Below are 72,089 nucleotides of genomic sequence, written 5' to 3'. Positions count from 1 at the left end.
TTTTATCATTTCAAGTCTTACATTTAACTCTTTAATCTATTTTGAGTTAATATTTGTGAGTGGTATAAGATAGTCCAATTCTCACTGTTTTGCATGTGAATATCCAGTTTTCTCAGCACCATTTATTAAGATACTATTGTTTCTCCATTAAGTAATCTTGACTCCCTTCTCAAAGATTAGTTGTGTATGCATTGGTTTATATTTGAGTTCTCTATTCTGTTCCATTAATCAGTATGTTTTTATGCCAGTACCATACTGTTTTGATTACTGTAGCCTTGTAACATAGTTTGAGATAAGGAAGTGTGACACCACCAGCTTTGTTCTTTCACTGGATAGGTTTTGTTATTCAAGATTTTTTGTGACTTCACACAATCTAGTTTCCCAACTAGGGATCAAATCCAGACCCTTTGCAGCGGATGCACAGAGTCCTAACCACTGGACCATTAGGGAATTACCTCCCCCTCCATTTTTTAATGTGGTGAATAACACTAATTAATTTTTGGGTATTAAACCAATCTTGCATTCCTGAAATAAACCACAGTTGGTCATGACATATAAGCATATCTGAATATTGCTAGAATTAGTTTGCAAAGAAATAGAGGAAAACAACAGAATGGGAAAGACTAGAGATCTCTTCAAGAAAATTAGATATACTAGGGGAACATTTCATGCAAAGATGGGCTCGATGAAGGACAGAAATTGTATGGCCCTAACAGAAGCAGAAGATATTAAGAAGAGGTGGCAAGAATACACAGAAGAACTGTACAAAAAAGTTCTTCATGACCAATAATCACTATGGTGTGATCACTCACCTAGAGCCAGACATCCTGGAATGTGAAGTCAAGTGGGCCTTAGAAAGCATCACTACAAACAAAGCTAGTGGAGGTGATGGAATTGCAGTTGAGCTATTTCAAATCCTAAAAGATGATGCTGTGAAAGTGCTGCACTCAATATGCCAGCAAATTTGGAAAACTCAGCAGTGGCCACATGATTGGAAAAGGTCAGTTTTCATTCCAATCCTAAAGAAAGGCAATGCTAAAGAATGCTCAAACTACCCCACAGTTGCACTCAACTCACACGCTAGTAAAATAATGCTCAAAATTCTCCAAGCCAGGCTTCAGCAATACATGAACTGTGAACTTTCAGATGTTCAAGCTGCTTTTAGAAAAAGCAGAGTAACCAGAGATCAAATTGCCAACATCCACTGGATCATGGAAAAAGCAAGAGAGTTCCAGAAAAATATCTACTTCTGCTTTATTGACTATGCCAAAGCCTTTGACTGTGTGGATCACAATAAACTGTGGAAAATTCTGAAAGAGATGGGAATACCAGACCACCTGACCTGCCTCTTGAGAAACCTATATGCAGGTCAGGAAGCAACAGTTAGAACTGGACATGGAACAACAGACTGGTTCCAAATAGGAAAAGGAGTACATCAAGGCTGTATATTGTCACCCTGCTTATTTAACTTCTATGCAGAGTACATCATGAGAAACGCTGGGCTGGAAGAAGCACAAGCTGGAATCAAGATTGCTGGGAGAAATATCAATAATCTCAGATATGCAGATGACACCACTCTTATGGCAGAAAGTGAAGAGGAACTAAAAAACCTCTTGATGAAAGTGAAAGAGGAGAGTGAAAAGGTTGGCTTAAAACTCAACATTCAGAAAACGAAGATCATGGCATCTGGTCCCATCACTTTATGGTAAATAGATGGGGAAACAGTGAAAACAATTTTCCAGTAGTCATGTATGGATGTGAGAGTTGGACTGTGAAGAAGGCTGAGCACCAAAGAATTGATGCTTTTGAACTGTGGTGTTGGAGAAGACTCTTGAGAGTCCCTTGGACTGCAAGGAGATCTAACCAGTCCATTCTAAAGGAGATCAGCCCTGGGATTTCTTTGGAAGGAATGATGCTAAAACTGAAACTCCAGTACTTTGGGCACCTCATGTGAAGAGTTGACTCACTGGAAAAGACTCTGATGCTGGGAGGGATTGGGGGCAGGAGGAGAAGGGGACGACAGAGGATGAGATGGCTGAATGGCATCACGGACTCGATGGACATGAGTTTGAGTGAACTCCGGGAGCTGGTGATGGACAGGGAGGACTGGCATGCTGCAATTCATGGGGTCGCAAAAAGTCGGACACGACTGAGCTACTGAACTGAACTGAACTGAGAAGTAGTTTGCTAAAATTCTTTTAAGGACTTTTTTGTCTATGTTCACAATATACATCTGAGGCAAGAGGTAGATCTGCCCCCAGCCCCAGGGTGAGTAATTTGAATTCATTCCCTATGGAGAGAAATTCCAAAACATCAATAGCAGAACAATTGAGAGAGGAGGCTGGAACCTGACCAGATAAAAGATAAGAGACCACATATTTCTCACTCTTGAAGTCAAAAAAACCTTCTCAACTAGAGAGTTTCTTGGAGGTCAAAGTGGGAGTGAGGTCAAAGCTACTCATAGGCCATCTTGGTTGAGCGACACACATGCACATATGGGAGGATCCTGAGATATACCAAATACAGGCTAATCAAATTGATTAGCCAAAGGAAACTCAACAGAAATGCCCCATAAAAGTGATTCAAGCTACCACAAAGGCATGATTCTCTGAGTCCACCTGTTTGTCTACCCACACATACTATACTCTTTTCCTTCTAGTAAGCACTTTACCTGATTCACTACTTTCCATCTTTGTGGGAATTTTTTTCTGCAGCGCCAGGGCCTTGTCGCTGACCACAAGCCTAGGAGCATGGATTCAGCTCTCTCACTGCTACAACCTGACCTCAATCTCTGGCCAGAACCAAACCCCTGCTTTAAGCTGCTGTAGGCCAAGGCCATCCAAGATCTCACTGATTTGTGATTTTTTTCTTCTATAATACCTCTATTGGGTTTTGATGTTAGGATTATTCTGGTCCCACAAAACAGGTTATAAAATGTTCCCTCCTCCTCTAGTTTTTGAGAGAGTTTCTTAAAGTTTTATAGAATTCACTGCAGCACGCCCAGCTTCCCTCTCCTTCACTGTTTCCCAGAGGTTGCTCAAACTCGTGTCCATTGAGTCGGTAACTGAGGGCAGAGGAGAAGGGGATGACAGGATGAGATGGTTGGATGGCATCACCGACACAGTGGACATGCTGCAGTCCATGGGGTCACAAAGAGTCAGACATGACTGAGCAACTGAACAACAAAATTAATTCTTGTGCCAATTTTGGTAATTGGTGTCTTTCAAATAATTTGCCTATTTCATTTAAAATGTCAAGTTTACTGGCATGTTTGTTCATAACACTGTCTTTTTACTCTGTTATATTTGTAGGGTCTGCAGTGATATCTCTTCTTTCACATCAATGTGTGTTTATGCTCAGTTGCTCAGTCATGTCCAACTCTTTGCAGTCCCATGGACTGTAGCCCACCAGGCTCCTGTGACCATGGAAGTTTCCAGGCAAGTATACTGGAGCGGGTTGCCACTTCCTACTCCAGGGCATCTTCCTGACCCAGGGATCGAATCTGTGTCTCTTACATCTCCTCCATTTACAGGTAGATTCTTTACCACTAGTGCCACCTCATATTAATAATTTGTGCTTAATCTGTTTTTTAATCATCTAAAAGAATATTTATCAATTTTATTGGTTTGTCAAAGATATAATTTTGTTTTATTGGTTTTTTGGTATTATTGGTTCTTTTTGTATTTCATTGTTTTCCATTATTTCATTTTGTATTCCATTATTTCCTTTGTTCTGTTTCTTTGAGATTACCTTGCTCTTCTTTATCTAGCTTCTCAAGGTGGAAGCTTAGATGACTGATTTTAAAATTTGATCTTTTCCTATATAGCCATTTAAAAATATAAACTTCCTTCTGTGGTGGCTCAGGTGGCAAAGAATCAGCCTGCAATGCAGGAGATCCAGGTTCAATCCCTGGGTCGAGAAGATCCCCTGGAGAAGAGAATGGCTACCCACTCCAGTATTCTTACCTGGAAAATTCCATGGACAGAGGACCTGGCATGCTACAGTCCATGGGGTTACAAAGAGTCAGACATGACTGAGCAACTAACACTTTCCCTTTTCATATAGCCATTTAAAGATATAAATTTTCTTCTAAGCACTGCTTTAGCTGTATCACACAGATTTTTATATATTCTAATTTCCCTTGTGATTTCTTCCTTTACATTTCAGTTGTTGAACAGTATGTTGCTGTAATTAATAATACTGTATTGAATACTTGAAAGTTGCTAAGAGAGTAGATATTAAAAATTCTCCTGGGGACTCCCTGGTGATCCAATGGTTAAGAATCTGCCTTGCAATGCAAGGGACACCAGTTTGATCCCTGGTTCAGGGAGATACACATGCTGTGGAGCAACCAAGCACAAGTACTCCAACTACTGAGTCTATGCTCTGGAGCCCACAAGTCACAACTACTGAGCCCACACACTGCAGCTACTGAAGCCTCAGTGACTAAGACCCCGTGGTCCCAGCAAGAGACGCCACCACAAGCAGAAGCCCATGCACCACAATGAAGAGCAACCACTGCTCACCACAACTGGAGAAAGTCCACAACAAAGAACCAGAGCAGCCAAAGTCAAAGAAAGAAAGGAAGAAAATTAATTGTAATAAATAAATAAAATAAAAGTTCTCATGACACAAAAAAATTTTGCAATTGTGTTTGGTGATGGATATTAACTAGATTACCATGGTGATCACTTTGCAATATATTCAAATGTCAAATTATTATGTGGTACACCTGAAACTAATATAATGCTATATGCCAATTATATCTCAATTTTTTAAAGTATGTTGCTTAAATTCTCAGAGCTGTTTCTAGATATCTTAACGCTATTGATTTGTTAATTTACATTCCCTGTGGTCAAAGAAAGTGTATCTTTTATATTGTATATCCAGTAACATAGATTTACAATTACTTATTATGCTTTTGTACTTTAAGTTCTATTCCAACTTTGAACATGATTTACATGCTTACATTACAATACTGTAGGATTCTATGTTTGTCCATATATTTACCTTTACCAGAGTGTTTTATACTTTGGAATGGCTTTGTATTGCTGTTTATCATCCTTTTGTTTCAACTTGAAGGACCTTTTTCAGTATTTTTTGTAGGGCAGGTCTAGTGGTAACGGATTTCTTCAGTTTTTGTTTATCTGGGGAAATCTTAATTTCTCCATTTTTGAAGCACATTTTTGCTGGATACAGTATTCTGGTTGGCAGGTTTTTTCTTGTAACACTTGAAATATTTCATCCCACTTCCTCTGTCCTGCAAGGTGTCTGCTGAGAAACTGGATGATAATCTAGTAAGAGCCCTCTTGTAAGTGACAAGTCACTTTCCTCAAACTAGTTTTAAGATACTCTCTTTGTGACTTTTGACAGTTTGATTATAGTGTATTTTAATGCAGGTATCTTTAGTTTGATCCTACTGGAGTTTTTTGAGCTTCTTGAAGTTGTATGTCCAAATCTCTCCTCAGATCTAGAAAGTTTTCATCTATTATTTCTTCAAATATGCTCTCTGCCCCTTTCTCCTTTTTCCTCCTTCTGTGACTCCCGTAATGCATATGTTTCTCTGTATGATGGCATCCTGTGAGGCTCTCTTCATGTTTCTTCTCTCCTTTTTCTTTCAGCTCCTCTGCCCCAGTAGTTTCAAAAATCCTAAATTTGCTGAATCATTCTTCTGCCTGGTAAAGTCTGCTGTTGATGCCCTATATTACATTAGTCAATCCAGTTATTACATTTTTCAGTTGCAGAATTTTCATTTGGTTTTTCTTCTTTATATATATATTTTTTCTAATTTTGAAAGTATGATACTCATTTATAGAAGACATGGAAAATACAGAACAAGGTTATATATAGTTCCACTATATATTACAATTATTTTTAAGTAGATAAATTAAGATTTTTAGTTGAAGTTTCAATATCAAGCTCTCAAAAATTAATAGAATGAATATACAGAGAAGTAGGAGGATATACTAGACCTGAAAAGTACTATGACCAATTCAGCATAATTAAGATTTATACAAATTCTATTCATGTTCCCATAGACTATAAACTAGTAGACACTGAAACATATCCAGGGACATAAAACAAGATGAAAAAATTTCATTGTCTAAAGGTACTGAAATCATGCACAGTCCATTCTCTTATCACAGTGGAATTAAGTTAGAAAACAATATAAAAATATATCTGAAAGTAATCCACATATTTTTAAGTGCAATGTGACATTTACCAAGAGAGATTTTCGACTTAGCCATCAAAAGCCTCCATAAAGTTAGACTGAAAAAAGCACAGAGGGTGATTGCAGAGAAGAAAGCATTTAAATGAGAAATTAATAAGAAATTAATATTAAAGATACTTTACCATAAAGGTGGTGTCATCTGCATATCTGAGGTATTTGATATTTCTCCCAGCAATCTTTATTCCAGTTTGTGCTTCATCCAGCCCAGCATTTCTCATGATGTACTCTGCATATAAGTTAAATAAGCAGGGTGACAATAAACAGCCTTGATGTACTCCTTTCCCTATTTGGAACCAGGCTGTTGTTTCATGCCTGGTTCTAACTGTTGCTTCTTGACCTCCATACAGATTTTTCAGGAGGCAGGTCAGGTGGTCTGGTATTCCCATCTCTTTCAGAATTTTCCACAGTTTGTTGTGATCCACACAGTCAAAGACTTTGGCATAGTCAATAAAGCAAAAGTAGATATTTTTCTAGAACTCTCTCACTTTTTTGATGATCCAGTGGATGTTGGTAATTTGATCTCTGGTTCCTCTGTCTTTTCTAAATCCAGCTTGAACATCTGGAAGTTCGCAGTTCACGTACTGTTGAAGCCTTGCTTGGGGAATTTTGAGCATTACTTTGCTAACCTGTGCTGCTGCTGCTACTGCTAAGTCACTTCAGTCATGTCCGACTCTGTACGACCCCATAGATGGCAGCCCACCAGGCTCCCCCATCCCTGGGATTCTCCAAGCAAGAATACTGGAGTGGGTTGCCATTTCCTTCTCCAATGCTTGAAAGTGAAAAGTGAAAGTGAAGTCGCTCAGTCGTGTCTGACTCCTAGAGACCCCATGGACTGCAATCCACCAGGCTCCTCCACCCATGGGATTTTCCAGACAAGAGTACTGGAGTGGTTTGCCATTGAGATGAGTGCAATTGTGCAGTAGTTTGAACATTCTTTGGCATTGCTTTTCTTTCGGGTTGGAACAAAAACTGATCTTTTCCAGTCCTGTGGCCACTGCTGAGTTTTCCAAATTTGCTGACATATTGAGTACAGCACTTTCACAGCATCATCTTTCATCTTTTAGGATTTGAAATAGCTCAACTGGAATTCCATCACCTCCACTAGCTATATGAAGAAGACATACAGATGGCCAACAAACACCTGAAAAGATGCTCAACATTGCTCATTATTCAGTTCAATTCAGTTCAGTCGCTCAGTCGTGTCCGACTCTTTGTGACCCCATGAATCGCAGCACACCAGGCCTCCCTGTCCATCACCACCTCCCAGAGTTCACTCAAACTCATGTCCATCGAGTCCGTGATGCCATCCAGCCATCTCATCCTCTGTCGTCCCCTTCTCCTCCTGTCCCCAATCCCTCCCAGCGTCACAGTCTTTTCCAATGAGTCAACTCTTCACATGAGGTGCCCAAAGTACTGGAATTTCAGCTTTAGCATCATTCCTTCCAAAGAAATCCCAGGGCTGGTCTCCTTCAGAATGGACTGGTTAGATCTCCTGGCAGTCCAAGGGACTCTCAAGAGTCTTCTCCAACACCACAGTGCAAAAGCATCAATTCTTCGGCACTCAGCCTTCTTCACAGTCCAACTCTCACATCCATACATGACCACTGGAAAAACCATAGCCTTGACTAGATGGACCTTTGTCGGCAAAGTAATGTCTCTGCTTTTGAATATACTATCTAGGTTGGTCATAACTTTTCTTCCAAGGAGTAAGCGTCTTTTAATTTCATGGCTGCAATCACCATCTGCAGTGATTTTGGAGCCCAAAAAAATAAAATCTGACACTGTTTCCACTGTTTCTGCATCTATTTCCCATGGAGTGATGGGACCGGATGCCATGATCTTAGTTTTCTTAATGTTGAGCTTTAAGCCAACTTTTTCACTCTCCTCTTTCACTTTCATCAAGAGGCTTTTTAGTTCCTCTTCACTTTCTGCCATAAGAGTGGTGTCGTCTACATATCTGAGGTTATTGATATTTCTCCCAGCAATCTTGATTCCAGTTTGTGCTTCTTCCAGTCCAGCGTTTCTCATGATGTACTCTGCATAGAAGTTAAATAAGCAGGGTGACAATATACAGCCTTGATGTACTCCTTTTCCTATTTGGAACCAGTCTGTTGTTCCATGTCCAGTTCTAACTGTTGCTTCCTGGCCTGCATACAGATTTCTCAAGAGGCAGGTCAGGTGGTCTGGTATTCCCATCTCTTTCAGAATTTTCCACAGTTTATTGTGATCCACACAGTCAAAGGCTTTGGCATAGTCAATAAAGCAGAAATAGATGTTTTTCTGGAACTCTGTTGCTTTTTCCATGATCCAGCAGATGTTGGCAATTTGATCTCTGGTTCCTCTGAGTAATGCAAATCAAAACTACAATGAGATATCACCTCACACTGGTCAGAATGCCCATCATCAAAAATCTACAAACAATCAATGCTGGAGAGGGTGTGAAGAAAATGGAACCCTCTTACACTGTTGGTGGGAGTATAAATTGATACAGCCACTATGGAAGATGATATGGAGAGTCCTTGAAAAACTAGGAATAAAACCACCATATGACCCAGCAATCCCACTCCTAGGCAAATATCCTGAGCAAACCAAAATTGAAAAAGACACATGTACCCCAGTGTTCATTTCAGCACTATTTACAATAGCTAGAACATGGAAGCAACCTAGATGTCCATTGACATAAGAATGGATAAAGAAGTTGTGGCACATATATACAATGGAATATTACTCAGCCATAAAAAGGAATGCATTTGAGTCAGTTCTAAAGAGGTGCTTGAACCTAGAACCTATTATACAGAGTGAAGTAAGTCAGAAAGAGAAATATCATATACCAACACATACATTTGGAATCTAGAAAGATGGTACTGAAGAAATTATTTGCTGGGCAGCAATGGAAACACAGACATAGAGAACAGACTTATGGACACGGTGGGGAGAGGGGAGGAGTGGGTGAGATGTACGGAGACAGTAACATGGGAACTTACATGACCATACATAAAATAGATAGCCAGTGGGAATTTGCTGTATGCCTCAGGGAACTCAAACAGGGGCTCTATATCAACCTAGAGAGGTAGGATGGGGAGGGAGGTGGGAGGGAGGCTCAGGAGGGAAGGGACATGGGTGTACTTATGGTTGATTCTTATTGATGTTTGACAGACAAAAATGAAATTCTTTAAAGCAATTATTCTTTAATTAAATAAATTCAAAATAATATACATATGTATTTTAAATTAAAATAAGAAAAATCACATTGTAAAAATAAATAAATAAAGTGGCCAAAAGAAAAAAGAAAAGAAAAGAAAATCTTCCAGATAGGGGAAAAAAGAATTCTCTAAAACAATTATCATTCAATTAAAAAATTAATTAATTAAAAAACAAGGGATTCCCTGGTAGTCTGTCCAGTGGTTAAGACTCCAGGTTCCCAGTACAGGGGCCCTGGGTTTGATCCCTGGTCAGGGAATTAAATCCCACATGCTGCAACTAAGAACTGGCACAGCCAAATAAATAAATTTTTTTTTAATCACTAAGAATAAATTTTCTAGACTTTTAGCAGTAATAATAGATGTCAAAATAGAAGGGATTATATCAAAGTTTTGAATGAATATATGTTAGAAATCAGGCATTCGCTTCATACTAAGTCAAACAAGTAGAATCAAAATGTCATAAACTTTTTTAACTAGGCAAAAATTCATGAATTTTCTAAATGGTTCTTCCTTACAATTTCTCTTTGTTGATATTCATGTTTTGTTCATGTATCATTTTCCTGATTTCATTTTAATTGCCTCTCTGTGTTCTCTTTTAATTCATGAACATCTATGATAATTATTTTGAATTCTTTGTCTGGTCATTCATATATTGTCATTTCTTTAGGGTTGGTTTCTGGAGTTTTTATCTGTTCCTTTAAATAGGCGATATTTTTCTGTTTCTTTGTGTGTGTTGTTTTCTGTTAGGACTTCAGCATTTGAAAATTCAGCTACCTCCCTTAGTTTCTGTGGTCTGGTTTCCTCAGGGAAACCTCAAGTCTGGTTTTCCTGGGCTTCCCTGGTGGCTCAGAGGGTAAAGCGTCTGCCTCCAATGCGGGAGACCCGAGTTCGATTCCTGGGTCGGGAAGATCCCCTGGAGAAAGAAATGGCAACCCACTCCAGCACTCTTGCCTGGAAAATCCCATGGACGGAGGAGCCTGATAGGCTACAGTCCATGGAGTCGCAAAGAGTCAGACGCGACTGAGCGACTTCACTTTCACTTTCCTCAGGGAGGAATTTCTCCAATAAGCTGGAGAATCTGGAGACCTCTCAAGCCTTTTCTGGGGATGCAACCTCTTTGGACACATGTCACCTCCTAATTCAGAAGTTTACCAATTCTCCCTACGATCTCTTTGTGTCTGCAATACTCCAGTTTCTCTGACACTGTAGAAAGTTGCGGTACTGGAGTTCCACCTAGTGTCCATCTGTGGCACTGCAAACTGGTGCTAGACCAAGCCACCTTGATTGCCTCTGTTCTAAATGACCCGCAACCTGACGTCCCGTTCCTCTCAGCGCTTAGACTCAGACAAGACAGAAACAAGTCCCTTGGCAGCACCACAAAAACTCAGAATATTGGATGTACATTTCACTTCATTCCTTCCCAAGGAAGAATTCAGGAGTTAGAAGTTTCCTTAATTATGCCAAGCCAAGCTGAGGGAAAGTGCGCTGGTGAATGAATGCAAAGAATCTTCCTGCTGGGCTTCATGCTTGCAGTGGGAGCAGAAATTTTTTTCTCTCTCTCTCCCTCTTTCTCTCTGTTTTTAAACACAAAATTGCCTTTACCACTTTCAGGCCAAAAATAGAAGTATGTATTTTCTCTTACCCCTGTTTCGGGCCTACTGGCCCCAAAAGATGAGAGACAACAGTTTGTACCCATTTTTAGGAATGGGTACATCTAAATGGCATAACCTTTCAAATCTGAGGATTTCACTTTCACAAAATTACAAATGGCTTATTTCTACAGGCACCCACAATTTCTACAGACATCCACAATATAAGAAATGAGGAATGGAAGATACATTTCTTCATAACTATTTGGAGAGCAGTTTGGTGCCACTGCTCCCAGACTCAGGGCAATTTTGTCTCCAGCTGTGACTGAAAGCCTGCCAGCTAGTCTCATGGAATCACCAGGAGGAGAGCTGAGGAAGGATGTTTCACCCATTTAACAAAGCTTAGGAGTACCAGGGTCTCCCATCCCATTGGAGCCTGCCACATGTTAATGAAGTAAAGCACTGGATTGTCCCTGTTCACACTGTTTCAGTTTGCCATTTTATTGAAAGAGGAAGAGGACAGCCAGTTAGGAGCTGAAGCTGAAGGAAGAATCTGAACTCCCAAAATCTAACAGGAAGATCTCTCTCCCAGGAATTTCCTAACTGGATTCTAGATTTCTCACAGAGGCAATTGGTTCATATGTTGTTAAATCCTTGTCTCCAGGGGCGAAGGAGTTTCTGAGGTTTCCTGTTAGGCCATCTTGCTAATGTCTTTTTTGCCTCATTTTTCTCTGCCAAATGGTCACATTTCTCTGCTTCTTTGCATTTCTAATAATTGTTTTATTAGATGCTGGATGTTGAGGGTGTTCTGTTATTGAGCATCTGAATTGTATTGCCTTCCTTTAATGAGTTTTGGCTTTGTACTACTTGACAGTGAGGATACTTAAGGTTCAGTTTAATCTTTTGAGATTTGTTTTTATGTTTCGTTAGTGCAGGTCAGTTGCACTCATTTCACATACTACCAACATTATGCTCAAAATCCCTCAAGCTAGGCTTCAACAGTACGTGAACCGAGAACTTCCAAATGTATAAGCTGAATTTACAAAAGGCAGAGGAATCAGAAATCAAACTGCCAACATTCACTGGATCATGGAGAAAGTAAGAGAGTTCCAGAAAAACATCTACTTCTGCTTCATTGACTATGCTGAAGTCTGGGACTATGTGGGTCACAACAAATTGTGGAAAATTCTTAGAGATGGGAAAACCAGACCACCTTACCTATCTCCTGAGAAACCCATTTGCAGATCAAGAAGCAACAGTTAGAACCGAACATGGAACAACAGACTGGTTCAAACTTGGGAAAGGAGTATGACAAGGCTATATATTGTCATCTTGCTTATTTAATTTATATGCAGAATACTGGATGAATCACAAGTTGGAATCAAGATTGCTGGGAGAAATAACTTCAGATATGCAAATAATACCATTCTAATAGCAGAAAGTGAAGAGGAATTAAAGAGCCTCTTGATGAGGGTGAAAGAGGAGAGAGAAAAAGCTGGCTCAACATTTTAAAAAATTAAAAATTAAACTTAACATCAAAAAAAAAAAACCCTCAGATCATGACATCTGGTCCCATCACTTCATGGCAAATACAAGGGGAAAAAGTGGAAGCAGGAACAGACTTTATTTTCTTGTTCTCCAAAAGAGATGTTGACTGCTGCCAAAAAATGAAAAGATGCTTGCTCTTTGGAAGAAAAGCTATGACAAACCTAAACAGCATATTAAAAAGCAGACATATCACTTTGCCAGCAAAGGTCCATTTAGTCAAAGCTATGGTTTTTTCAGTAGTTATGTATAGATGTGAGAGTTGGACTATAAAGAAATCTGAGGGCCGAAGAATTGATGCTTTTGAACTGTGGTGTTGGAGAAAACTCTTCAGAGTCCCTTGGACTGCAAGGAGATCCAACCAGTCCATCCTAAAGGAAATCAGTCCTGAATATTCATTGGAAGGACTGATGTTGAAGCTGAAACTCCAATATTTGGCCACCTGATGCAAAGAACTGACTCATTTGAAACCCAATGCTGGGAAAGATTGAAGGCAGGAGGAGAAGGGGACGACAGAAGATGAGATGGTTGGATGGCATCACCAACTCAATGGACATGAGTTTGAGCAAGCTCCAGGAGTTGGTGATGGACAGGGAGGCCTGGCGTCCTGCAGTCCATGAGGTCGCAAAGAGTCAGACACGACCAAGTGATTGAACTGAACCCCTGAGAGAAGGGAAATGATTGAAGTGAACTATACGACCACCATGACTTTCTGCCCTTCCAGACTCAAGATCAAAGAAGGGGCAAGGCATGATTATCTCACTGAGTTGAAGAGACAGAGATCAGCATTTGGGAAAGCAGAAATTGTCTGAACTTGTAGACAGAAGAGGAGGGAGACATGCAGAAAAAGAATTCTAGAAACCTGTATATGGATAGCCACAAGACTTTAGCTGAGTATTATTAGAAGTATAGATTGAGTAACTACTGGAATTCATACAGAGTTGGAGATATTTAAGGTCCAATCAACCAGAGTGGAGACATCTTATTGAAAACTGGGAGCATTCAATAGAACCTCAGAAAGATTACACTTTAGAAATAGGATAAAATTAGCCCAAGAATAAAGGTTAAATCTTTTTTTTTTTTTGGCATTTTATTTTTTTATTTACTTATTTTAATTGGAGGCTAATTACTTCTTTACCTGTTCTGTGGTTTTTCAGTCTCAAAGTCATATCTGACTCTTTGTGACCCCATGGACTGCAACACACCAGGCTCTGTCCTCCACCATCTCCAAGAGTTTGCTCAAATTCATGTCCGCTGAGTCAGTGATGCTATCTAGACATCTCATCCTGCCGTCCCCTTCTCCTTTTGCCCTCAGTATTTCCCAGGATCTTTTCCAAAGACTAGGTTTTTCACATCAGGTGGCCAAAGTATTGGCGCTTCAGCTTCAGCATCAGTCCTTCCAATGAATATTCAGGATTGATCTTCTTTCTAATATGCTTTTTAATATGCTGTCTAGGTTGGCCATAGCTTTTCTTCCAAGGAGCAAGCATCTTTTAATTTCATGGCTGCAGTCACCATCTGCAGTGATTTTGGAGCCCAGAAAAATAGTCGCTTACTGTGTCTCTCAGAGGTAACACTCCTGTGTTATGTTTCCCAATAGCTATTAACAGATACTTCACGTATTGTGTCAATAATGTAACTGTTTACATTAGGAGAGCTAACCTGGTGCCAGTCTACTCCTTAATAGGTGGAAGCTGAAGACACAACCTCGTTGTTAACTTTCTGAAGTCTTTACTGTCCTTTAAATTCTCGTTCATATTCCACCTTACCCGTTCATTTCCCTACTCCTTTCTCTATAATTTCAATAAACTGTGTAGCTCTTTTGTGGCAGTTATCCCATTCCATATTGTGCCATAGTTATCTACAGGAAAATTCTATGTCTTGACCATCCCATAATGCCCTACATGTTGTAGGGTTCAAAAATACATTTATTAAATGAGATACCCCAAAATATATTGTCTTCTTATCAGTAGAAGACATGACTGAGCGACTTCACTTTCACTTTTCACTTTCATGCATTGGAAAAGGAAATGGCAACCCACTCCAGTGTTCTTGCCTGGAGAATCCCAGGGACGGGGGAGCCTGGTGGGCTGCCATCTATGGGGTTGCACAGAGTCAGACACGACTGAAGCAACTTAGCAGCAGCAGCAGTTATCAGTAGAAACACATAAGCAAAGGATAAATAACCTTCCCACTTAGTGGAAGGTTGGGATATATATGGTGTGTGTATATATATATGTATATATATATATATACATACATACATACATACATACATACAGGACTTCCCTTGTGGCTCAGACGGTAAAGCGTCTGCCTACAATGCAGAAGACCCAGGTTTGATCCCTGGATCAGGAAGATCCTCTGGAGAAGAAAATGGCAATCCACTCCAGTACTCTTGCCTGGAAAATCCCATGGATAGAGGAGCATGGTAGGCTACAGTCCATGGGGTCGCAAAGAGTCGGACACGACTGAGCGACATCCATCCATACATACATACATATATATATACACACATATATATACATATGGTTTATATATAGACACAAAACTCCAATGAAAAAATAGTTAAGCAAATGGTGTTGTATCTATTATATGTAATGAATATTATATGATTGTTTTAAATGAAGCAATATAAAATGTTTACAATAAAATGTTAGGTGAAACACTAGGATTAAAATTGTATGTATGATAAAAATTACAACTATTTATAAAATACATATAAAAAACTGGAAGGAAAATAATTTGGAGTAATGGAGTTATTTTAAGGTGTATGTGCCATTCACATGTTTTTATTGCCATGATCTAAAATTAGTCTTGAAAGACAATTGGCCTGGCTATCTAACTACCTTCATGAAGGATGACATGGGATGACCAGTTATTCCAAAAGCCAAACTTTACTTTTATTAAATATCTTCCAACATCTTACTGGATTAAACGAACAGTCTTACTGAGAAAAATAGGTAGTTGCAACAAGTTTACCCTGCAGAGTTCACCAGGAAGTTTTACTGTTCAAAGTGTAGTTTTGTTACAGTGGCTTCATTGAGACTTTGTCAATGACTGAGGCCATTGTTTGATAACACCCACTTTATTTTTTCCAGGATAAAATTTTGACAATCAATAGGAACCAAGTTAGGATACATTTTATGTATATCTGTAGATCTTTGTGTCTGTTCCACAATATTTAGGAGGCAGCAATATCTGAATATAACTTTTATGGACCAGTTTAATCATATTTTCAGGCCATCACAATTTTCTTCTTTTTCATATCTTCTATTTACCTTTCCTCATTATCCAGAGGCTAGACTATGGGATGTTAGATTTGAATTGTGGCTTCACCACTTACTAATTGTATGGTCCTGAACAATGTACTTGATCTCTCTATTGATGGGGACTACATGGGGCTCATTGTTAAAATGGCTCATTATGTTGACCTCACAAACCAAGAATAAAGTCACAGTGGCCCTTGAGACTTGCAAAATTGCCCAAACGACATTTCGTTTTCCCACTGGCACCTACTTTCTTAAGGCTACAAGATCATCAGATTCCAGACCTCCCACTACGTGACCACAGAACTCTGCTACAGGCTAAAAATTCACCGTCTCTTCAGAGAATTTTTCACTGGCAGGGTATAAGAAAGACCCCATCAGAAAGGGAGGACACCGATTCTTCTCAAGGGCCAGTCAACCTCTTATTTTCCCTCTAATAAATCTCCTTTTCTTGCCTGACTGCCTGGCTCTCTCTTTTTCTCCTCACTTGCCTTACATCTATCTTATAGTTGCCGGATATATGTAAATTATAGATAATGATAATAACTACCTCCCCTGATTCATGCGAGGCTTCAATGAGGTAACTTTGTAAGACTCTTATCATAGTGCCTAGCACACAGAGGTATTCACTAAACGATCACTTTTAGTATCATTTTGCTACCACGTCTTGCCACATGCTCCTCTTTATATTCTCTCCACTCATTCTTGATGCTTGTAGTATTTAGTCGAGATAAGGGATACAGGAAGCTAGTCCTGTATGGAGATGAATTTTTCTGCGAGCAGGATTTCTGCATTCAGGAATGCCAGCTCTGGATGAAAGACGTGTCCCATGAGGGTAATATGGACCCATTACCAAAGCACAGGAGACTGAAAGGAGTTCAGGCAACTCCGCTAATCACTTGTTTGCTGCTTTATATTAATACCTAGAGTCTAGAACAGCACCCAACAGGTCATAAATACTTGGTATTTCTTGAATTAATTAATGTGTGGCATGGTTTTATCCAAAAATACAATCTAATACCTAGAAAACCACATATAGACCCTTCATTTCCACTTACAGGCAGTGCTTCAAAAATTGATACACATTAACTTATTTACAAAACTGAAACAGACTCAGAAAACAAACTTATGATTACCAAAGAGGACAGGTGTAGGAGGAGGGATAAATTGGGAGTTTCAGTTCAGTCACTCAGTCATGTCTGACTCTGTAACCCCATGGACTGCAGCACGCCAGGCCTCCCTGTCCATCACCACCTCCCGGAGTTTGCTCAATCTCATGTCGATCAAGTTGATGATGCTATCCAGCCATCTCATCCTCTGTCGTCTCCTTCACCTCCTGCCTTCAATCTTTCCCAGCATCAGGGTCTTTTCCAATGAGTCAATTGGGGGTTTGTGGTTGCTATATACACAATACTATATTTAACACAGATAACCAAAAAGGACCTAATGTAGAGCATAGGGAACCCTGCTCAATTTTCTATAATAAATGGGAAATGAATTTGAAAAAGAATAAATATATGTATCTGTATAACTGAATCACTTTTCTGAAACTAACATAGCATTGTAAATCAACTATGGTCCAATATAAGATAAAAAAAATTTTAAATAAAAACTTAATTTAAAAAAGCATTTCAGGAAAAAATGCTGAAATTAAACTTTTAAACACAAGGTGGATTTTTTTATTACTATTATTACTATATAATAAATCCTAAGTTTAAAATATCGGATTTTCTTTCTACCTAGAAAAGTCTCTTACTCTTTTCTTTGTCACCCGGCATCTCTCTCAGGCTCTTCACAACCCAAAACCTAGGCAGTCATACTTTATTCTAAGCTATTAATATTTTCTGAAAGACAATATGTTAGGAACTTCCTTGCAGGTTACCTTTTCCTCATCCAAGTCTTTCCACTCTGCCTTTCACCTGTCAAAGTAAGACACTTATCCAACTTATTCCAGGAGGAGTCATCCTAGTCTGTTATTAGGAAAATTCAACCTCTGCTGTGACCCTGTGCTGTCCTCCTACTGCTGCTGCTGCTGCTAAGTCGCTTCAGTCGTGTCCGACTCTGTGCGACCCCATAGACGGCAGCCCAGCAGGCTCCCCCGTCCCTGGGATTCTCCAGGCAAGAACACTGGAGTGGGTTGCCATTTCCTTCTCTAATGCATGAAAATGAAAAGTGAAAGTGAAGTCACTCAGTCATGTCCGACTCTTCGAGACCCCATGGACTGAAGCCTACCCGGCTCCTCCACCCATGGGATTTTCCAGGCAAGAGTACTGGAGTGGGGCGCCATCGCCTTCTTCGGTCCTCCTACTGGCCTACCTTTATTCTCTGCTTTTATGTAGAAGGAACTCAGTACTGTATTCCTACAGCAGGGTCTCTTCTTTACATCTGTCATTCATTCTACTATTTACTTGTATTCTTTTTAAGGGGACTGAAATGGTTTATGTAAATTGGTAATGTTAAAAACTAAACAGAACAAATAATCTACAGAATTATATGGCCATCTTCTCCTGCCTCCTAAGAGACTAAAGCAGGACCCAGGTCCTAACCCCTTCCAGAGTAGAAAGACTACTATTGACCTTAGGGACAATCCACCCCAGTGATGCAAGAACAAATTACAGCTGCAGCTGATCTGGTTGACTCCAAGATACACCTCCTCCCTAGGCAGGCTCTTCTTCAACTTCTACAAGAAAAGGAGTCTGTCTTGTCAATAGCAGCATATAGAATAGAGTCAACAGTCTTCTGTGAGTATCCAAGGTTGGGGGGAAGCCAATACATGGAGCCTTCATAGGAGAGAAGAAGAATGTCCACAGACCTGTAAGCTGGCAGAAGAATTTAGTCCAGGGGTAAGACAATCAGGAGAGAAGGCGTTGACTCCAAGCCCTAAGCAGGTCAGGTTTCCTTCTCTACTGAATCTGAGTACCTAGAATTCACTACTTTCTACCTACAGAGAGTACCACCTGTGACCCAACCTAAACAAATCTGGAAGCTTGCCATATTTTTTTAATGTCTGTGTTACTTCCAGGAAATTCCAATGAATGGGGCCCATATTTGCCAACATTCTTCTGGAGGCTCTAGGAAGAAACTTCATTTACCCCAATCTGACCCTCTTCAGGGAGCCTTACTTTACTTTCATACTCAGAAACCATGCTGTAAATAACAACTGTTAACCCTATAGGAATCACCTCTATGAAACCAGCACAGGTAGGTGGGTTTGGATTTTCCACCACAAACACCCCTTTAGTCCTATAATCCCTCTTCTTCATAAGAATACCTCCAATACTGAAGACTCATTGGAAAAGACCCCGAAGCTGGCAAAGACTGAAGGCAGGAGGAGAAGGGGACAACAGAGGATGAGACGGTTGGACAGCATCACAGAATCAATGGACATGAGTTTGAGCAAACTCCAGGAGATGGTAAAGGACAGGGAAGCTTGGTGTGCTGCAGTCCATGGGATCGCTAAGAGTCAGACACACCTGAGCAACTGAACAACAATATTAAGACAGCTATCACATCTTCCATTTGTTTTGTCTTTTCCTGATTAAATATCTCCACATTCTTCAGAAATTCCTCATACTTTATACCTGTGTCCCTGTGTGCTCAGTCATGTCCAGCTCTTTCCAACCCCACAGGCTGAAGCCCACCAAGCTCCTCTGTCCATAGAATTTCCCAGGCAAGAATACTGGAGTGGGTTGCCATTTCCTCCTCCAGGAGATCTTCCTGACCCAGGGATCGAACTCACGTCTCCTGCATTGGCAGGCAGATTCTTTACCACTAAGCCACCTGGGAAGCCCATAATTTATACCTGCTGCTGCTGCTGCTGCTGCTAAGTCGCTTCAGTCGTGTCCGACTCTGTGTGACCCCAGAGACGACAGCCCACCAGTCTCCCCCGTCCCTGGGATTCTCCAGGCAAGAACACTGGAGTGGGTTGCCATTTCCTTCTCCACATAATTTATACCTACTAAGTCCTAATTCATGATAATCCAAAAAATCTTGAAAAAAGCCTCAAATCATTTCCACATGAGTGGCTACCAAATCAGGTCTTATCCTTCCTGTATTTTTCAGCTGACTGTTGAAGTCTACATGCGGATTTTACACGTGCCCTTGCTAAATTTCATCTTGTTTTTCAGTCTAGCGTTCCAAAAGACAAGAATATTTTGAATTATAATTTTATTACCTATAATATTGCTTTCCCTTCTTTGATTCACATCATCTGAAGTGTGATAAGCCATGCATGTTTGCTATGTCTATCAAAGGCACTGCTAAAACAGGTGAAGACAAGATCTACAAAATCTTCTCCTTTTCACTAGAAATCTTTCTCAGACTTTCAAAGGGTTATTAATGAATAATTTTGGTTAAAGTAGCCAAACTAAGAGTATTCTCTTTAACCTCATAGTCATCATCCTTTCTATGACGCTTACTGGAATTGATATCCCCTTTTTCTACCCCTTTCTCCTAATTTACTAGAATGGTTTTGATCTACTAAATTATTATTAATACTATCAATAAAAGACATTATGTGAAGTTTCACACTGTGATTTGTGTTATATAGCTCCTGATGATATGTCCTTTGAGAATTCCAAATGTTCTCCAAAATATCTATTTAAGAATTTTACCAGGGATCAAGGTCAAATTCACTGGTTGACAAGAGAAATAATAACTTTCTGATCATAAGCATTGATTCAGAGTCCAGATTTGAAAAGTTTTGAGTCAGTGGACTGGTTTATTGATTTGGTTAGTTTTACTGGCTCCTCTTGCCCCATCTCTCCGCTAAACATAGAGTCCTATTCCACTCTCATTTCAAGTATCTCCCTAGCTTTTTAAGATGTCACTAGTAGCCAATGGAAATTAGCCGTATGAATCAGGGAACTCAAACGGAGGGTCTGTAACAACCTAGAGGGGTGGGAAAAGATGGGAAGTGGGAGGGAGGTTCAAGAGGGAGGGGACATATGCATACCCATGGCTAATTCATGTTGATGTATGGCAGGAACCAAAGCAATATTGGAAAGCAATTACCTTCAATTAAAAATAAATAAATGTTTAAAAAGGATGTCACTAGTACATAGAAGACAAAATGTGTTCAAAAACATATGAAAGTACTCTATTTGCTCTAGTCTATACATCCCCTGCGACCAGTGTGTCTGCATGACGTAAGCTCAAGACCAGAAGGAGAGGTAGGACCAGGAAAAGAAGACAAACACCCTGTGCTCCTGCCGCCAGCTGCTAGTGTGGGATGTCACCTTTCTTAACTCCAAAAATTAGAAAACTCTACATTATGTCGGGCCTTCTGGTTTCTCCAGCCTAACACAGACACAGACACAGACACACACACACACACACACACACACACACACACACACACACACCTCTTTGACTTCCACCTCCAATCTTAATCATGGTTCCATCTCAAGCTCTGAATAGCAATATTTCAATATTCCCTCAGTTAGGGGAGGAACCAGAGAGTCCTTCTTTCTTTTAGGAATCATTTAAATGTCTCATTCTCTAACCCAAGCATTAATTTCAGTCGCTAACATTTTCCATGGCAATTTACCGTTGGAAAGTTATTATTATAACTTATTTATTTATTTATTCTGCAAGTACTTATGAAGGTTTTCTTGTCTATTTGGTATTACCTTCCTGAAATAACTGAGAGAAAAAAAATTCCATGCGAGGGTAGATATTTCTACAGAATCTAGAGTTAGGTGAGGTAAAAGGAGCATTTGACCTACATAGGGAACAATGCAGCAGAAACAAGAAAAAGAAAGTATCCTCAGCTTCCAACGAACTGATCAGAGACTGGGGAAAGTTTAGAAACAGTTTTACCAACAGTCACCAGGCCACTTGTCCAAGGAAAAGCAATGACTTCCCAGGAGAGTGGGATCTGAGTTAACTCAGATCTTTCTCTATGGCATCTCTCATAGAGTAGACGATGCACATTGCTTATTAGGATTTCCGAGTCTCCTTTTCTTGGACAGGGAAAATAGTGTGAGATGAGTGACTGCTTCAGGAATGTGCATGACCTCAGAGTACAACCATTTCCCCTAGAACTCCCAAGCCCTCTCCTACCGTTCCAGAAGAGTTTACCAGGGATGGTTCTCCTGTTGATGCTCAGCCACGATTGTCAGGTAAATAGCTCACTCTGAAAGTATTTGGGAAAGCGCTGTGAGACAGTAAACAATGCAGGAGCTTTGGAGTCAAGCAAACTTGGGTTCAAATCACAACTCCACCATAATGACCTTGAATAACTGACTTAAAACTCACCGAGTCGAAGTTTCTCTTTTATAAACAGGAGACAATAAAGAATAGCCCAACAACAGAACAGCCTTAGAAAGGGTTAGGAGAGGAGCTGCAGGGTCATTCTTGGCTGTTACCTTGACAGGTTCTGTTTTTACTCATCTTGGTTGACAGTAATTGCAGCTTGGACTTTCTCTGTATTGTAGCAGTTAATGAACTAAAGGGGATACAGTGTGTGTTTCCTGGTTTGTGCCCCAGTCATGACACTCCATTAGGTTCAGTTCAGTTCAGTTCAGTCACTCAGTCGTGTCCGACTCTTTGCAACCCCATGAATTGCAGCACGCCAGGCCTTCCTGTCCATCACCACCTCCCAGAGTTCACCCAAACCCATGTCCATAGAGTCTGTGATGCCATCCAGCCATCTCATCCTCTGTCGTCCCCTTCTCCTCCTGCCCCCAATCCCTCCCAGCATCAGAGTCTTTTCCAGTGAGTCAACTCTTCGCATGAGGTGCCCAAAGTACTGGAGTTTCAGCTTTAGCATCATTCCTTCCAAAGAACACCCAGGACTGATCTCCTTTAGAATGGACTGGTTGGATCTCCTTGCAGTCCAAGGGACTCTCAGGAGTCTTCTCCAACACCACAGCTTAAAAGCATCAATTCTTCAGCACTCAGTTTTCTTCACAGTCCAACTCTCACGTCCATACAAGACCACTGGAAAACTCATAGCCTTGACCAGAGGGACCTTTGTTGGCAAAGTAATGTCTCTGTTTTTCAATATGCTATCTAGGTTGGTCATAACTTTTCTTCCAAGGAGTAAGTGTCTTTTAATTTCATGGCTGCAGTCACCATCTGCAGTGATTTTGGAGCTCAAAAAAATAAAGTCTGACACTTTTTCCACTGTTTCCCTATCTATTTCCCATGAAGTGATGGGACCGGATGCCATGATCTTCGTTTTCTGAATGTTGAGCTTTAAGCCAACCTTTTCACTCTCCTCTTTCACTTTCATCAAGAGGCTTTTTAGTTCCTCTTCACTTTCTGCCATAAGGGTGGTATCATCTGCATATCTGAGGTTATTGATATTTCTCCTGGCAATCTTGATTCCAGCTTGTGCTTCTTCCAGCCCAGCATTTCTCATGATGTATTCTGCATATAAGTAAATAAGCAGGGTGACAATATACAGCCTTGATGTACTCCTTTTCCTATTTGGAACCAGTCTGTTGTTCCATGTCCAGTTCTAACTGTTGCTTCCTGACCTGCATATAGGTTTCTCAAGAGGTCTGGTATTCCCATCTCTTTCAGAATTTTCCATTAGGTTAACCCTACCATTATATCCAGTGAGGTGAAACCCAGCACCTTTCTAAGTCTAATTATTATAAACTGATTTCTGTTTATTGGCCTAGTTAAGCTTTTGAAAATGTGTCTACTTTGTGAGTAGATGATACAGCAATGTCTAAGGCTTCCAAGAGAAATGCTGAACCAGGAAAAAGGGTATATGAGAAGTGTTTCTGAGTGAGTCTCATCAGATGCTAGTGGAAAGCATAAGTGATTTTTCAATACAGAGGTGAGCACAGAAGCATGATTAGTGTGGGTAATCAAAAATTGACTATATTCTAAGGTGTGTCTCACTGGAGTTATTGTGACACTAATATCAATGAAGCCCTTAGCAGCCATTTTACTTTTTTAGAATATTAATTAAATTCTCTACACACCTACTTTGTATATCTAAAATATAATGTGAAGTGTCTGGATACCCCAGTCCTAAACTCTCTAACCTTGTGCTGCCTGGTGTTTTGGGTGGTTCTATGTTCCTCCTTTCCTATGTAGTTGTTGATGAAGGGGCTTCAGGAGTAAAGAATTCAGCATTCACTAGTACGGTGTTACTCCCTAGTCTCAAGTTCCAGAAAAGGCTGATAGCTGTTCTGTTTGTATGTAGTATGCTACAGTGAAACCCAGCCAGACCCAGATCCTCCGAGGTCTCCAAGGTCTATTCCTGCCATCCTGTCCAGGCTGTCATACCCCACAGATCATGCAGGCTGTGGCCACCGTGGGCACCATGATCACGACACGCAGCCTACACCTGCATTCTGCCTTAGTCAAGGTGAGCAAGACCTGTCTTATCCCAGTGACTTATGTAGTTCATGGCCTCTTTTCCTTCCATTGCAAGGGACACACACTTAGTTTAGTTGGAGCCCTGAAGGAGCACGGTGTTTTTCCACAGTTGGACTCGACATACTTGGACTCTGTTTTTACCACCAACGTGACCAGAGATAACTGACTCCATACAGAAAGGACTAAAGCCCTTCTTAAAAAATCTGTGGGGCACCATGTCATTTGTCCTTCAGTCTCAGAAGTCTGAGTGGCTTTGTGGAGGGCAGGAGGAAAGAGTCCAACTTGGCTTTTACCAGTCAGTCCAACACAATCATTTGCTGGGAGCTTTCAGTGACCTGTTTAATTAAGGTCGTCTCCCGCTGAAATCAGGTTGTTTATGCAGGTCAGTGGTTCTTCCAGCCACAGTAACTGAGGGCAGTCACTCAGTCTCTTTTCCTGTTTTGGATATGTGATGTCATCAAAGGATCATGACTTCTTACTCGGTGAACCAGGGTATAAGTGGAGTCCCATATTTCACGTGGTCGGATGTTTGCCCTCTAAGACTTTCAGCTGATGCCAACTCATGAAATATGACAAGGAAACTTGTTCCAACTAGTCAAAAAAATGACCATTGCTATTATCTCTCTCGGAGAAGGCAATGGCACCCCACTCCAGTACTCTTGCCTGGAAAATCCCATGGATGGAGGAGCCTGGTAGGCTGCAGTCCATGGGGTCGCTCAGAGTCGGACACGACTGAGCGGCTTCACTTTCACTTTTCACTTTCATGCGTTGGAGAAGGAAGTGGCAACCCACTCCAGTGTTCTTGCCTGGAGAATCCCAGAGACGGGGGAGCCTGGTGGGCTGCTGTCTATGGGTTCGCACAGAGTTGGACACGACTGAAGCAACTTAGCAATTAGCGATTACCTCTCTAGTCTAGACAGGTAGACCAGGCCAATAAGCAGGAAGTTCGATAAGCCAATAAGTACTTCTTCACTGAATCCTGCATTGCTCTTTGTTTCCTTTATCATCATCTTTGTCACCTCAGTGTTTGCCAAAGCATTTTTTGAGTTTCCCCTCATAGGATCTCTGACTCCTGGCTCTGCTTTGACTAAGGACTCCCTATTCTGGGTGCCCTCTCATATCTGAAGCCTTCTAAAGGCCCTCAGCTCCTGTCATCATTTAAAATGACCCAGCATTCACGTATTACCATGCACATTCTAACTCAGGAAGTTTTTGATGACCTGAGGGTGTAGAAAAATTATGGAGGAAGACCTCAGTGACACTGCTGCCAGTCTCTTCTGTCGTCAGTCCGTGTCCAGTGTCTCACCTCCAGCATCCATCTCTTAGATACAGGAGAGGTCTTCTTCTCTGAGTCTGGACTCAAAATTAAAAGCTGTTCCTAAACTGCTTTGGTTCCAGGTTGCAGTCTGTAAAAAGAGCAGCAGTTCCCACACTCACTTTTTCCCTGATGATAACCCAACACTAGCTGTGGACATCTACAAAGGCATAAACCTGTTCAAATTTCTGATCTTTGCTCCTGAATCAATATTCTTAGCCTAGTATCTGGTCTTTTCCATGGGTTCACTTCAGAGCTCAGCATATCTTCTCTGGAGTATCTGTTTTCAGAGATTCGGATGCCAAACGGGATTTTGGATTGCGTGGAAGGGATTAAAGGATCATCCGAAAAGATGAATCGATTATATCAGCAATTCCCAAACTTGTGTTGATAGTATATTGTTCTCTAGGTTTTAATTGGGGTGAGTAAAGAAAGTACTCTTAGTAAAGTATTCTTTCTTTTTAATATGTATTCCCCACTCTGCCACAGTGGCTGGAGACTTTATTTGTTTATTTATTTTGGCCACACTGTGTGGCATCTGGGATTGAGTTCCCTGACCAGGGCTTGAACACCCCCTATAACAAGTGGACCATCAAGAAAGTCCCAGTAAAGTGGTCTTTACTGGGACCTCTTTGTCCCTTCTATGCCAGTTACATTGTAAACCTCCAAGAGTAGAATATATAGTATGTGGCATCTCCAGAATTCATTTGCGTTTTCTCTCCATTCTTATTACCATCTTCCAGAATACTGTGTTAAGGAATACGATTTGGGAAATGTGTTGTAGACTTTTTTTTAATAGTTAACATACGAGCTGAGGATAAAGGCTTTAGGAGCCTAGAGAAGAGAAGGGACTAGGCTGAGGAGGAATGAGGGCCCATCCAGCAGAATTTAGGTTGAAAGCCTCTAGAATTAGGTCAGAACCTGAGTCTAGCTTCTGGGACAAGGCCCAGCACAGCACTTGGTAGAGGTGGGTGTGTAGCCAGGAATGGGGAGAAGTGACATCAAGGATATGTTTGGGGTGTTGTCTCAGGTGATCTCTCTCCCTTGCCTCTCCAGGGTGTCGTGCTGGGGTGTTACTTCGGGCCTGCCACTCTCTACATCTGGGAAGGTGTGAAGAGATACCCCACGTCCAAGGTAAGAGAAACCCAGGTAAGATGGTAGGTGCTGTGAGAGGCATCAGGGGGTAGACACACAAACCATAATCACAGAAAACTAGTAAATCTAATCACACAGACCACAGCCTTGTCTAACTCAATGAAACTAAGCCATGCCGTGTGGAGCCACCCAAGACAGGCGGGTCACGGTGGAGAGGTCTGACAGAATGTGGTCCACTGGAGAAGGGAATGGCAAACCACTTCAGTATTCTTGCCTTGAGAACCCCATGAATGGTATGAAAAAGGCAAAATGATAGGATACTGAAAGAGGAACTCCCCAGGTCGGTAAGTGCCCAATATGTTACTGGAGATCAGTGGAGAAGTAACTTCTGAGAGAATGAAGGGATGGAGCCAAAGCAAAAACAATACCCAGTTGTGGATGTGAGTGGTTATAGAAGCAAGGTCCAATGCTGTAAAGAGCAATATTGCATAGGAACCTGGAATGTTAGGTCCATGAATCAAGGCAAGTTGGAAGTGGTCAAACAGGAGATGGAAAGAGTGAATGTCAACATTCTAGGAATCAGCGAACTAAAATGGACTGGAATGGGTGAATTTAAATCAGATGACCATTATATCTACTACTGCGGGCAGGAATCCCTCAGAAGAAATGGAGTAGCCATCATGGTCAACAAAACAGTCTGAAATACAGTACTTGGATGCAATCTCAAAAATGACAGAATGATCTCTGTTCGTTTCCAAGGCAAACCATTCAATATCACAGTAATCCAAGTCTCTGCCCCAACCAGTAACACTGAAGAAGCTGAATTTGAACGGTTCTATGAAGACCTACAAGACCTTTTAGAACTAACACCCAAAAAAGATGTCCTTTTCATCATAGGGAACTGGAATGCAAAAGTAGGAAGTCAAGAAATACTTGGAATAACAGGCAAATTTGGCCTTGGAATACGGGTTGAAGCAGGGCAAAGGCTAATAGAATTTTGCCAAGAGAACGCACTGGTCATAGCAAACACCCTTTTCCAGCAACACAAGAGAAGACTCTGCACATAGACATCACCAGATGGTCAACACTGAAATCAGATTGATTATATTCTTTGCAGCCACAGATGGAGAAGCTCTATACAGTCAGCAAAAACAAGACTGGGAGCTGACTGTGGATCATAAGCTCCTTATTATCAAATTCAGACTTAAATTGAAGAAAGTAGGGAAAACCACTAGACCATTCAGGTATGACCTAAATCAAATCCCTTATGATTATACAGTGGAAGTGAGAAATAGATTTAAGGGACTAGATCTGATTTAGATAGAGTGTCTGATGAACTATGGACTGAGGTTTGTGACATTGTAAAGAAGACAGGGATCAAGACCATCCCCATGGAAAAGGAATGCAAAAAAGCAAAATGGCTGTCTGGGGAGGCCTTACAAATGGCTGCAAAAAGAAGAGAAGCGAAAAGCAAAGGAGAAAAGGAAAGATATAAGCATCTGAATGCAAAGTTCCAAAGAATAGCAAGGAGAGATAAGAAAGCCTTCCTCAGCGATCAATCCAAAGAAATAGAGGAAAACAACAGAATGGGGAAAACTAGAGATCTCTTCAAGAAAATTAGAGATACCAAGGGAACATTTCATGCAAAGATGGGCTCGATAAAGGACAGAAATGGTATGGACCTAACAGAAGCAGAAGATATTAAGAAGAGATGGCAAGAATACACAGAAGAACTGTACAAAAAAGATCTTCATGACCAAGATAATCACAATGGTGTGATCACTCACCGAGAGCCAGACATCCTGGAATGTGAAGTCAAGTGGGCCTGAGAAAGCATCACTATGAACTAAGCTAGTGGAGGTGATGGAATTCCAGTTGAGCTATTTCAAATCCTGAAAGATGATTCTGTGAAAGTGCTGCACTCAATATGCCAGCAAATTTAGAACACTCAGCAGTGGCTACAGGACTGGAAAAGGTCAGTTTTCATTCCAATCCCAAAGAAAGGCAATGCCAAAGAATGCTCAAACTACCACACAATTGCACTCATCTCACACACTAGTAAAGTAATGCTCAAAATTCTCCAAGCCAGGCTTCAGCAGTACGTGAACCGTGAATTTCCAGATGTTCAAGCTGGTTTTAGAAAAGACAGAGGAACCAGAGATCAAATTGCCAACATCTGCTGGATCATCGAAAAAGCAAGAGAGTACCAAAAAAACATCTATTTCTGCTTTATTGACTATGCCAAAGCCTTTGACTGTGTGGATCACAATAAACTGTGGAAAATTCTGAAAGAGATGGGAATACCATACCACCTGACCTGCCTCTTGAGAAACCTATATGCAGGTCAGGAAGCAACAGTTAGAACTGGACATGGAACAACAGACTGGTTCCAAACAGGAAAAAGAGTACGTCAAGGCTGTATATTGTCACCCTGCTTATTTAACTTCTATGCAGAGTACTTCATGAGAAACGCTGGGCTGGAAGAACGACAAGCTGGAATTAAGATTGCTGGGAGAAATATCAATCACCTCAGATATGCAGATGACACCACCCTTATGGCAGAAAGTGAAGAGGAACTAAAAAGCCTCTTGATGAAAGTGAAAGTGGAGTGAAAAAGTTGGCTTAAAGCTCAATATTCAGAAAACAAAGATCATGGCATCTGGTCCCATCACGTCATGGGAAATAGATGGGGAAACAGTGGAAACAGTGTCAGACTTATTATTGGGGGCTCCAAAATCACTGCAGATGGTGACTGCAGCCATGAAATTAAAAGACGCTTACTGCTTGGAAGGAAAGTTATGACCAACTTACATAGCATATTCAAAAGCAGAGACATTACTTTGCCAAGAAAGGTCCATCCAGTCAAGGCTATGGTTTTTCCAGTGGTCATGTGTGGATGTGAGAGTTGGACTATGAAGAAAGCTGAGTGCCAAAGAATTGATGTTTTTGAACTGTGGTGTTGGAGAAGACTCCTGAGAGTCCCTTGGATTGCAAGGAGATCCAACCAGTCCATTCTGAAGGAGATCAGCCCTGGGATTTCTTTGGAAGGAATGATGCTGAAGCTGAAACTCCAGTACTTTGGCCACCTCATGCGAAGAGTAGACTCATTGGAAAAGACTCTGATGCTGGGAGGGATTGGGGGCAGGAGGAGAAGGGGACGACAGAGGATGAGATGGCTGGATGGCATCACCAACTCGATGGACATGAGTTTGGGTGAACTCCGGGAGTTGATGATAGACAGGAAGGCCTGGCATGCTGGGATTCATGGGGTCGCAAAGAGTCAGACATGAATGAGCGAATGAACTGAACTTACAAAACATGGAAGCAACCTAAACGTCCATCGATGGGTGAATGGATAAAGAAAGAAGAAGTGAGATATATAACTGGATCCCTATGCTGTATACCTGAAATGAACATGATATTGTAAATCAACTATACTTCAATTTTTTAAAAATTTTTTAAGATTTTCAGTTATAGGAAAAAAGAAAATCTTTTGAGTATCCAAACCAAATCTTTGCCTAAGATCAGTATCTGGTTCTCTAATGAATTCTCTACAAAAAGGAGACAGAGATGCCCAGTAGGCCTCCCTTAAAGTGGGGAAACACAACAGCCCCCTTTGAATGGCTCTTCACACTTTCCACTGTGGTGAATGAACTGAAGATTGAATCACCAATCGTGTAAGCAGGTACGGCCAGTATCCTGGAACAAGCATGCACTTGTCTATTAACCTGAGGCCATCCCATTCAAGTTAGCCTATCCTCTTTAGCAGGGAATGGGTCACTGCCAGAGGAACTAATTAATGGAGAAGGGCATAGACTGTGAGGATGAACTCTTGAGAACCCCACAGAAAACCCCCATTCGAGCTTCACCCATCGTATAATGTGTTCCACGTGTTATTAACTGTGCTGTGGAAACATTGTAGGGCATATTCCATATTGCATTCTACTCTTAGGAATTCAAAATGTTTATTAAAGTAAATCAACTTGTAACTCTCAGATGAACATCTTTGGACACTAACCTTTCTTGAGATATAATTTGAGAAATGGAGCTCTTGGGTATGTGATTATAGCTGAAGAGCTAGTTTTTTGCTATTGAGAGCAAGGGAAGCTAGACACAGAAGAGGACCTATAAAGTTCAACCACAGGGAAACACCGGTGGTTTCAGATTTCAGGAAAGTGGTTGCCATGGGGGAAGCCGGTTCTGCAGGGGCGGTCATGAGCTCTGCTGGGACACAGTAGTATTTATTTCACTTCTTGGTCTAGTTCCTGGTTGCCTGAGTATATTTATTCATGAAAAGTAATCAAGCTTTACAGCTATGATTTTTACATATACCTCAATGGATGTCATACTTTAACAAAATTTGACTTCAAGAAAAGAACTGTTTTGAGGTGGAGACAGGAGTTGCAGTTAGACCTGTGGACCACCTGGCACCTACACTCTGTGGGCGAGAGGTGAGGTGCTTACAAAGGTAGTGTAGGGCATGGCTAAGAGGATGAGGTTCAGAGCCAGATAGAACTGGATCTGAATCCTCATTTCGAGGCTTCTGGCTACATAAGCAACAAGGAGAGTGATGGGTTAGGGCAGAGATACAGTCAGGGGCCAGACGGTGAGAGACTCTGTAAAGTCAAGATTAGGGTTTTGGTTTTCATTCTTAGCTTAGGTAGAGAGACAACAACAAAATTTCAAAATGCTTCATGTTCTACGAAATACACATCTTTATCAGGAAGGAGAAAAAAGACTGAACTGAATTCTGAAAATAAATCTTAAAATCATGGTAGAAAAACCAAAAGGGCCCAGAGAAAGCAAGACTACACAATCTTGACACAGATTCTTCACAACATGTAAGAGCTTGCACAGCCAGGAGCAGGTTCGGAAGTAGATGAGCTCAGGTGGTGCTGGTGGTAAAGACCCCCCCTGCCCGGGCAGGAGACGTATGAGACGGGGCTTCAGCCCCTGGGTTGGGAAGATCCCCTGGAGAAGGAAATGGCAACCCTTTCCAGGATTCTTGCCTGGAGAACCCCATGGACAGAGGAATCCGTAGTCCTTGGGGTCACGAAAGAGTCAGACACAACTGAAGTGACTTAGCACGCAAGCACAAAATTTTATTTGGGGGTGAAAGGAAATTCCTTTCACTTCATGTCAGTCAGAGACTTTGCTTTCTCTCCATCCCTTCCCAAAGGAAAAAAAAAAAAACTTTTTAAAAAACTGTCTCCCTGTCCTATCACTATGACCATAGACAAATATCCACATGAAATAGTCTCTTCTCCAGCTGGCAGATGCCCTAAATCAATTAGCATTATTTCTTTGACAGCTATGCATTTAATAGAAATACAATGTTCTTACTTGATCATGCTTACTTAAAAAGAAATAAGATTTTTATACGGATAACCATGGTAATTGAAATACTTGTAAAATGAAATAAAACCTCCCAAAATCTAGTAGACAGTTTACTTTGAAAGAAAAAGGCACTAAGAAAATAATAAGTAGTTGAGACTAACAATGAGGATGGCAATTTAAAAGTATAAAATGAAAAAGAGAATTTGACTCAATTTAAAACTGGTGCCATCATTTGACAATTGTAGATATCAGAATACATTGAGAGATCACAGTATAAAGGGAGAATGAACAAGATGGATCAAGAAATTTTATCCAACAATATTAGTACTGCGATATCTTTTTGAAAATTCCTCAAATGTATAAAGGATTTTTTCAGAGACATGAAATTGGAGCTGTGCTTGCATTACATCAAAAGAAAAACAACCATTATGTTGATTTCTGGGAACTTTGACATATGCGCTAAGAAAAAAAAGTTGTAAGAACTTGAACAATATCCATTTGGTTCTACATCTATGATTTATAAGCAGGCAATTTTTGTTCTTAGAGAATATGATAAACAAACAATCACACAATATTCTTAGTGTAACTGTGAAGTATATAAGAGTATAAACATTGATAAAATATGCTAAACCTGTGTCTTCTCTCTGTTAAAAATTATCTTGTGCTAAACTAACTTTTTTGAACTGATCATCTCTTAAATCAATTAGTCTTGACTACATGTTCTCTGACCTTTTAATACGAATAGAAGAATGGATCCTATTAGTCACATTTTTTTAACATTAATTTCTGGATATGGCTTCCCTGGTGGCGACAGTAACAGAATCCACCTGCAGTGTAGGAAACCTGGGTTCGATCCCTCAGTTGGGAAGATCTGCTGGAGAAGAGAATGGCTACCCACTCCAGTACTCTTGCCTGGAAAATTCCAGAGACTGGCAGGCTACAGTCCATGGGGTCACAAAGTTGTCAGACATGACTGAATGACTAACACTTTCACTTTCCGTGTTTCTCCATGAGGAAAAAAAATGAAAACGTTCATTTTTTGTGTCATCACAGATAGAAAAGAAAACCTGCTTTTATATTTCCAGTGTCATTACTTCACATATTAAAACTAAGTGAAAACTAACACTCCAATCTCTCTTTAACAAGCAACAGATATACATTAGAACATGATCACCCAGAAAAATTACCAGTGAGGTGTCCAAAAGAGAGTGTCAAAATGTGTTCAGGAGTCCAAATGTGACTGGATTTGCCACTCGATATCTTAAAGACACTACTAGCACATTCTAAAACCACCAGAACCTTTTTTCTTATTCTTGTACTATCACATACTATATATACCTCCTAACATTCTTTGAATGATAAAACAGATACAAAGGAAAACAGATGACATGAAGATGACTAGTAGAGATATATCTGGTATATTTGAGATAATCTTGGAATAACACAACTGGTTTAAAAGATGTTACCTAACATGAAATCCACTATACGGAAATTCCCTCCTAGTATCACGTGGACATTTCAGGAATGGCCTGGCCCCCGACAGAAGCCACACTCTCTGCTTTGGGCTGATGTTCTTTTGTACATCTCCTGTCTTTTTCTTTTCTTTCAGCTAAGGCTAGGGTTCTTAACCTGGCAGCTGTGGGTAAGGATTAGGGGATACCGAGAAAAGAAAGAAAGTGAAGTCGCTCAGTCATGTCCGAATCTTTGCGACCCCATGGACTGTAGCCTACCAGGGTCCTCTGTCCATGGGATTTTCCAGGCAAGAGTACTGGAGTGGTTTGCCATTTCCTTCTCTAGCGGATCTTCCCGAGCCAGGGATCGAACCCAGGTCTCCTGCATTGTAGACAGACGCTTTACCGTCTGAGCCACCAGGGAAGTCCAGGGGATATCAAAGCTTCCCTGAAATGTACCCAAAATGGTGTGTGGACTTGGGTCACTTTTCTGTGGAAATGCTTTGTGTATCTTTGCTGATCATTGAAAGGGTTTTGCATTCTGTCCTTCAACCATTCAACTAATGTTAATTGTGTTCATGTGTATCACCATATACCGGGCACAGTTCTAAATACTGGTAATACAAGGACAGCAGCCGTGTTTTTATGAAGCTAACATTCTCAATCCCAAAAACGCCAGGAAGCTCCAACCTAAAGCTTAAGGTAACTTGTTACAGCTGTTCTCATATGCCAAAAATGAATAATTACTCTCCTCGATTGTTCTGTGAATGGATATCTTCTGAATCATATATAAGCATTAAGACTTTTATTTGTTATCTTAAAGAAGTAACTATGGAAAATCATGTTTATTACTTCTAAAACTGTATCTATATATAAAATTATATATACATATGCATGCATATATACTTACACATGAATTATATATTTGTGTATGTGTGGTAAGTCACTTCAGTCATGTCCGATTCCGCATACCTGTGGACTGTAACTCGCCAGGCTCCGCTGTCCATGGGATTCTCCAGGCAAGAATACTGGAGTGGGTTGCTGTGCCTTCCACCAGTGTATCTTCCCAACACAGAGATCGAACCCACATCTCTTACGTCTCCTGCGTCGGCAGGCAGTTTCTTTACCATGAGCACCACCTGGGAAACCTGTAGATGTGCACCCATGCATGCTAAGTTGCTTCAGTCGTGTCCAACTCTTTGATACCCTAGGGACTGTAGCCCGCCAGGCTCCTCTGTCCATGAAATTCTCCAGGCAAGAACACTGGAGTGGATTCCCATGCCCTCCTCTAGCAGATCTTCCCAACCCAGAGATCAAAGTCCCTTACATCTCCTGAACTGGCAGGCAGGTTCTTAACCATTAGTGCCACCTGGGAAGCCCTGTGTATACACGTGATTGTACAAAACCTTCCCTGTTTTAAATTATTTCACTACTATGTATTTCCATCTCTTAAATAAAATGGAAAGCTTATATTAGTTTCATAACGTCTTAGTGTTAAACAGATTTTGCTACACAGAAAACTGGACTTTATTTTTATTCTCCACAGGACTTAGAAAGTTAATTACATAGTGAAGATATTCAGCGAATGTTGGTACAGAGAATTAGTGAATTACAGGATGGATGAATGGGTAAATAAATTAACAAGCCTACATTTAGTAATAAAGAGTTTTAAAAGCTAAACTCCTTTGTGCTTATACATACCAAGAGTATACAAACTAGTAATTCCAGGATAGCACTGCATGCGAGAAACACAACTGAAAACCAAAGGCAGCACCTTTCTGACCAGGTTGCTTTTAGCAATCTAAGATGCCTATAAAATGCCTATTACAGACTGAGAGAAAAAATAAACTAGAACCTTGCCCACTGGGGGGCTACAGTCCATGGGATCGCAAAGAGTCAGACACAACTGAGCGAGTAACACCTATTTTATGTAAACAGAAGCCGTTTACCTTTTGTGGTATTGGTTCACCCTCTCTCCACAATTATCTTGAAATTACTTTTTCTGGCCAGCAATTTGCCCTCACCCCTAACACCTCCAGGACTGGAGACTGATTGGCTGAAGTCTTTGGAGTTAACTTCGACAAGGAGCAAAGTGAAGCTCATGAAACTGAGTACAAGACAAGCTGACGGGACTCACTCCTTGTGCCGAGTGCCCCGGCTTTTCTATAATCCTTGGTAGACCTTTCCTGGCAGTGAAAACAGGATCCACTAAAAAAAAAAAAATCTGTGATAGTGAAACTGGACAGAAAAGCAGCAGGGACCTTAACAGATTTCCACTGCCTACGACCATGGTTCTCAAAGTGGTCTCTAGACCACCAGCAGCAGCAGCACCTGGGAACTCATTGTACTAGACTGCTGAGGCTACCATAACAAAACACAGCTGGTTGGGTGGAATCAACAGTAAACATTTGTTTTCTGGCCAGTTTGGTTTCCAGTGAGAGCTCTCTTCCTTTTTTTATAAGCCACCAATCCAATCAGTTTAGGAACCTCGCTTAACCTTAATAACCTTCTAAAAGCCGCGTTTCAAATACTTTGGGGATAAGGACTTCAACACACAAATTCAGGAGGACACAGTTCAGCCCACAGCACTCGTTACAAATGAAAATTCTGCAGCCCCGCCTCGGATCTATCAAATCAGAAATTCAGGAAATGGAGTCCTGCACTTTGTGTCTTATTAATCTCTCCTGGCGATTTGCATGCATATTAAGGCCTGAGAAGCACAAGCCTTCAGGAAAAATTCCCAGCCTTGCATTTCATTTTCTCCATAGGTTTTCCCATTTTTACTTTCCAACCTTATTTCCTATCATTCTTGGCCATGAACTCTGCTTCTGCTAAACCATTTCTCACCATGGCCTGAGAGATCGTTTGTACTCTGTCTTCTAGACTCTTGTTTACACTCTTTCACCAACCTCAAATTGTCTTTCGACCTCTTTCATTAAAGCATCACTTTAACATCTCAGCCACGGTCATGTCTTCCTTCTCCAGATAGCAGAAGCCCTAATTGTCTGAACTTATCATTTTCATATTTTACAGGTTCTACTTTCTCAGAGTTCATAGGTTATACTCATCTGTAATTTTAGCACAAGACTTTGCACATAAAAAGTACTTAGTCTCCAAAATATTATATACTGTCTTGCTTATAACTCTCCTGTAAGTGACTCCCTACAACACTGATTCCAGTACAGCACTGATTTGGGACATCAAACAGCTCATTGGTCTCTGACATAATGCCACTTCTAAAGCTTCTTGATATTAAAAAATAATATACTATCTGTAATTTATTAAGTCCTATAATAAGCACTTAGTGCATTACTTCATTAAATTCACACAATCACTCTAAAATAGGTATTATGATCCTTATTTGACTGAAAAAAGACACTGTTTAGGTCATTCCAAGCACCAGTTGAGATAGTAATTTAAAAAGTAAAATTCCATTCTCAGCCTAACTGGGGTGTTCAACAACCTCAACGTCTTACAGAAATAGGAGATGTACTGCTATAGTACTTGGCACTGTTAGTGATGGTGCTGATCTGGTCCATGGAGGTGATGTAAATGAGCTGGGTCACTGTGTACTTTTCTGGGTTGTAGCCCACCAAGGTCATCTGCAACTGCAGATCTTGAGACACTGTGGTACATGCTTTGTCCTCTGTGGGGAGAAAAATGCCACAACAGTGGGGCATTCATATGCAAATGCATCTTCAAATGTCAGAAAATAAGTGCGTTACACTCTCACTGATGTTTTCCCTGAACTGCTGTGTATGTGTGCGTGCGGGCATAGTCGCATCTTAACTCTTTTCCAGGCAAGAATATAGGAACGGGTTGCCATTTCCTACTCCAGGGGATCTTTCTGGACCAGAGATCAAACAGGTCTCTTGTGTTTCCTGCATTAGCAGGCAGATTCTTTACCACTGCACCACCTGGAAAGCAAGGATAGTAATCCTTAAAATAACCCCTACCCTTTTCTCACACCTGAGTTCTGCTTATATGGACAAAGTACAAAAGCAGTATTTTTATTAAAAACAAATGCAAGTTTACAGCCATACCACCCTGAATGTGCCTGATCTTGTTTATCTCTGAAGCTAAGCAGAGTTGGACCTGCTTAGTATTTGGATGGGAAAAACAAAAGCAAGTTTCCTCCTGAAAATGAAAACAAATAGCCTAAGTATCTGGTTGATACTTTAACGTACCAGCATTGAATGTGAGGCTCCTTGTGTTCCAATGCCTTTCCAATTCTGCAACCCCTCACTCCTCCTATAGAAGAACATTTGCCCCTTCTTAAGTGAACTATATGCTCCCAAGCCTCTGGGTCTTTGCCCATGCTATTTGTTCTAATCAGAATATGCATCATCATCTTGTCAACAAATGTTCTTTTCACGCTGAGCTTTCAGATAAAATTAGAAACTGCATGTTCTGTTATTGAAATGCTCTACACAGGTGGGATGTTGCAAATAAATAATTATCTTGTTGTTTTGCACCCTGAAAATTTCAATGTGTGGAAAGGAGAAGCAGATATAAGATTGAAGGGGTTAAATTAAAATCCTATAAAGTTCTACATTTGAATTAGAAGCATCACTATTGTCACGCGAGTGTATGCTCCTCGGTTTTTGTCTCGTCCCAACAAAGATTTGGAGTGATGGACATTAAAGCCCCCTTGGCGTGTCACAGCCCTCGGGTCTTAGACCGTGTTATAGCTCTCAGGTCTCGAGCGGACCGTGTTATAGCTCTTAGACAAATCAGTGTTACAGCTCTATTTTATTTAGAAAATAGCAGGAAAATCCATCTTCGAGGCGCGAGGGCATGTCGACCCAAGACGCGAAGAGAAGAGCACCCCAGTGCGTGAGAGAGAGAGAGAGAAAGCTAGCTTTGGCTCCTCTGTGTGTGTGTGTGTGTGTGTGTGTGTGTGTGTGTGTGTGTGTGTGTGTGTGTGTGTGTGTTTTCCTGGGCCTGTCCTATGTAAATTAGGCCAGCCAGGAGCATTGTTTGTTTTACTTGAGGTCCTCACTCAGGTCCTCAGACCTTCCTTTGTTCTATTTTCGTGGGCTTTTCTCTTCCTTATCTTTTAGCCACCACCATTCTGGACTCCTTTTCCCTATTCTAACTACCTAACACTATGAACCCATGATGATGCTACCTTTTATTTTTATTTTTCTTATTGAAGTATAGTTGATTTACATGTTGTGCCAATCTCTGCTGTGAAGGAAAGTGACTCAGTTACACACCTATAGATATTCTTTTTTTAATGTGCTTTTCCTTTCTGGTTTATCACAGGGTAGTCAACACAGTTCCCTGTGCTATCCATCCTATATATAGGATGCTTATCCATCCTATATATAACAGTTTACATCTGCTAATCTCGAACTCCCAATCTTTTCCTCCCCTACCCCCGACCTCCCTTGGCAACCACAAGTCTGTTCTCTGTCTGTGAGTCTGTTTCAGTTTTGTAGATAAGTTCATTTGTGCCATATTTTAGATTTCATATGTAAGTTACAACATATGCCATTTGTCTTTCTCTTTTGGACTTACTTAGTATGATAATCTCTAGTTGCATCCATGTTGCTGCAAGTGGCATATTTCATTCTTTTTTATAGTTAAGTGGTATTCCATTGTATATAAGCCATATCTTCTTTATTGATTCATCTCTTGATGGACATTTAGGTTGTCTCCATGTCTTGGCTATGGTGAGTAGTGCTGCTGTAAACATAGGCATGAATGTATCTTTTTGAATTATAGTTTTGTCCAGGTATATGCACAGGAGTGGGATTGCTGGGTCATATGGTAATGCTATTTTTATTTTTCTGCAGAACTTCCACAGTGTTTTCCACAGCGGCTGCACCAATTTACATTCCCACCAACAGTGTAGGAGAGTTAGTTCCCTTTTCTCCATACCCTCTCTAGCATTTGTTATTTTTAGACCTTTTAATGATGGCCATTCTGACTGGTGCAAGATGGTACTTCATTGTATTTTTGATTTGCATCTCTCTAATAGTGATGTTAAGAAACTTCATGTGCCTACTGGCCATCTGTATGTCTTCTTTAGAGAAATGTCTTTTAAGGTCCTCTGCCCACTTTTTCACTGGGTTGTTTGTTTTTTTTGTTGTTGAGTTGTATGAGCTGTTTGTATATTTTAGAGATTAAGCCCTTGTCTGTTATATCATTTGCAAATATCATCTACCATTCCATAGCTTTTCTTTTCATTTTTTAATGGTTTCCTTTGCTGTGCAAAAGGAAGGTCTTATTTGTTTATTTTTGGTTTTACTTCTATTGACTTGGGAAACTGACCTAAGGAAGCACTGGTACGATTTATGTCAGAGAATATTTTGCTATGCTCTCCTCTAGGAGTTTTATGGTGTCATGTCTTATATTTAACTTTTAAGCCATTTTGAGTTTATTTTTGTGCATGGTGTGAGGGTGTATTCTAACTTGTCTGATTTACATGCAGCTGTCCAACTTTCCCAGAACCACTTACTGAAAAGACTTCTTCCCATTTTATATTCTTGCCTCCTTTGTCAAAGATTAATTGACCACAAGTGTGTGGGTTTATTTGGGCTCTCTATTCTGTTCCATTGATCTGTATGTCTGTTTTTGTGCCAATATCACACTGTTTTGATTACTGTAGCTTTGTAGTATTGTCTGAAGTCTGGGAGAGTTATGCCTCCTGCTTTGTTTTTTCCCCCTCGGGATTGCTTTGGCAATTCTGATCTTTTATGGTTCCATAATTTATTCTTAGATTTCTTCTAATAAAACTCCCTTCTTGCTTAAAAAACAGTAAGAGCTAAATAAAGGAGGGAACACATGAATTAACAAGGTTATGAGAGCTTAGTGAATCAACAATAAATGACAGATTGGCCAAGAAAATTAGTTCATGTCCCCAAATGTTCAAAGAATGAAGAGAAACTCGACTTATCCAGAAGAAAAAAGTCTCTCCACTGGGCCTGCCTCAGAGGGACCCCCACCAGGGATCTCTATTCTTCCAAGGAGCCACAAAAATTTAATCTGTGACAGAGAAGGATGTGGGAAGAGGAGGATGGGGAGGAAGAGAGAAGGAGACGATGGACAGGCTCTGGAACCTCTGCATCATCTTCCCCCCACCTCCATGTGGTCTCCCTCTGCTTCCCTTTCAGAGCCCCAAACTTGCCTTTCAGTGGGAGGGCTTGAGATTCGCAAATGCCCCAAGGGAGATTTTCTGTAGCAGCAGAACTGGGGAATCACATAGGAACCTAGAGCCCAGAGTCCTCACAGGCACAGGAAACCCTGACCCTCATCTGTCCTGGGTGCCCTGAGCAGCCATGAAAGGGAAGGATTTAGATGTGATTGTGGACTCATCTCAGCCCAGCCCTGTCCAGGGAAAATAGTGGTCACTGTCCATGGTGGTCATAGGCTGACTTACAGCTGGAGAGACATATTTTTAAGACACCAACCACAGTTATGTCAGAGCTGAGGAGGCTCCAGAACCTCTTTTTCCCTACTGCCTTGTTTTGCAGATGAGGGGGAGGAATTCCTCAGGACCACATAGTGTGTGGCAGAGTGCTCAAGCCAAAAACAAGAAGGCACCTTCTTCCTTGCCCATCTCTTTCTTTTCAGGAAGGAAAAGCTCTCACAGAAGCCCCTGTAGATTTCCTCTCATATCTCATTTGCCAGAACTGGATCATGAGTCCTTGTCCTGACCAATCATCAGCGGGGGAAGTGATTGTCATGGCTGGCTTGGACCAATCCACAGGAAGAAGGCAGGATGGGTTGGGCAAAGATTTCCAGGTGAGCAGCCAACACTGTCTTGCTATAAAGGGGACGTGACAAGAGAGCTGAAGGTTCAAAGATAGGAGGGAGGAGGAGCGTGGGAGGAGAAGCCCGCGCAAAGGTGCAGAGGCACAGGCAAGGACCTGACCTGAGTGCTTGGGGATCACTGGCGTGAGAAACGGAGCACTTCCTGCCATGTCAGTGAACAAGGATGTCACAGTCATTAGCAATTTCAGCCCTCCAACGGGAGCGGACAAGCCCTAAGTGCACTCCGGAAGAAGAATATCTGTGATCCTACAGCCATCAGGACTGCAGCCACTCCCTACGGTGAGCCCCAAGGGAGCTCAAGATGTGAAGGAACAGAGGATACTGGCCCAGGATAGCTGCTGCTGCTGCTGCTGCCGAGTCGCTTCCGTCGTGTCCGACTCCATGCGACCCCGTAGACGGCAGCCCACCAGGCTCCGCCATCCCTGGGATTCTCCAGACAGGAACACTGGAGTGGGTTGCCATTTCCTTCTCCAGGATAGCTGACATGCATACAAAATGAATTTCAGTGAGCCCAGGCTGTTGTTATCTTCCCATACATAGAAAACCCTTAAACGCCCTAACTTCGGATAACTAGTTTTCTTTGATTAACAATGATCTTTTAATATTAAGATGACTTGCCCTTTGTTATGAAACTTCTATATAATCTGGCTCCTCCCCTCACCTCCTCAAAGCAGTTCTCTCAAGGGTTACTTGAGATGCTGTCTCCCGGGCTTGAAGGCCTAAAAATTCCCGCCAACTAAAGCGTAACTCGCAGGTTTTAGGTTGTGACTGTTCTTTAAGTCAGCAGGTGATTCACTGCTGCAGGCACACAGCACAGGTGGGGAAGGCGGGCAGGACCTCATATGGCAGTTTCTGCCTGGAGCAGCACAGGCCCTAGGCAACAGGGAGCTTCTGAGAGGCACTAACCAAGGAAGTGAGCGCACAGCACATGGAGAATTGTGGTGTGTGGAGGCCCCAGTGCCTAGGAGCTGAGCAGAGTCATTCTGTGATGGGCAATAATGTCATTAAGAAACTGCAGAGGCTCCTGTTCAAACAGATGATTGTAACTGATGAGAGAGCAAACATGGCCTTAATGGATTTGCTTGTGGCAACTACCTGTTTCTGGATATTGAAATCCACATGCTTGGCCAGTTCTTAGCTCTGCTGTCATGCCTGCTACACCCTCATCTTTCCTCTTCCATCTGCCCTCTGCCCAGCTGTGGGACTGCACAACCCAAGGTGCCCAAAACACCCAGTACTTTGTATTATAATTTACCTAGTGGTCAACCACTTTACAGAGGAGAGAGCAGAAGGTGGATGTGGGTGAGGGGCTTGCTGGTGAGTCTAGGGCAGAGGGATCCCAATCGACCATGCACTTTATGACTTCAGAACGGGGCAGCTCCTCTACCCCCAGCCAGGCTGCTTGCTGAATGGGGAGGCTTCTGCTCCACATGATGCTCATTCCTGCAGAGGGCACACGTGTGACCGCACAGACATGCCATTCCTTCCTTATGACCTGAGGCCAGGCACGAGGAGCACCCTGCCCTGTAGGGATTGCAGTCATGGGTCCACATGTGGGTGGGTGTGCCTATAACTGAGAGGAAAGCACCCCCAGTCAAGGCCCCCCAAAGCTGAGAGACAATCACATCCCAGAATTGAGGAATGCCCAAGTGTCAGGTGGCCAATCTGGCCTTAAAAGGCAAACTGCTATCATCCAAGTGTTGATTTTTTTAAATTAAATTACACATTTACAATCCAGTAGTCAAGCCCCCTTTTCAGCAGCTTGTAGCCCTCAGCCTCAGGTTTTTTTTTTTTCTTCTCTCTTAGATCTAGTTTTTAGCTTCAGATTAAGTCCCATTATGGACATAAATACTGTCCCTTTCATACCCCAAACTCCCTCTCAGATTCCCTTTTCAAAGCCTGCACACACACGGTGAACAGGGCTTTATTAACACAGTTCTGCAGATTTGTGAGCTAAAGATTTAGAATAATGAGGATAGGAGGGGCCTGCCCCACGTGGCAGGGAGGGCAGGGGGATGGTGATGATTCACCTGTAAAACCTCAGCCGGCTGAGGCAGTAGCCGGAGGGCAGCCGCCAAAGGGCTGAGGGGGTGCAGAGTAAGTGGATTAAATGGTTAATCCAGCAGCCCTAGAGCAAACCATCAGTGTGGGAGAGGGATAGTCTCCAGTGCCTGGACTCCACCGTCTAGAAATCGGGGCTTTGGAATAAGAACACGGGTTCAAAGCTGCTCCACCACTTGGACGGCTGGTAAAAGCAAAATGAGCCTGTTTTCTCATGTGTAAAACGGGAGCACTGAGACTTCTCTCAGGGTGTGTGTGCTAAGTCACTTCAGTCATGTCTCTCTGAGACCCCATGCACCGTCTCAGGTCTCCTGCATTGGCCGGCGGGTTCTTTACCGCTGGGCCCACCTGGGAAGCCCCCTCTGAGGGTGGGGAAGAGAATTAAAAGTGAAAGTCGCTCAGTCATATCCAACTCTTTGCAATCTCCTGCCAATCTCCTCTGTCCATGGGATTTTCCAGGCAAGAATATTGGAGTGGGTAGCCATTCCGTTCTCCAGGGGATCTTCCTGACCCAGGGATCAAACCCAGCAACTTTCAAACACACAACACTGGGTTGTTAGCTACAGTCACCCTGATGTACATTACATCCCCAGGATTTATCATATAGCTGGAAGTTTGCGCCTTTTGACCCCCTTCACGCGAGTCACCCATTCACCTCAACACCCTGCCTCTGACAACCATCAACTTGTTCTTTGTTTCTGTGAATTCAGTTTATTTTGTAGATTCCACACATAATTAAGATCATAAATATTTGTCTTTCTCTGACTTATTTCATTTATCCTAATGCCCTTGAGGTCCATCTATGTTGTTGCAAATAACAAGATTTGCTTTCTTTCTTTATGACTCAATGAGATTCCATTGTATCTATATACTGCATTTTCTTTATTCATTCATCTGTCGATGGACACTTAGGCTGTTTACATATCTTGGTTATTATAAATAATGCTGCAGTGAATATGGTGCAGGTTTCTTTGACGTTGTTTTTGTCACTAAGTCGTGTCCAACTTTTTTCGACCCTGGGAACTGCAGGATACCAGGCTTCCCTGTCCTTCACTTCAACAAGGGAAGTCTCTGCTTTTTAATATGCTGTCCTTCCAAGTAGCAAGCATCTTTTAATTTCATGGCTGCAGTCACCGTCCACAGTAATTTTGGAGCCCAAGAAAACAAAATCTGTCACTGTTTCCACTTTTTCCCCTTCTATTTGTCACGAAGTGATGGGACCAGATGCCATGATCTTAGTTTTTTGAAAGTTGAGTTTTTAAGCCAGTTTTTTTGCTCTCCTCTTTCACCCTCATCAAGAGGCTCTTTAGTTCCTCTTCACTTTCTGCCATTAGAGTGGTATCATCTGCATATCTGAGGTTGTTGATATTTCTCCTGGCAATCTTGAGTCCAGTTTGTGATTCATCTAGCCCAGCATTTCATATGATGCACTTTGCATATAAGTTAAATAAACAAGGTGACAACATACAGCCTTGACATACTCCTTTCCCGATTTGGAACCAGTCTGTTGTTCCATGTCCAGTTCTAACTGTTGCTTCTTGACCTGCATACAGATTTCTCAGAAGGCAGGTGAGGTGGTCTGGTATTCCCATGTCTGTAAGAGTTTTCCACAGTTTGTAGTGATCCACACACTCAAAGGTTTTAGCGTAGTCAATAAAGCAGAAGTTTTGTTTTGTGATCCCCTTGCTTTTCCTATGATCCAGCAGATGTTGGCAGTTTGATCACTTGTTACTCTGCCTTTTCTAAATCCAGTTTGTACATCTGAAAGTTCTCAGTTCATATACTGTTGAAGCCTACCTTGAAGAATTTTGAGCATTACCTTGCTAGCATGTGAAATGAGGGCAATTGTATGATAGTTTGAACAGTCTTTGGGATTAACTTTCTTTGGTATTGGAATGACAACTGACCTTTTCCAGTCCTGTGGCCACTACTGAATTTTCCAAATTTGCTGACATATTGAGTGCAGCACTTTAACGGCATAATCTTTTGACATAGTGATTTCACTTCCTTTGGATATATTCCCAGGAGTGGAAATGCTGGATCACATGGTCATTCTGATTTTTTGAAGAAGTTTCATACTATTTTCCACAGCTACTGCACAAATTTGCATTCCCACCAACAATGAGTTTCCCTTTTCCCCACATCCTCACCAACACTTTCTCTTGTATTTTTGATGACAGTCATCCTGACAGGGGTGAGGCAATACCTCGCTGTGGTTTGGATTTGCACTTTCTTGATGATGAGTGATGTTGAGCATCTTTTCATGTGTCTGTTGCCCCTCTGTATGTTTTCTTTGGAAAAAACGTCTATTCTGTTCCTCTGTGCAATTTTGAAACAGATTTTTTTTCTTTTTTTTTTTTTTTTTGCTGTTAAGTTGTATTTCCTGATGCTGTGCTGCTGCTATGCTTTCATGTCCGACTCTTTGCGACCCCATGGACTGCAGCCCGCCAGGCTCCTCCCTCCATGGAGTTTTCCAGGCAAGAATGCTGGAGTGGGCTGCCACTTCCTTCTCCAGGGGATCCTCCCAACACAAGAATCGAATCAGCGTCTCTAGTGTCTCCTGCATTAGCAGGCAGACTCTTTACCATTAGCGCCACCATAGATGAGTGATGAATGGGCCACATTTAACACACGATTTTGTTTTTTAATTATTAAAATATTACACACACATTATTGAAACATGAAATTTCACCTAAAGGAGAAGAGATTGGTAAGTCCCATCCCCAGAAGTGACCGCTATGACTGTTTTTGTGCATATCTCTCAGGCTCTGCTTCTCTCCTCTGTCTCTCTCTCTCTCACACACAAGCAGATTCATTTATATCTATGTTGATGTCACATAAAGGTGGTCTTATAGATAGGATCCTGGGTGCAGACAATTGGTCCATGTACATACACAAAGAGAACCCTGAGGTCTCCTTGTCATCAGACAGAGACCCTACACCCACTTTCTTAGATGCACAGGATTCGTCCATCCATGTGGACTAAAACTGATCGATCCCATCCCCATCTCCATGAACATCAGTGTCGTTGCCAATTTCCTACTATTTCAACCAGTACTCTGATGTATCTTTGAAAAATTGAGCAAAAATTTTAGTGGGGCCAGCTTTAAGGGTGAGCACTGCTATACAAAAATGTACGGTGGGACTTCAATGGGTCCTGCACACTGTTCCTTCAGAGGAGTGTCTATTCACTCTTCCATCGAGGGGATCTACCGTGGCCTCTGAGTCTTCTTCACTTTGTCACCAGGGCTGGTTGGCCAGACTAAAACTGATCCAGTGTTCTTTTTCTGGAACCATGACTGATACTTTACCCCATTTTTACAATCTTGATGGATTTAAAGTCCACTAGATGAGTATGATCAAGCTACTCTTTATCTGTGTGGCTTCTTTCACTTGGGATGTTCATCCACGTGGTAACATGTATCAGTACTTCATTTTCTTCATTGTGCTTAAACATGGATAACATTTACTATTCAAACCGTTTTAACTATGCTTTAAATTCAATGGCATTAACAACATTCACGTTGTCATACGAATATCCTCACCATCCATGTTCAGAACTTTTCAATTTTCACTAGTGAAACTCTGTAGCCATTAAGCTCTACTTTTCCTCAGCTCCTGGCAACCAACAGCATTCTATGTTCTGAATTTGAATTTGACTTTTCTGGATACCACATACATGTGAAATCACATTCTTGTCTTTTTGTGAGAGTTATTTCACTCATCATCATGACTCCAAGGCTCATATACATGGCAGCATGTGCTGGTATTTCCTTAGTTTTGAAGACTGAACTACATTACTTTGTATATATGCCACATTTAGTTTGCCCATTCATTCATCAGTGGACACTTGGGTTGCTTCTACTGTTTGCTCTTATGATTAATGCTGCTATGAATATGACTGTACCCATATCTGTTCTAGTCTTTGCTTTCAGTCTTTTTGGTATATATCCTCATGTGAAATTGATCATACATTAATTCTGTGTTTAAGTTTTTAAAGAACTACCATACTGTTTTCCACAGAGGCTGAACCATTTTACTCTATTCCTCCTATGACAGATAATAATGCTGTGTATGGAATCTATCCCATTTTTGTTATCTTTTGGCCACACTGTGCAGCACAGGGCATCTTCGTTCCCCACCAAGGAGTAAACCTGCACCCCTGCACTGGAAGTGTGGAGTCTTAACCACTGAACCATCAGGATTCACTTAACCTCTGGATCTGCTCCATTTTGCTGATCTATTTACCCACTGATGGGCATCTGCACTGTTTCTGCCTCTGGACTCTTGTGAACAGTGGTGCTATCAATATACATGTGTACAGCTGTTTTCAGTTCTTTGGGATATGTATCTGAGAGCAGAGTTGTTGAACCACATACTAATTGTACATTTATGTTGTAAACATAGGTTGTGCCTTTTCCCATTTCCAGTTTTTAAAGTTTCCAATTTCTCTACATTGTTGCTAACATTTGTTATTTTTAGTTTTCTTGATTATAACCATTTTGGAATATGTGGAGTTGTTGAATATTGATTTTAATTTGCACTTTCATCATGACTAATGATATCTGACATCTTTTTTTCTGCAATGACCATTTATATCTCTTGTGTGAAGAATGGTCTACTGAGGTCATTTATCCATTTTAAAACTGGGGGTTTTGTCTATGTTGGCATACTCTGGATAACGTTTCATCATATATTTAATGGGCAAATATTTTCTTTCATTCTATGGGCTATACTTTCACTTTCTGAATTGTATCTTTTGATGCAAACAGATTTTTAATTTTGAGGAAATCCAATTTATTTTTTCATTGCTTGTGCTTTGCTGTCAGATCTACAAAACTGTGGCTAAATCCAAAATTATGAAGATTTATCCCCATGTTTTATTGGAGCGTTTAACAGTTATCCCTTCATATCTGTGTAGAGTTGATTCAAGGACACTTGGGCATACCAAAATCTGCATGGTATTTGCATATAACCTAGGGACACCTTCCTATATGCTTTAATCCAGCCTTCAGTGAAAAGAGAAAAACATCTCAGTAGATGAAGACGTGAGCAGTGCACTTGGCCATCTACTTTTTGTGGAAGGAGACATGGCCAGAGGTGAGAATATACACAGATTCTTAAGCAGCAACCAAGGATCTGGCTGACTGGTCAGGAAATTGGAAGAAAAGGGACTAGAAGACACAAAGAGGGTGAGGTAAAGACACATGACAAGACATGAGAATACGAATCAAACATGAAAATGTTTCTCTGTCACTTGTTAACACCCACCAGAAAGCATTCTCCACTTAAAAATGGCACTGGAAAACCAAATAGACAAAGTGGCTTGATCAGCTGATGTTAACTATCCTTCATCATCACCCTAGAACTAGGACAGATACATAAACGAAGCAGACAAAGATGGAGATTATACTGAAATGGACTCCTAGTTATCACCTGGCTACTGTCCCCTCCAAACGTCTAACCAGCCACCAACAGAGGCAACACTGAGCCCCTGTTATACACTACCCCTCAACCACACCACCTTCTTGGTAGTAAGCAGAATATACCAGGCCCTTTCAGTCCTTCAAGAGCAAGTGATACATCCTCACAGGGATGTACCCTATTTCAGGTACGGGTTTTGCCTTTCCTGTTCACAGGGCTTCAGGCAGCACTTCAGGCAGCACTGCAGGCATGAAATTCTACATGACCTATCACCTAAGGAATCCACTGCACAGCGGAGAATCAACTGACCATATCACACACTGCACCATCCAGGAGCAGCCGGCCTTAGACAGCCCTGGAACAGCCTACTGAAGGTACAGTTGAAAAACACCAACATGGAGGAAATACTTTTCAAGGATGGGTGCTATCCTTCAGGACACAGTTGTTCATTATTTTAGTCGCTAAGTTGTGTCCCATTCTTATTGGGACCCCATGCACTGTAGCCCACCAGGTTCCTCTGTCAATGGGATTTCTCAGGCAAGATTACTGGAGTGGGTTGCCATTTCCATCTCCAGGGGATCTTTGCAACCCAGAAATCTAACCCGGGTCTCCTGCATTGCAGGTGCTGAGCCTCTGTGGAGGCCCTCTTCTTCAGCACACACAACATGCACTAAATAAGAAATCTCTATTAACTGTTATGTTCCTCTGGGAATTAAAAAATGGGCTTGGGACCAGGAGACAGAAGCAGAGTAGCCCTGCTTATTACAACCATGACCTGCTGGGTATTTCCACCTGACTTTAGGCTCTGCAAGATTGTAGGTCCTGATCCCTAAGGCACTTTTGCCGGGAAAGATAGGATCTATTCATCGTTCAGTCAGTGTGTCCAACTCTGCAACCCCATGCTAGGCTTCCCTGTCCTACACTATTTTCTGGAGTTGGCTCAAACTCCTCTTCACTGAGTCAATCACGCACCCAACCAACTCCTCCTCTGAAGTACCACCAGGAAACTTCAAACTCTGTCCAGGATAAGGAGCTCCGTATCAGGATAACTGACTGATCAGCTGAACAAAGTAGGGCTCCAGCTCCATCTGTAGATCTACGCTGAGGCCACAGCTGCCTCAGGATGCTGCCACTAAAGGCAGGCCATGTCTTCTGACAGGTAACCTTTGCTTAGGGACTACCATGCAACAGCATTTCCTGAGCTATAAATGCAGCCCAAGTCTCTTCCTACCAAATCTTAATTAGAGAGGATAAAACCTTGGAGAGTAGTAGCTATGTGTGGCCTTTTCCAAACGCTTCACTTTGCATTTGCAGACAAGTGGCCATCAGAATCTCTGGGTTCTAGGATACAGGTTCCATGGCCTCTACTCCACCCTCCAGCCCCCGCCAAAGGTACCTGAACCTGTTAATTTATAAAACCACCAGACTGAGTGACATGGATGCTAGCAGTTTGCCAGTAATTTTTTAAAACAATGAAAAGACGGGACTTCCCTGGCAGTTTAGTGGTTAGCACTGTGCACTACCACCCCAGGAGAGCAGGGGTCTTGTTGGGAAACTAAGATCTTACATGCTGTGTGGTGGAGCGAAAAAAAAAAAAAGGGAAGATATTTTAATCCCTAATCTTGTTGCAGAAGTTTTTCAATCTGCATATGGGATGTTCGTGAATAGTGTAAAAAGTACTAGACAAGAAAGCAGTGGGAACAAATAAACTGGAGTATACAGCAAGCCCTATTAAAGGTGATCTCAGGATTCATCTGACAGGTCTTCTGAGTCACTTCCTGACCATTCCCAGGAAATACACTAAAGCCAAGGTGATAATGTAACTATGTAACTTTTCTCCATTCCAGTTTTTACAAAGGGTAACTTTTTGGCCTCCCTGTCATATTACATTATGGTGAGATCACACACTCCTAGCTTTACACACACCCACACACACCCACACCCCCACACCCACTCCTAGCCTTAGAGGATTTTGAAACAACAATCAGCCATTAATTGTGAGAAAAAAATGTGAGTGGGAGGAGGGAGCACAGAGGATGAAAAATTCCTCCCATTTGGGAGGAATATGTAGAAATATAACTAGACAAGTAGGTTTTAATAAGGGAGCCCTTTCCATTTACTTATTACAGGTTTTTAAATCTTTTAAGTGATATCTGTCTTCTTTTCCCTTTCCCATCAGACAGCTCCCAACCCACCCCCACCAACATATAGACACCACACTCTCAAACACAAACAAAACATGCATTCAACTCCTTGTTTTATACTTTCATAACACTTTAACATTTAATAGAAACTATGTACAATAATTTTTTATTGTATCTTACATAAGATAGCCACTACAGAAAGTTACATAGGTTAGAAGCAAGATGGATGGTTTAGGAAGGCCCAGTTCTGTGGGCTATTTTCTCAAAGACTATGGGTCAGAGTTCATTGAGGAGAGGAGCTTCAGAGTACCCAAGGATGAGAGGTGAGGAAAGGCTAAAATACAGGCTGCTAGACAGAGATAACCAACCACTGGGTCCCTCAACATCCCAAGACTTGGGAAACAGCATTACAAAAACCTCTCTTCCCTTAGGCACAGTCTCCAGGACTCTCAATCCCAGCAGCTCTGATGGGAATCGCCTACCTCTCCCCCTTGCATGGAGTGGGAAGACATCCACAGCTTGTAGACACTATTGGTCCCTGCCCCCAACATCTGACTAGAGCACTCGATAACCCAAAAGAAAAACAAGGTAGTCTGGACTGTCCTTTATAGTGAGAGACGGGTCAGAAATACTTGTTTAAAGAATGGGAAATACAAATCCTCCGAAGTCAACTGGTTCCCAGAACAAGCTATCAACTAACAGAAGTGGGTTCCGGCTTCCCATTTGCAGTAGCTATTCCACCCTGAGACAGTGGTGCAGGGGCTTTCTCAGAATTTCGAGGTCCCTGTGATCTGCACCCATCTCCAGCCATCTGCATCTGGCCCTGTTAAAACAAAGTCAGTTTGGTTACAAACTCATCCATTGTGGCCTGCAGCATGAATCTGACTTATATAAAGCCCATGTACAGTAAGCAACCAGAACAAGACAGCAGATAGAAAATAACTATGTAGTTGCTCTTCCCCATACTTGACTATTCCTGACCCCTGGAGTCACAAATCATTACTGGTAACATTCCCGAGGCTCTCCCAATGCAAAGGAAAGGTGTGGGTTGTTTCTTCCAAATGAAATAGCCATTCCCTGCTGAGGTTCCAGAACAACCGACAGATCACACAGGAAGACAGTGCTCTGGGCCTCTGTTTGAAACCAACAGCTATAGTGTAACTGCAGGTCTTCAGTCAGGGCCATGAGTGTCCCGGCCAAAGCTCAAAGAAAATAAATCACACTGCTTGTGCTTAACTTTTATGATGAAAACAATTCTAATACTGAACCCTCCCTTAAATCAACAATTTACCTACATTCCTTGCCTCAACCTTTCCTGGTTAACCAAATAAATTTATGTCCTGCTCTCCCAGATATGGGGACCAGGGGCTAGTAAATGTTCTAAGGCCCATCTGGAAAACTGCATCCAGGGGCACCTTCACAGCTAGTGGTGACAACCTCAACCCCCGGGAGTACATGCCAGCCAGAGCCAGCATGGAGCTCTCTGCCTGGCTGAAGTTATTCTTCACTTGCCAAAATATCCACTGGGCCTTCGGCAATTTCTCTGACTGGATGATCTTCAAGGGTTAGTGAAGGATCAAAAAGCAAGGGTGAAGGAGGGCACTGCATACCGTCACCCACAACATCCAAATCCTAAGAAAAGAAAAAGAAAAAAACCTATCAGCAACACCAAGTGAATCAACAAGCTAGAGTCTGCCTACTTTTAGCAACTCTCACAGCAGTTCTCCCATCCTTCCCTCACCCCTTGTCTACCTTTAAACAGTAACAAATGTGCCTGCAACAAATGGGAGGAGATCCAAAAGTACTGATTCTTGTTGCCAAAAATAAAGCACAGACCACTATAGTAGCTTTTAAGAGTATTTTTTAAACAAGAAAATTCAGGGACAGAAAGTAGAATGGTAGCTACCAAGGGCTAGAGACAGAGGCAATGTGGGAGTTACAGTTTAATGGATACAGTCTCTGTCTGAACTGAGACAAGTTCTGTGGAAAGTTCAATGGAAATTGGTCGTGGTGATGATTGCAATATAGTTTAAATGTACTTAATACCACTGAATAGTATGTTTTAAAATGGCAAATCTTACATTATAAATATCTTACCACAATAAAAAATATTTTAAAGAAACATATACTGGGAATTCCCAGGCAGTCCCGTGGTTAGGACTCTATGCTTTCCTTCACTGCCAAGGGTGTAGGTTCAACCTCTGGTTAGGGAACTAGACCTGTGCAGCACCCGGCCCTCCCCACAACAGGCATTACTTCTAAGACTAGCTGTAGTCAACCTCTAAGTTCATGAGTGATGCATCTAAAATGGACAGCAGCATAATTATAAATTAAAATGAAATACTGCCTTAACAGATTGGACAATATGAGATCACTTGATAAATATTCTAACAGCCACAAAGCCAGCCAGTGAGTAAAACAGGAAGAGGTATAGGGAAGAAAGAAGGAAGACAATAAAACTCGAAAGTCCTTCTGAATGGCCAGGAAACATTCTGGTTAAGTCATTATGCCAGAGAGAGTAAGTTCCTGACTTTTAAACCTAACATAATCCAACTGCCTTTTAAAATACACACACGACATTATATTCTACAGACTATGTTTCTTCCAGTTGAACTGGCTATTCCCACTGGAGGGCTGAAGCCAACAGACCATAGGAAGACAATGCTCTCGGCTCCTGTCTGAAACCAACAGCTACAGCAAACTACTGGTCTTGATTCAGGGCCTAAAGCGCTATAAAAGCTCAGACAATGTGTCAAATTCACTTTCATGCCTCTGCTTTCTAAGCTTTACTGCTAAACTCTGCTTCCCAAGAGCGAAAACTATCCAAGGGTTTAAACTGTCCTGTGTTCAAGGCCCTTTACAGAGAATCCATGTCTCCAGTAATGCAGCTTCTTCAGAAAAGCGAAGTTCTATGCTTTAAAAATGAGTCTTAAGAATTCGAAATCCTTTCCGTTGGTTTTGATCACCAAAACAAAGAATCATATCCTTAAGGTAAAAGAAGGAATATAACTTTGAAGCCTTTGACTGTGTGGACCACACAAACTGTGGAAAATTCAAGAGATGGAAATACCAGACCACCTTACCTGCCTCCTGAGAAATCTGTATGCAGGTCAGGAAGCAACAGTAAGAATTGGACATGGAACAGACTGGTTCCAAATTGGGAAAGGAGTATGTCAAGGCTGTATATTGTCACCCTGCTTATTTAACTTACATGCAAAGTACATCATGTGAAATGCTGGATGAAGCACAAACTGGAATCAAGATAGCTGGGAGAAATATCAATAACCTCAGATATGCAGATGACACCACCCTCATGGCAGAAAGCGAAGAACTAAAGACCCTCTTGATGAAAGTAAACAGAGTGAAAAAGTTGGCTTAAAACTCAACATTCAGAAAATTTGTCATGGCATCTGGTCCCATCACTTCACGACAAATAGATGGGGAAACAAGGGAAACTGTGTGTGTGGGTGTGTGTTTTGTCACTTAGTTGTGTCCGACTCTTTGAGACCCCATGAACTGTGACCTGCCAGGCTCCTCTGTCCACAGGATTCTCCAGGCAAGAATACTGGAGTGGGTTGCCATTTCCTTCTCCAGTGGAAAAGTGATTTTGGTGGCTCCAAAATCACTGCAGATGGTGACTGCAGCCATGAAATTAAAAGACACTTGTCCCTTGGAAGAAAAGTTATGAACAACCTAGACAGCATATTCAAAAGCAGAGACATTACTTTGCCAACAAAGGTCCATCTAGTCAAAGCTATGGTTTTTCCAGTAGTCACGTATGGATGTGAGTTGGACTATAAAGAAAGCTGAGCACTGAGGAATTGATGCTTTTGAACTGTGGTGTTGGAGAAGACTCTTGAGAGTCCCTTGGACAGCAAGTAGATCCAACCAGTCCATCCTAAAAGAAATCAGTCCTGAATAGTCATTGGAAGGACTGATGCTAAAGCTGAAACTCCAGTACTTTGGCCACCTGATGTTAAGAACTGACTCATCTGAAAAGACCCTGATGCTAGGAAAGACTGAAGGAGAGAGAAGGGGATGACAGAGGATGAAACGGTTGGATGGCATCACTGACTCAATGGACATGGGTTTGAGTAAGCTCCAGGAGTTGGTGGTGGACAGGGAGGCCTGGCGTGCTGCAGTCTATGGTCGCAGAGTCGGACACAACTGAGCGACTGAACTGAACTGATAAAGGATGTGCTAGACTTAAAGCTGCTCAATCTGAGCAGAAACATAAGGAAAAGGATTTAGCTGGCTACCTAACATCTATTTCAGATGTGTTAGAAACTTCTGTACACAGAAACCAGTGTTCTCACACCGTTAAGACTATTAACTACTGGGACTCCCTGGCAGCCCAGTGGTCAAGACTTCATGCTTCCACTGTAGGGGGTGCAGGTTTGATCCCTGTACTTGTTTCAAGGAACTAAGATCCTGCATGATGCAGACAGAAGCGGGGTGGGGGGGGGGTGGACTGTGAACTGTTCTATCCAGTTCTTTTAGTATGCACAATTATCAGGCACTTGATCCTTGCACAATGCAGTGGTCAGGGGCCACAATGTCCAGTCAGAAATCAGTGTCCATGGTTCTGTACCCTCAGATTCAATCAACTGCAGATCATGAAGACTGTAAAAAGTATGCACTGGAAAAAAAAAATCTGTGTAGTAAGTGAACCCACACAAGCTCAAGCCCATGTTGTTCAAGAGTCAACTGCATAATTAACTAATGTGAAATTTAAAAGAACCCACATAAGTAATGTGGCAAAACGTTTCAAAGTCTCGAAATGACAATGGCATAGACAGTTTTCAAAGAAAAATAGATACTAAAAAGGCTTTCTTCACATATTGAGTGCTGTCCGTTATGAGAATTAAAATTGGGAACAGGAATCTAAAATAAGAGGAAGAAAGGATCAGCAGAAACGCCTAACATAAGAGGAATATGTTGAGACATACCAGAACATAGGATAGAATCCACATTTTGTTCTGATGTCAAATATAGAACTCAAAAAAACAAACACAAAAAGAGAGCAAGCTCAAAGTAACAGGATTAAGGTATTAAATTATTATTTGTCAAATATCCTTAGATCAAAGGACAGAAAACAGGCAAGTGTTAATGTCTGATACCTGGTCCTCCCACGAGTTACCAGAAATTATTATTAAGTTACAGAAATGATATCTAAGAAAGAACATAGGAGGATTGCTGGGTGGAATTCACATAATTAAGAAACTATTTTTTCCCAGTAAGACTACAATATTCAGAATTTATGGGAAGACAAAATTTCTTTTATAAAACTGAATCTGAATGTGTTTCAACATTTTCTGGAGAATTTTTACCTCCAAACAATAAAACTACTTTTTAAATGACCAATGTGGTTCATCTAAAGTACATTAACACGGACATAATAGATGATCAAGTACAAATAGCTAATTATCACTTTTAAGCCTCTAACAACAAAGGTCCCTCTTAAAAACCCATTAGAGTCTCAAAAATGAAGTTACTTCTCGTACATTCTTTCACATCTCATAATCACTAACATTTTGTGGTATTATTCTCTGAAAATCAAACAAGAATATAATCTTCAACAAAGAGAGTCATATTTTCTCAGATCTAAACCATCAAAAGTTTGAGAGAGAACACTTTAAAATTAATGACAAAAACAAGTGAAAGGGGAAACAAAAGGGTCAAAACAGAAATGGCTCTAGAAATTAACAATCACATGAAATAAAAATTAACAATAAAAAAAATTAACAATCTAGTACATGTAAATAAAACAAGTGCTGATTTCTACATATATACATTACTATGTGAAGGGAATCTGGCAACATAGTACTTGATCAGGTTGTTTTCAAAACAGATAAATCTGTTCATGTTACTAAGTTTTTTTTAAAAAAAGGAAAGATAGTACCTCTTTGGGTTTTCTTTACATGTAAAAATGAAGAAAAGTGGACAAAAATTTGCCCATCAATCTAAGGCTATCTATTCAACACTCTCTTCAACACAATCTCACTGGAAAACTTTGGAAAGCACTAGAGTATATAATCTCTAAGATTCTCATATCCTAAGAATCTGTTCGAAAGAAAAAAATTTTTTAATTGTTTTTACTTTTTTTTAGCTGTGCCATGCACCTTGCCAAATCATAGTTTCCCCACCAGGGATCAAACCAATGCCCCAGCAGTGGAAGTGGGGAGTGCAAACCACTGAACTACCAGGGAAGTCCAGAAAGAAATGTTTTAAAAAGCAATCATAATCAAGATTACAACCAAAAGTATAATTTTATTATCATAAAGTGACAAGCATTAATATACTAAGCCCACAGACAGTATACAATCAAAAAAGAGGGTAAGGAAATTTATTCAGTTCACTCTTCTTTTCGGGCCACACCACTTGGCTTGTGCGAACTTAGCTCCCCAACCAGGGAATGAACCCAGGCCACAGCAGTGAAAGCACCCAGTCCGAACCACTGGACCTCCAGGGAATTCCTTGGAATCAGCTTACTGATTCACTGAATCTGTTTACTGAATCAGTACCACTTTTTAAGATATTAGCCTTTCCTGATGTATCTTTTTAATGAGCAATACTGTAGGCCATCCAAATCCTGCTTCTACTCCTACACAAACAATACTGCAACCTTCGCTAAATTTTCTATTTAGATTTGTCACTTTAAATTTGCCATGGTTATATATAAGACATCTTATTAAAATCAGAAGATTTATCTTCATAATAAATAATGGAAACCTTTACTCAGAAAGCTAAAGATTAAGCCAAGTGCTAAAAAGAGAGAGGGAATGTCAAATGATCCCTAAAGTGAATAACATAGTAGGGTAGTGCTAATTAGGCAAGCAAATACAATGAGAGATGCGTTTAAGAGCGAGGAGCAGACTGAAAAAGGCAATGAAGTGTATACACTTAGAAGGTTGTCACAGTAAATATTTAGAGAGTTCAATGATATCCAAGTCTGATCACAAAAGAATCTTTAATAACTATCAAAAATGAAAAACAGTAGGCAGAGCTAAGTTTAGGGATGTTTTTTGGGGGGGACACATTAATCTAAAAATGATAACCCTGACTACACAACCAAAACACTTTGCACTGCTGAGTAGATATTGAAATTCATTTGTATTGTTAAGATTCTAGTGAATTACCTCGTGAATGGGCACCAAATTTCCCAGCTACATAAATCCAATCACAAAGAGACTTTCCTCCAACTTCTCTTAGTTTATAATTTCCCTTATCATGCCCTCAGAAAAACTTCTGTAAATTTAAACTGTCTCCAGATGAAAGTGTTAACATACAAATATGACCATACATATCATTTCAAAAACTTATCAGTTTCTTTCTTTTTAAACCACAAATGACTAACCTAGTCTCACCATTAATAAATAAGGCCTTGCCTCAAGGGCCAACCAGAGCAGAGCTTCTCTAACTTACATCACTGAACTCCAGAGGTAAACTCTCAGTGGGCTGAAGCTCGGCAGCACTCAAGTACAGATCCATGGCGCCGGCTTCCAGATCGTCTGGCACAGACAGTACCTGCTCGGGCTTATACATCTGAGGAGGCAACTGGAAATGCAGTGGGCAGCAAGGATCCTCAGAAAGGCTTACAGGAACTGGTTTGTTGCAGGGTACCTCTTCAGACCCCTGGCAGCATTTGAAGAGAACCTGATTCGTGTCCTGACAAATATCTGTAGAAAAATGGTCAAGGGAAATAAAATGGATCTATCCAAGGCACAAAAAAGCTGTCTGCCATGTAAAATTCAAGGTCTGGACTACACTAGATTATTAGTTACATTTGATACAGAATCAAATGCAGGTAACAATTTTTAAAGTTATTTCTCAAACTTTCATTTCCTAGAGTAATTCTAGCTCTACCAGTAGTGTAAAGCTAGTCCCCAACCTCCATTTCAGGGTCTACACTTTAGAACAGACACTAATCTCATTCTCTCCATGAGGGTCAAATATGAAACATTTAAAAACATAGTGCTAAGTGTCAACAGTAATGATCCTAGAGATCTATACCTATCCAGAAGAAACATGTCAGGGCAAAAGCAAATAGCTTGCAGAGGCCCCTACCTCTTGTAAGACTCCTTCCAAGAGTCAAAAGATACAACGTTATTTCTGCTGTTAAGCAGATGGGCAGAAAGTTGTTTCTATTTTTTTAAAAAAACATTTTGAACTGTGTTTCCAAAATGTTTATTACATAAATTTGTTTAAAAGAAGCAGTGTACTGGGGAAAACAGAAGCTCTAATAATATAATTAGGTATCATACTCTAACAGGAAATACTTTGCTTTAATAAGGGCCCATGGAAAGAAGTACTCCAAGTACACTCCAGGAGCCCTAACAACTTCTATTATGGGTAGAAGCATAAAGGGGCTATATTTCCAAGTTGGCAAAGAAGCGCTGTAGGATGAACGAACAATGAAATCATGATTAGATAGCAAAATTTCAGAAGTCAGTCTACAAAATATATTTTTCTCAAGTTTTAGCATTTCCTGATATCCTAACTACACAGTTGTTTTCCCTAAACTAATAGACAACTGTCATTTCAAATTTGGGCTCATTTTTTAAACAAGAAAGCACAATTTTCTATAAATTGATTGTACCCAATTTTCTATAAACTGCTTATGCAAGTATGGGTAACTTTTAATCCTCCAAATTTTAAGGTAACTTTTTACAGGTAAAAAATCTAATGTACATTAGAATTTTTAAGCCAAATAAACCTCTTGAAGAAAGTTACTTTTTTTAATCCATTCTTAGAACTTGCCAAACTCTCTAAAACGGAGTTGGCACAGCACTGCCACCACCGGCATTATGGCCATCTGTGTGCTGTAGGATGCTTACTAGCAGCATTCCCGGCCTCTGCCCACTCGATGTCAGCAGCACCCCCGCCAGAGCCATGACGGACAAATGTCTCCACACGTTGCCAAGTGGGGACAATGGCCCCAGCTAAGCACTACTGCTCTCAAGGTACAGGATATAGCTCACTGTAAACAAGTAACTATCGAAATGAAAACCAATTATCAAGTGAACAACAAACTGCAATCTCTGTGTGCTTAAGAAGCCCAACCTTGTTTAAATTATCAAAATCTTAAATGTTAATCCATTAAATGTTTTAATTAGAATTTTCATGTAATTCAAAGGACTTTTACAAGCCTCTTAGTTATTATCACAATATCCCTGAGAAACCTTCTACCCCCCTCCTCCCCCCCTTTCCTTTCAGATGGGGACAACAGACAAAGAAGGGAATGGTTGACCTACAACTAGAGACTGGGTCCTTCACTTTCAGTCCAGGGCTCTCTCCATTAGACCAGAGTAAAGAGTTAACAGGTCACCAATGGCAGTCGCATCTTTCTCTGGGATAAGGACTTAAGGAAGGGTAAGTGACTTAGGCAACCATGGAGCGGAAAGGAAAAGAACATAAAAGAGAAAAATAATACTTCCCTTCTCTTTTCAAATACACTTTATGTTCAACTTTGCTTTTTTAAAATATTAAAATTCTAATAAACTGAGTATAGTGCAGTAAGAAAAAGCCTAGAATATTCTTTAATATCCATAAGTTGGGTTTTTGCCTTATAAAGTAATTCAAGGCCACTAAAGAAAACCTTAAAGTACAAGGCAGAGGGAAAACGGTATTCATAACCCCACCATCCAAAAATAGTCACATTTCTGTCATATTCCCTCCCAGTATTAGTTCCATGCAGTTAAAACCATACTCTACTGAATTCCATATTCTATTTTTGTCACTATCATTTTCTGGTCATTCATAAACTTTAAATATGTTTAATTCCTGAACATATTCCATATTACATTTTATCAAAATTTTCCTATTTTCCATCCCTGAAAATTTTAAGGCTGTCTCCAGTTGGAAGAATTTTATGTAAAAATACTGATCTGTATTTGATTATCTTCTTAAATTCCCAGAGATGACATCAAAGAACATGAACATTAAAAAAGAAAAAAAATATATATGAATATTGTCAAACTGCTTTCTAAAAAGCCTGTACCACTTTACAGTCTCACTGGCAGTGTTTAGAAGGGCCCATTTCACTATTTCCTCACAAACTTTTGAAACTTACTAATTATATTTCATACATAGGTAAGTATCAAATTTCTAGATTAGGGGATTCCCAGGTGGTCCAGTGGTTAGAACTCAGCACTTTCACTGCCAGGACTTGGGTTCAATCCCTGGTCAGGGAACTAAGATCTCACAGGCTGTGGCAGTGCAGCCAAAGAGAAAAACAAAATGCATAGATTAAAAAAACTTCCTTGTTTTCTTACTTCACTTATTTATAGTGAAGATGATAACTTTTCAACTATTAACCACTTCTTTTAATCTGTCCGTAGACAGCCTTTGCCCAATTATGTTTTCAGTATTTATCTTTAGTTTTTAATTACTCTGTATAAAAATTTTATATACTGATATCAAGGACATAATCCTTTATCAGACATTTGTTACAATAATAAACTCGTATTTAATAAACAGAATAGAAAAAATCAGTTTTCCTTTCAAAAAAGAAAGTTTTCCTTCCATTCTTACCGAAGTAAATACATTTTACTTTCCAAATATTTGTGTATTTTGCCAGGCAAATGAAATCCAGCAAGATTTATGCTTTTCATATAATAAAGATTATATTTTAAAAGCGCATTAACTATGAAAGTTACTTTTCTCAATGTTCATAATGTAGATGCACTTTCACAATCTAAGATACAACTCAAAAAATTTTACAACCGAATTGTAAATGTAAGTTTCCTGTTTGAATGAAAACTAAAATATACAAGCCATGGCCCTGACCACACAAAAGGATAATATTCAAAGACGGCTCACAGTTCAGAATCATCCCACTGTTTTCGGATACACAACAATTTTCTTTTATAGTAACTGGACTTAACATTATAATTTTAATGAAAAAGTTAAACCAGGGATCTCTAAATTTTGGAATCCTAGTATTAATCAACTACAAATAAGTATTAGCCCCTATCACCAATGACTGAGATGTTTCTTTCTAATGAATTGACCATTACATTTCCAAGATCCGAAATGGCCAACAGACCATAGAAAGAGACTTCTTTAGGCTCCTGTTTGAAACCAACAGCTTCAGCAAACTGCTGGCCTTGATTCAGGGCCAAAAGAATACAAAGATCTTCAATTAACTAAACTATCACAGATCCCCACTAGCCTTCAGATTAGCTAGCAAACTAAACAGAGCAAAAAAGATACGGATAAGGCAGTGTCTGGTCATTGGAAGAGACTGATTGGAACAACGAACATCATCCACAAAGGCCAAGCATCTCTGACTGGAACGAGTGGTATGGGCCTAAAATGAGAAAACACGTTAGTCAAAATAAATTATCTATCATTTAACAATTTATTCACCGATGTTATGCAAAAGGAAAAAAAAATTCAACCTCATGTCCAAATAACAAGCCAACCATAATTTGAAATACAACTCCTCCGTATTACAAAAGTGTGATACACAGGCCTAGCGTTTTTCAAACTACCTATCTTTTACTTATCTTAAGTTGTAGTCTTATGCTGAGCCTCAAAAAATATGAGAAAAATGGAATTACTCTGACATTTTGTTTAAAAATAGTTTTAAACAAATTTAAAAATGATCACTTAACTTGTTTCATCAAACTTACTGACATTCATTGTTATTTATTCCACTTATTTCTCTGCTTTCTAAAACAAGTGTCACAAACTGTTAAGTGTTCTGTGCCTATTTCTGAAATGAAGATTTCTGAACCAAGTAACTTAGAAATCTATAAAAATCCTTCAATACGCAGATGAAAACAAGAGTCCAGGGAGGTTCATTTATCAGAGCAGGCACAGAATTGATCAGAAGGGAACTAAAACCCATGTCTCTGGACTCCCAGGTAAGTGCTCAATATAGCCCATGTCCAATAAGTTAGGTTTCAGAACAAAACTTTTGAAAGTGAGAGTTAATCGTTCAGTCACATCCAACCCTTTGCGACCCCACAGACTGTAGCCCACCAGGCTCCTCTGTCCATGGATTCTCCAGGCAATAATACTGGAGTGCATAGCTATTTCCTTCTCCAGGAAATCTTCCCAAACCAGGGATCAAACCCAGGTCTTCCATATTGCAAGCAGATTCTTTACTATCTGAGCCATCAGAGAAGCCCTGTAAGCCTAGTAAGTTAGATTTTAGAAACAAAACTGTACAACAGCGTTCACCGTAAAAGCAAAGTGTTCTCTGTAAAAGCAAATGTATACACCTTAGAGGTATATACATAAATTACCTGTTGGGCGGCACCATCTGTGGCCAGCATTCTGCGCTCCTTCAGCTGCCTGTGTAGTAAGGCTTCCACTCCATAGCGCTGACGATACCGACGAAGACATTTTAGACGCTTTAAGTTTTCTCGTTCTTTGGCCAAAAGTCCCTCTGGGCCAGTCAGGAGACTACTACCTGGAAAGTCAAAACAGTCAAGATGTTATCTGCCAAGCAACGAAGGATGCATCTTCAAACAGTTTCAGAAGCAAATCCTTCTCCAGTCCAGGTAACAAAAAAGAAGTAAATCTAACTACCAAATTCACATGTTGATTAAACCCATGACAGGTTGTTGGAACTGGCATAAAACTTGCCTAGAGCTTCATGTTCCACTTTGCGATTGTGTAAGTAACGTCGCTTCTTCTCTTTGAGCAGATGCTGAAGTCGTTTAAACTGATCAATGTACAAAGATTGCAAACGAATAAGCTTCTCACGCATAATCAGGGCCACTTCTTCTGCTGTATAGACACCAGCATGTCTAGAATAAGATGATTCAAAAAGGATAAGAAGGCACAACAATAAGACCCAAGCTTAAAAGAAGCAAAGAGTAAAGGTTAGGCTTAGGCTTGCTATTCAACAAGCAGTCAGTGCTAAGATAATCACCTTACTAAATAAAAATGTTTTCACAGAATTTTATTATTGTTATTAAAAAACAAACTACCCAAGAATGGATACTAATGTATGATCTCAAAATGTGGATAAGGAAAAATGTTTCATTATGCTCCCCAGTTATTTCCATTATGTTTAAACAGGAGTAAAGATACAGAAGACTCAAAACTTCTATTAATCTAGTCTTGTTCCCTTTAATAATTTAATACAGAAAAAATCACTTACCAGTAAATTAAAGTGTTAATTTAGTAGCATGTATCTCAATATATTTTAATTAAAGTACAAAAAATCACAAACAATTACAACTTCTAATTTGAAAGTACACTTTTAATTGGTGGTCCAGTGGTTAGGATTCTACGCTCTCACTGCTGAAAGGCCTGGAATCAATCAATCCCTGTTCAGGCAACTAAGATCCCATAAGCCACAAAGCATAGCCAAAAATAAATAAATAAAAATAAGCTACACTTGTATTTTGGAGTTTATACCAGCCCTCAAAACACTGATCCCAATGGCTAGTCAATGTCCTCAGCTCATTCTCTTGACAATATTCTGAAAATACAGTACCCTGGAGAAACCCTTAATTGCCAAAGACCTAGATCCACATCAACTTTATTAAGCTTTGCCACCAACAATGAATTAACAAAACTTAAAAAAAAAACAACTTATTCTAGAAAAAAAAACAGCTAGATATATACCTTGACTTGATACTCTCCTACTTTGGTCTAGTAAAAATTATTTCTATTATATAAAAGGCAAAATATACATGAACTATATACTAATTTTAAATCCAAAAAGTATGTGCTCTTTAAAATTTAACTCTTAAATCACTGAAATACACAGAATAAAACTATTAACTTTAGGACTGAGAGCAAATAATCTCTGCCAAAAACTTTTCTTAAATATAAACAGGAAATAATACCTGTGTATAAGAAAAGTACAACTACAAAGTACTCTGAAATTATAAAAACAGCAAAATCTAAGACTCAGAAAATGTGAAAATTTCAAAACTATCTAATGTTTAAAACAAGGTGATGAGGTTATTCATATTCAAGAAAATGGGGCATATCTGCATTAATGCCTGAATCCCTAAAATACTGAGGCCTTAACCTAACATCATTTGTTAAAATGAAATTAATTTCATTGTACCCTCAGAAGAGAATTTAACTGGGGACTACAATTTACAACAAATCATTTGGGGAGGCAGATGAGCATCCTAACTAAGGTAAATGCCTACTGCTGCTGCTAAGTCGCTTCAGTCGTGTCCGACTCTGTGCGACCCTATAGACGGAAGCCCACCAGGCTCCCCCGATCCTGGGATTCTCCAGGCAAGAACATTGGAGTGGGTTGCCATTTCCTTCTCCAATGCATGAAGGTGAAAAGTGAAAGGAAAGTCACTCAGTCGTTTCTGACTCTTAGCGACTCCATGGACTACAGCCTACCAGGCTCCTCCGTCCATGGGATTTTCCAGGCAAGAGTACTGGAGTGGGGTGCCATTGCCTTCTCCGAGGTAAATGCCTATCATGTGACAAATGCGTCATTTATTTAAAGATGGAGCCACAAATATTCACAGCTGGTTTTAATTTTAAAAATCATGTACTAACTCTTCTTGCTCTGATACGCACAACTATAAGTCTAGGTTTATTATTAGACCAATTTCAAAACAGGGAATCACTTATCATATCGTGTTAAATTGTTTTTGCCCTTTGTTCCTTTCAGGGGAAACTGACATCTAGCCCTTTTACCACTTATTATTTCTCATAAAATTAACTGGTATTTTGTTTCATGTAACAATCTCCTGTAAGGGCTTCCCTCCTAGCTCAGTCGGTAAACAATCTGCCTGCAATGCAGGAGATCCAGATTCAAATCCTGCGTTAAGAATCCTGGGAAGAATTCCTGGGTTGGGAAGATCCCCTGGAGAAGGAAATGGCAACCCACTCCAGTATTCGTGCCTGAAGAATTCCATGGACAGAGGAACTTGGCAGGCTACAGTCCATGGGGTCGCAAGAGCTGGACACGACTTAGCGACTAAACCACCAATCTCCTGTATGTAAGTCAGGTTAGCGTAAATGTGGATCAGTGAAGACTGACCCACTCTAGATTAGCAGAGACAAAATAAAGTTTCTGGACCTTACAAACTGAGTGTTTACCACACCCAAAGACAATCACTTAAACAATCAAGTATGGCATTTCCAGAAGCACAATGTAACTATATAAATTATATCTATATCTATCTATATCCACATCTATATATATATATATATAAAATATCTGTATTTATCTGTCTGTGGCTTAGTATAAAGTTTCTACTGTGAAAATATCCTGCTAGAAACAAGCATTTCTTCTCAAACTACTTACATCGACTTTCCAAACAAGTAGTTCCTGAATAGCTCTCTAAATTCAGATTACTTGAAATAGATGAAACTATTCTACTCAGAAAATAGAACCCTAAATGACTTCTTATAAAGTTCAGAATCCAAGGAATGAAGAAGATGCTATTCTAAGAATTTGTCAAACACAGTCAAGTCTAGAAATGCATCACCCCTCCCACTATTTAAGAGTTCTTCCACCTAAACTGTCAGTGGGAAGTATCAAGAGATAGAAGTTAGGAAAAAACAAAAACTAAACCCAAACTATGAGACACAGAAACATTAGACTTCTGAGTGGCAATGTTCTGTAACTCCAAAGCGATCGTGGGTTAGGTAAAGAGCAGAACCTTAGTAAGATGTAATTAGGACAATTACTCCTAGGTTTCTAAATCAGTTTCTCTTTCTTAGGCATGAAACCAAAGGAAGCTCTTAAACACCTTTTAATTTTTCTTAAACATATAAAGGTAAATAAAATATAAATTAATCAGAACTTTGGGGGTAAAAAAGTTGTTATTCAAATATAATCAGTTTTTTATTCCTGAGGTTTAAGTCAAGAACAAATTCTCATCACTCTTCTCTGATCTCTACCCACCTCTCAACTCCTATGTCCAAGAAATCTATTTCCCCCCTGCATTTTCTCACATGTAGAATTTGATGTCCAAAAATTTTCCCAAATTACAAGACTTCTAAAAAAAGAATTGAATCCTACTCTGAGGCAAGATGGTGATGAATAATGACACTTCAATATGCAGAAGCTATTACTGCTCACAAATAGCTAAGCTACCTTCAACCCTCCTAGCTTATTAATCTATTAACAGCATGCAGTATTACAATCCACATACTACCTTCTAAAATATGTTAAAGCCCTATGTGGAGTTACAACTTACTTTAGGGGATCTTCTTGATCACTGTCTATGCTATCAGCTTCACTGTCAGGGTCACCTCTCCATGTCTGATCCACAGTAATGGGTTCCTGCTCCCCATCACTCCAGCTGTCTTCATCTGAGGCAAGGAAGGGAGAGCAGCCATTAAGACTTCCCACCTCTGTAACTCCACCACACAAAACTAGATTACTTAACACACCAATCCAAATCTTAAAATTAAAAATGCTTAATACAGAAGCACTGGCAAAGAAATATACTTCCTGAATATAAGTACTTATAACACAAATGAGTTAACCATAGCCTCAAAAAGACAGAAAGGTCAACTCAAAATTATTGTTTCCTGAAATTATCTTACCTAACAAAGTAAAGTATAAAAACAGCACTGAAAGAGTCATAAACTCAGGATAAAGTAAACCTAAGCACACACTAATTAAAACCAAAAAGACTGGTGAACAGCAGCAGTCCTGAATTCTCCCAAACTGGCAATGAATTAATAATAATATTGTACTTTCAAGTGCCACATATGTTCAAGGCACTGAGATAAACCAAAGTTCTCTGTTAACTTTCTTCCTGTTTTTCCATTATGAGAAAGAAGATCCTTACCCAGAATTCGGCTGGCTTCACTGCGGCTACTTTCTGGAGTCTGAGACCCCAGCTCTGTCTTAGCGTAGGAGCTCAGCTGGCACAAGAGTGTCTCACCCACAGGCCCTGGATTAGTCTTTTTCATTTGCGCATGAAGTGCCAGGGCGTTCCTCCGAGCATGTTCAGCACAGAAGGATACCCTAAGGAGACAAAATATGAACGCTTCATACTCATGCTCCCTCTCACAAGAGTTCAGTGATTTCCACAGACAGTGATCTTTAGATCATTTTCAGGCAAGCAAAATGACTATTATCTTCATTTATAGATCAAAAATGCTAGTGAGGCAGAGTAATTAAACGGGCAAGGTCAACTCATTTGGTATTACTGAAGGGAAATGCAGGTTAACATATCCTAGTGATCTATCCATCTAAGGAAATATTCCAACTATAAAAATGCTGGTATCATTTTGCAACAAGTCACACTGATCCACTTTCATCTCTCAAAATTGGTTCTGGGAGGCAATTTTACATTTTATAACACTTCAAAATCAATCCATTGTAGGTAGTAAGATGTGGGACACAATGCAGAATTATCTAGCCAAATTATTTGTGCATGGATAGTTTAAATGATGAAATCTTTTCCTAAAAAAAATACACATGTATACAATTTTGCATTACCTAAGATTCAAGGACAGCCAAAAGAGCCATGGAACCTAGGCTTAAGAATTTATTTTACAGGGCTTCCCTGGTGGCTCAGCTGGTAAAGAATCTGCCTGCAATGCGGCAGACCTGGGTTCGATCCCTGGGTTGGGAAGATCCCTTCGAGAAGGGAAAGGCTTACCCACTCTAGTATCCTGGCCTGGAAAATCCCATGGACTGTATGGTCCACGGGGTCGCAGAGTGGGACACGACTGAGCAACCTTCACAAGGTAAAATTGCCAAAGAGATAATAAAACGGCCCAACTAGGAGATGTCTCCTCGTTTTCACCATTTTAAAAAATTTTCCAAGGATATATAACTTCAATTTTACAAACACGTGGCCTAAAAAACTTGGCGACTTTTTCCAAGGCCACATCCTGCCACATCTTCCTCTCACTTAAAAACTAAAAGTACATACGACAGTATCTCTCTCTCTCTCTCTCTCTCTCTCTCTCTATATATATATATATATATATACACACACACACACACATACCCATCTTTCTTCTCAGGCTTTGGGGCAGCACTGGGACATCTTTTTCCGTTCTTCGTCGATATATAACTACACTGCTTGAAAGGCGCATTCTTGTCTTCAAGGATATGCTTAATGCAAAATTCCTGCCCCTCCAGACGAGGTTGCGAACATGGACGATGAGTAAACGAACAAGACAGGGGCTCCTGAGATCTGGGCACTGGGGTGATCCTCCCCCGATTGGTCGGCAAGACGTGAATCCGAATCCTGTTCATACCAAAACCTGCAGGGCTGCACAAAGATCAAAAAGCCCTTAACCTTCCCGAAAAGCCCAGCTCCACAATACCCGGGCAGACTGCGCGCGGCTTCTAAAACGCCAGGCCGAAGTCACGCTCCTTAACTGCCTTCCGCCCAAGTCTACCAAGATGTTACTGAATTTGCCTCATCTCAACTTCTCTGTCCAAGCCCTCCCCCAACTCCGACCACAGCCACGTTGAAAGTATCTCAAGGGCTCGCACGGTCGCCACACGAGGGAGAAGCAGCAAGAGGCGGAAGCGCCAGCTCCTGCCGCACGCCGCGGCGCAACGCCGCAGACCCACCCGCCCCACCCCTGGCCTCCGCCTCCTCGCATGCCGCCTTTGTCCCGGCCCGCCTCAAAGCTGAACGCTGGGCCCTGCCCATCCTCGGAGGCCAGTGCAAGCGCCATTTTGTCCTAAGACTCCAAGCACAGGCGAATCTGGGTCCTGGAAGCCAAAAGGAGTAAAGCGCCCCTGACGCTGATTGAGACAGAGTAGCAGCTCGGAACAAACAGAAGGGGCGAAGCAGCAGCCTAACTCCAAAACCGAAGGGCAAGCACAGCCGCCATCTTACCTCTGCCGCTGCGCCGCGCCACTCGCTTTCTGGCAGCGCCAGCCACTTCTAACCATGCCTTTCCGGGCTCCCAGCCACTGATTGGATACTGAGCCTACGACTCTGTGTCACCATTGGCTATCTATCGAGTTCAGGGGGCGGGGCGCTGGGAAAAGGCGAGGCTGGGTGGCTAGAAGAGGTGTCTGTCAGCAACTCAGCTCGGGAGAGAGTGAGGCGGAGGGAGCGTGGGTTGTGGGTCGGCGGGGACAGCTCTTTACATTTCCGACCGTGGCTGATGTCCAGGCGGATTTTGGGCGCTCTGTGTGTGATCTTAGGCCGCAGCTATTTCACCACCCCTACATAGTCGGTACAACAAAATCGACATGTAGAGGCCAAAGAATCACTGTACATGACTCTCATTGTCTATACACGAAAAGGCTTTAGTTTTCTTTCGTGAACACTTTTTATGGAAACATTTTTTTCAAGTATTTACTGAGCCTGGGAAATTACACATATGAACTTTTAATTTTCAGAACCCTAAGTTAGAAACTACGAATAGAACGGGCCCATATCTAGTAAATAGGGCGAGGTGAATTTGAACCCAGCCCTTATTCTGAGTTTCCCCAGTGGCTCAGACGGTAGAGAATCCACTTTAAGTGTAGGATACCCGGATTCTATCCCTGGGTCCGGAAGATCCTCTGGAGAAAGGAAAGCCAAGCCACTTATGTATTCTTGCCTGGAGAATCCCATGGACAAGAGGATCCTGGCGGAGAGGGGTAGCAAAGAATGGCACACGACTGAGTGACTCATTCTTTATCCCTTTCTTTTCTCTTCTATAGTGAAGTGCATTGGACTGAGAGGGCTTCCCAGATGGCTCAGATGGTAAAAGTGTCTGCCAGCAATGCGGGAGGCCCAGACTCGATCCCTAGGTCGGGAAGATCCCAGTATTCTTGCCTGGAAAATTCCATGGACAGAGGAGCCTGGTAGGCTATAGTCCACGGGGTCTCAAAGAGTCTGACACGACTGAGGGAGTTCACTTTCACTTTTTGGACTGAGAAAATTTGAGTTCTAAGAAAATTGAGTAAATGAGTTCTAGTTGCGGCCTTGCTTCTCTACAATTCCATGCTAAATAACGCAGGTATATAGAATGGCAGATAAATCCCAATCTTATAATCCTTTAAGGAATTTTTAGTTAAAAGCACTTCATCTCACCAGGACTGTGTTACATACATAAGCAAACACTCCAACCCTCAGAAGTACAGATTTGTTATAAACATCCTATAACTTAAAACTAGTAGAGGCAGTCACATTACAGAAAACATGGGAATCTTCAACCAAATGCAGTGATATCAAAAAGGAAAATTAAAACTACTATAGAGAACAATGTAAAGAGGCATTAGGGACTAGGTAGAGATGCAACAAAGGCTTTAATTAGGGAGTCTAGAGAAGGCCTTAGTTGTGGGGGTGGGGGAAAGCTGTGAAATCCTACTAAACTTGAGAAGACAAAAAATATGCTATTTAGAACCACTTCTAAGTTGAAGAGGGATAGAGATTATTAAATGATCAAGATATTGGCAAATTCTTTCTGCTTTTTATCATAGATGGCTGTTTTTAATCCGAGGAGAACTTTGTTAGCTACTGAACAGGTTAAAGTAGACCTGAGGCTGTTCGTAGAGGTTAGGAAAGATGAATTGAAGGATATTTTTAATTTGGAGTTTTGGGGGCTAATCCTAGAGGAAGTGAGTGTTGGAGGGGGAGGAGAATAAATGAGTGCTAAAATCCTGTACTTTCTATAGTCACTCTCATCTATTTTCCTCCAGCTTATAAGGCCAAACACTGGGAGTCATCCTTGATTTCTCTTCAAACCTTACAGCAGATCCTGATAAGTCACTTCAGTCGTGTTCAACTCTATGCGACCCCATAGACAGCAGCCCACCAGGCTCCCCCATCCCTGGGATTCTCCAGGCAACAACAGTGGAGTGGGTTGCCATGTCCTTCTCCATACAGCAGATCCTACCGGCTCCAATTTCAAGATATGTACTTCTCGTTACCTTCAGCACTTCCAACCTGGTCCAAGCCACTTTCATCCTGTACCTTAATTACTGTGAGTGTCCTTACCTTTGACTTCCTGTAGTCCACTTTCAACACAGCAGCCAAATGAATATTTTGGGGGTGGGGTGGGAGTCCACGCCTCACAGCTTCCAGCAGCTCACAATCTTAGTTCCCTGACCTGAGACTGAACCTGGACCCTTGGCAGTGAAAGTCCTAACCGTTGCACCACCAGGGAATTCCCCACCAAATGAGTAATTTAAAACCCAAGCTAGATCATGTCTCAACACTTGTCAACAGCGCTCCATTTCACTGTCTTTATAATGGCTTACAAGGCCCTACTTTATCTAGTCTTCTGCTGCTTCTATAACCACATTATCCTACTACTTACCATCTTCCTCAGTCTGTAACTAGCCCCACTGGCCTCTTTACTCTTTCTCAAACATGCCACTATCTTCTCACCTCACCAACTTTGCAACATAGAATCATCTTACAAATATTCCTGTGGCT

At 40.9% G+C, this 72,089-nt stretch overlaps 1 protein-coding gene and 3 non-coding genes across 6 annotated transcripts; all 4 read right to left on the bottom strand.

The window, feature by feature from the left end:
- Nucleotides 1-50,936: 50,936 nt before the first annotated feature.
- Nucleotides 50,937-71,690, bottom strand: KANSL2 (KAT8 regulatory NSL complex subunit 2). 3 transcript variants are annotated; one of them, XM_052639891.1, is made up of 10 exons: nt 71,649-71,690; nt 68,706-68,972; nt 67,533-67,711; nt 66,933-67,047; nt 63,381-63,548; nt 63,042-63,204; nt 62,002-62,098; nt 58,213-58,466; nt 52,300-52,419; nt 50,937-51,610 (listed from the first exon to the last, which is right to left on the bottom strand). In XM_052639891.1, the coding sequence occupies exons 2-10, from the start codon at nt 68,954-68,956 to the stop codon at nt 51,479-51,481; spliced, it is 1,479 nt and encodes a 492-aa protein (XP_052495851.1). In that variant the 5' UTR covers nt 68,957-68,972; nt 71,649-71,690; the 3' UTR covers nt 50,937-51,478. The 3 variants fall into 3 exon arrangements, with proteins under 3 accessions (XP_052495851.1, XP_052495850.1, XP_052495852.1); XM_052639890.1 differs by lacking the exon at nt 71,649-71,690 and adding an exon at nt 69,552-69,607; XM_052639892.1 differs by lacking the exon at nt 71,649-71,690 and adding an exon at nt 69,552-69,563 and having other exon boundaries at nt 58,315-58,466.
- On the bottom strand, nt 51,834-51,972 carry LOC128049154 (small nucleolar RNA SNORA2/SNORA34 family). Its single transcript, XR_008199516.1, has one exon. It is a non-coding gene; the product is annotated as a small nucleolar RNA SNORA2/SNORA34 family (small nucleolar RNA).
- Nucleotides 53,381-53,512, bottom strand: LOC128049152 (small nucleolar RNA SNORA2/SNORA34 family). Its single transcript, XR_008199515.1, has one exon. It is a non-coding gene; the product is annotated as a small nucleolar RNA SNORA2/SNORA34 family (small nucleolar RNA).
- LOC128049151 (small nucleolar RNA SNORA2/SNORA34 family) lies at nt 61,775-61,910 on the bottom strand. The gene has a single exon (XR_008199514.1). It is a non-coding gene; the product is annotated as a small nucleolar RNA SNORA2/SNORA34 family (small nucleolar RNA).
- Nucleotides 71,691-72,089: the final 399 nt, after the last annotated feature.

Source organism: Budorcas taxicolor, chromosome 5, assembly GCF_023091745.1.
Source record: "Budorcas taxicolor isolate Tak-1 chromosome 5, Takin1.1, whole genome shotgun sequence".
In the NCBI taxonomy this organism is placed as follows: Eukaryota; Metazoa; Chordata; class Mammalia; order Artiodactyla; family Bovidae; genus Budorcas; species Budorcas taxicolor.
Note: the sequence above shows the minus strand (reverse complement) of the source record. Positions and strands in the feature narration are given on the sequence as shown.

What these genes read in the sequence shown, in the direction of transcription:
- KANSL2 (XM_052639890.1), bottom strand. Translation starts at nt 69,607, where the DNA reads ATGGTTAGAAGTGGCTGGCGCTGCCAGAAAGCGAGTGGCGCGGCGCAG. An exon ending in GGCGCGGCGCAGCGGCAGAG is followed by an intron (nt 68,973 to 69,551) that starts GTAAGATGGCGG and finishes ATCTTTGTGCAG; the next exon opens with CCCTGCAGGTTTTGGTATGA. An exon ending in GACCAGACACTGCCTTATCC is followed by an intron (nt 58,467 to 62,001) that starts GTATCTTTTTTG and finishes ATTTTTCTACAG; the next exon opens with ATATTTGTCAGGACACGAAT.